This window comes from Schistocerca piceifrons, chromosome 2 (assembly GCF_021461385.2).
Source record: "Schistocerca piceifrons isolate TAMUIC-IGC-003096 chromosome 2, iqSchPice1.1, whole genome shotgun sequence".
Taxonomy (NCBI): Eukaryota; Metazoa; Arthropoda; class Insecta; order Orthoptera; family Acrididae; genus Schistocerca; species Schistocerca piceifrons.
In genome coordinates, this window is record NC_060139.1 from 1,046,236,163 (window position 1) to 1,046,308,251 (window position 72,089).

The following is a 72,089-nucleotide window of genomic DNA, read 5'->3' on the forward strand; positions in this document are numbered from 1 at the left end:
GTCGAACAGTTTCTCCACAAACATGTCACAAATTTTACAACCTGATGTTTTCAGCACCGACATTCCTGACACACAAAGTGAACAATGCATGGTTGTATAGATTATCCATTTTGCTTCCCCATGTCAACATCTCAATAACAGCCAGCTGTTCATGTAGTCAAGGGCCAATAGCCTTTCAGAAAGCATGCGAGCACAACTCCAGCATAAGGAGGCATACACGTTTGCAGAAGTAGCTGATATGCACCTAATTCATGAAGGAACTAGGCAACCTATGGCAAGGGTAAGGGAGATCTGTCGTCTCGCTTTCCTAACGCAAAAATCTTTGTTGCAGTGCACCAACAACTATGAGACATGGGACTTCTTCGCCCTTGATGAACTATACTCATAGTTTTCATTGCCAGAGTTTCCGGATGACATTCCACATCAAAACATCTCGATATGTGGTCTATACACAAAAAGGCACCTCCTCATTCCGGTAGAATGGCTCGTCAGTACTTAGATCACTAGCTTCCCAACAGATAGGTTGGCCAGGGAAGTCGTGTGTGCTGGCCGTTGAGATCTGTCTATTTAAATCCACTGGGTTTTTATTTCTGTGGACACATCAGTGGTCTCATCTACAGAAACATTATCAGCGATGGAGCCACTCCAAGACTACAGATCCAAGAAGCTGTCACAGTCGTCAGAGCTGATAATGAAATGTGGGAATGGCTGAGAGCACCGTAGTATTGTCACTTACTGACCTACTGTGCAGTTGACGGAGGTCGTTTTGGACATTTCCTTTGTAGGATGTGACAGAAATCATGGTTGTCATTCTCGTACAGAAGCTCATAAGAGCCTTAATTTCACGTGTTCCACTTATATTATGAGCCATGGAGTGTGGAATATTCTTTTGTTTTCGACTGTAAGCAATGTTCTGTAGTATGTGCCATGTATCCTAATTTCCGTTTGTTTACAACGCAAGGATAAGCATTAGCAAAGCCAGGATAAAATTTAGATCTTCAATTAAACATTTTTATACCTCCATACACAGTTTTGCTCTTGTCTGGGCTAATTGATGCATACATGGTGGTACTACTAACATACGATTTCTTATAGCTGTAATTGTTAGTCCGCAAATGTCGTAAATACTGATGTAATTTTGTTCAGTACACCATCCTCATCACCAATAGCAATAACTACACTAATAACTGTTACACCCCGTGTATACACAGCATGTCCCTCTTTGAAGTCATCAGGTGCATTAACTCTGGTGTTGAGGCAGATATTTACAGTTTCGTTTTTGATATGTGTAGCTGGAGTCTGGCCAAACAAACGCTGCTCATTGTGTTTTTCACGCGATGCCCAGTGTCGATGGAAGCCATTGGTTCGTTTGCCAGAACAAAGGATGTAGAATTTTATGTGCTCATTTGATAGATCAGCCCCAGATTAGACTTGTGTGATGTTCATTTTATCGATATGTATTAACAGAGACAGCAAAGCCTGAAGACTAATCAGTACTTCAGCAGTAGTAGCAACTCCCTGGCCCACACTGACTGCTACCACCATGCAGCAGCACTGCTCTGTTGCTGTTGGAGTACCTGTTCTTTGTCATGTTTTACTGCCCCTGTTAACACATACTGATAAAGTTAATATCGCTCTACCCCGATATGGGACTGGTTCAAATGGCTCTGAGCACTATGCGACTCAACTTCTGAGGTCATAAGTCGCCTAGAACTTGGAACTAATTAAACCTAACTAACCTAAGGACATCACACACATCCATGCCCGAGGCAGGATACGAACCTGCGACCGGAGCGGTCGCTCGGTTCCAGACTGTAGCGCCTAGAACCGCACGGCCACTCCGGCCGGCGATATGGGACTGTTCTATCAAATGGGCACATGAAATTCCAGTTTAAAAAATCATTTCACTTGTAACAGGATATAAACTGATACTTTCTGTCTACACAGGACATTGCATAAAATACATGAGAGCAGTATTTGTTTCAGACAAGTCTAGCTACACACTGCAAAAAAATGACCTAAATCTCACAAAAATATACACATGTGAATAACTATACATATAACCTTCTCAAGAAAGTACAAGGTGTTTTTAAATGAATATCAGGGTTTCAACGTGTTATAATATTTATTACATTACAATTGGTCATAAAATTAAATTGGTCATAAAATTAAATTAAAATTGGTCATTAAAATTGATTACATTAAAATTGATATGCCTAATGAAAGAGCAACTCAAACAGTTTTACCATGAACCTTATAAAGATGGTGCACCACCTCACTGACATAGCACAGTAAACGATTGGTTGAACTTCACTGTACCCAAGTGCTGGATATGCCGCAAGGGGCCCAATAACAGGGCTTGCTTTGCATGGCCTCCACGTTCACCCGACCTAACGCCATGCGATTTTTTCCTTTGGGGCTTCATCAAGGATCTTGTGTACGTGCCTCCACTACCAGAAGACCTCCCTGAATTAAGAAACCGCATTGAAGCAGCTGTTGCTACAACCACTGAAGACACACTTATCAACATTTGGGAAGAACTTGGCTATAGACTTGAAGTGTGCTGTGTGACAAATGGTGCTCACATTGAACATTTATAAGGTTCTTAATAAAACTGTTTGAGCTGCTCTTTCATTTCACATATCATTTATAACTGTAAGTGTAATATAATTAATATTATAAAGCTTAAAAACCCCGATATTCATTTATAAACACCCTGTACAGTGGAACCTCGCATAGTGAGCATAACCCATTCCAGAATCTTATTTGCAGTGCTATACACTCGTTAAGCAAAACAATTTATCTCATATAAATTAATGCAAAATATGATAGTGCGTTCCATGCAGAAAAAGTACTAAAAGTTTTCTCTTATTCAAGCCAGTTATTCAAGGAAAATTATACATGCAATATTATGTATGTTTTTATTTTTGATGCATAATTAATTCTTTCTTGGTAGCTTCATTCAGCTCAAAGCAATTCTCAAAGAGTGCTTTAATAGAGCTTCTTAAAGTTAGGAGTAATCTGCTGGTCCGTAGTCTGGTGCAAGGGAGTGGTGTTGGGAGGCAGAAATTGGATCTTGATGAATTGAAATTCTTCAATGAGATGGTCTTGTAGGCCTGACGAATAGACAGGAGCGTTTTCTATAACAAGCAACACATAAAGTGGCAGATTCATCACAAGCAAATTTTTTTCACTACAGCCCCAATCACTTCATTGATCCAATCACGAAAAAGATCGCGTGCCACCCAAGCCTTGTGTTTGGATCTCCACACCACATTTAACCTGCTCTTCTGGATTTTACACTTACTGACATCTCGTGGAGTTTCTAAATGATAAACAAGCAGCGGTTTAATTTTCAAATCGCCGCTTACATTGGCACAGAATAGCAGTATGAGAATAGCAGTATGAGACAGTCTTTCATTGGCTTGTGGCCAGGCAGTGCAGTCTCCTCTGCTGTTATAAAGGTAGGCTTCGGCACCTTTTTCCAGAATAGACTCATCTCGTCACTATTAAAAGCCTGTTGCGGCAGATAATCCTCAGAAACTACGAGCATCTTGAAGTTGCTGATGAAGTTCTCTGTTGCCTTTGTGTCACAGCTGGCTACTTCGCCATGCCTCACAACCCTGTGGAAGCCGATTCTTCTCTTAAACTTCTCGTACCATCCACTGCTTCCTTTAAATACTTAACCTGCTGATGATCCTGGCGTTTTCTTAACGAGGTCATTGAAAATCATTCTCGCCGTCTCACAAATGATGTTCTCGTTAATAGTGTCGCCTTACAAATGTTTTTCATTTATCTATATAAGTAGCAACCTTTCGATATCGTCCAGAATACGAAACCGTCATTCCCTTTCAAGCACCTGTCTCCTTTATCTTGTCCTTATTCTTGAAGGTAGTGCAGATAGTTGATGTGGACCGATTCTATGTGCGTGCCAAATCGCGACGCTCACAGCACGTTCACGTTTTTCAGTGATTTCAAGTTTCGTTTCTAAGGTCATTTTCTTTCTCTTGTGGTCGTCTTCTTGCGACTTTATCTTCACGGACGCTTCTACGAAGGTTATTAAAATTTGCGCAAAAAAAACACTGTGTGAACACAAGAAGAATGTGTGATCACAATCTGCTCTAAGATGGTAGCAGAAAGAGCGCCAAACCCCGACTGCAGTATGTACTAAAGACAATGTTTATATGCCGCTGCCGACAATGAAATGTGTTCATATTGATGAACGTTTCGCCTGCAGCACGCGAACGGCTGGTGACATCATACTACATCGCCGTCACACGTTATGTGAAACATCACTCGCTAAGCTACTCATCTTTTTACAATTTGTTTCGCTCGTTATGCGAATTGGGCGTTGTGGGAGGCGTTCGTTAAGCGAGCTCTCATTGTGTAGTAGTTAAGAAAGCAAAATGATGTTTATCATTCTCTTTCCCTTCGTTTGCTAGTTAGTATGTCTGTGTGTGTGCATGTGCGTGTGTGTGTGTGTGTGTGTGTGTGTGTGTGAGAGAGAGAGAGAGAGAGAGAGAGAGAGAGAGAGAGAGAGAGACTTAGAAGCACACGACAACGAGGTTCTCAGCTGTTCAGCATTCTTTCTGTATGTCGTTGATAATCATTCACATCATATATTTATTGCACAAAAGACAAAAATTTACTCTACAGTACGATGCTCTTCTTATGGATGTATAATAATTAGTCAGTTAAAAAAGCAAAGGATAATTACAGTCCTTACATCAACTTGTAGACTATACGTTACAATTTCCGCGTTTGCACAAATCTGAAGATTAAAAGATATTTACATTTTATACTAAACCATGATGAAAACAGGTCATGTGATATTCTTCTTATTGTACTGACAAATATTCATTTATACAATAAAAACGTTTACTTAGCAGATAGGTATGTAAAGATGCTTTGAATTCTAGCATCTCTTTCATTGTTTTCTTATGCTGATGTAATAGAGTACATATTTCCTACCCTGAATGTAGTGAACCATTCTGCCTGAGCGTTGTACTCGCATAGTCAGCATGTAGTACCTTTTCTGCTTTGTGTTGTATGCATGGAGATTTTTTTGTGATTCCCTGATGGTTGGCATCATCTAACAATGAAACATTTTCTTAAATAATGTATTTATTGCCTGTTTCAACAGGTATGCAATTTAGCTTCTTCAGTGTGTAGTTAGAATCAGCCCACACAAACGGCTCATTACGTCTTCTACACAACACCCAGTGTTGATGGAAAGTATCCATTTTCCCCCCAGTACAAAGAAAACTATTTTTAAACCGTAATTTCATGTGGCCATTCGACAGAGTGGACCGAAATTAGAATCGTGCACCATTCATTTTATTTATTAACAGAGATACAAAGAACAATCAGTACTTCAGCAGCTACTCTGGCCTGCATTGACTGCTACCTCCATGCGACAGTGCTCAGTTTCTGCTGGGGTACTAACTACTCCTCGTGTTTTGCTGTCCCTGATAATGCATATCAATAAAACAAGTATTGCACTAGACTAACTTGGGACTACTCTATCAAATAGGCACATAATATGGGCACTTTGAAAATCATTTTGTTCGTGATGGGAAAGTACACACTGCAAAAAGACAATAGATATATCCTATTGTCTTTTTGCAGTGTGTACTTTCCAATTACGGACAAAATGACATACAGCTTAGCGCATGCTGCCTCCCTCACATAATCTGTATGGCCTGCAGAGTTTTTAAAGTATTTGTTTAATCGATTTTTTACGTTGTTCACAAACTGCAACACAAAAATATCACAATCAGCTTTTCCACAAATAATAAATTACAACAAAAGTAATCCATTATGTAAACACCTCCAAGAGCCCCTACAGTAAATCAGGAATATACAAGCTCAAATGTGATACGTGTGATACGTTGGACAGACAGGCAGAAGTTTCGAAGTTAGATACAAAGAAACATTGATGCTTTGAGGCTTGGCAACTTGAACAAATCTGCATTTTCAGCCCATATTGCTGAAGAAAACCATTTAGTGAGAAATATTGAGAACAACTTAAAAGTTTTACATCTTGCAGAAAAGGGAGCCACTATGAATATATTGGAAGAAATAGAAATACACATACACACACACACACACACACACACACACACACACACACACACACACACACACACAGCACCCCAAATTATATCCTTTAATGAACAAACTGAGCTGGCTAACACCCCTTTCCTGAAAAATTTCCAAAAATTAATTTCCACCCTCCAAAGTAAATAGTATTCCTACACCTATCTGCAGATCAAGTAGCAGATTTATCTGTTACTACAGTTCTAATGGCGCTAAATGTAAATGAATAGTGTACATTCCACTGGACATTCAATAGAGTATGATAGAACTATGGTTCTGACCGGAGCAACATCTCTTTGGAACTCCATTATTAAAGAATCTGTGGAAATACACCTGGGGAAAAAGCTAATGAACCGCGATAGTGGCTACCAATTGGACAGCGCATGGAACTCATCTCCATGATTAGTTCTAATCGAAGAGGACAGAGCGCAGCAACAGCTGCGGCTAGGAGAAATGCAGAAGACAGTTGAGTTCCACAGTTCCACCAGCGAGGGTGCTGCCGCCAGGAAGTGTGGTCCATCTTTCAACTTGATTTTGACGCATGCGTGGAACACTCACAGCACACTGTATATTGTGGAATAAGCAAGTCTTCGTTAGTCCTTGATGGCTCCCCTGAAAATGGCTGTGAGGTGCCCAGTCGAAATATCGTGGGATAAATTAAATGATGACCAGCTCCAAGCATGGAAGTTGGACATTAAATTCGGCAGGCAAATTTTAAAATTCGCATTCACTAATGTTTGTACTCTATTATTAATTACAGTTTTTCAGGGATTAGGCAACTGTGCAATTACAATATTTACTATTTTGCTAGCGTTTTCAATCAAAATCTTCCTCCAACATACCATTCAGGAATGCTGTATTGACATCAGATTGCTTAATCTTCTAATTTCGCAGAACAGTAACACAAGAAAGGGCTTTCATTGTTTCAAATCTAAAAGAGCTAAATGTTTCAGAAAAATCAACTCCTGACTTCTAACTATAGTCATCTGCAACCAATTTTGCCTTGAAGTGGATAATGTCATTGCTGTTATTCAGTTTTTTTTTTTTTGCAAATACCCAGCAATTACAAATAGCTTTTCTTCCAGCTGGTGAATCAACTGATTTCCAGATGCAGAATATTTGATGTGAGTGCATTTCTTTGTTCATTGCAGATTTCGAGTTTTCTGCATCTGAAGACACAACTGCTTCTTTAAAGTCTTTCACTTCTCTTTTCAATGGTCATCTGTATTTTCAGCTCCGTTTAAACAGATGTTTGCATCTGCAGTCACTTCAACATTATACAGTGCTGTAATATTTTGTTCTAAGGTTCCCTCATCATTCACATTATATGGTGCTGCATTTTTAAAATCATCCACAGTCTAAGAGTCAACTAAGTTCTTAACATTAGTCGTCAGTGGTGGCTGTAATGTTTCATCCTTGAATCTCAGCTTATAGTAACTGAATGCCTGTCTAGAAGGCATGCACGATAGCCACAGTCATCATAGTCAACTATACAATTATTCACAAATCTAGCATCGAATTACTTTCGTTTCTGTGCAGGAATCCAGAGAAGACATACTCTCCAAAATATTTTCAGATGACTAGATTAACTTTCCTTCCTCAAAAATAATTCAATTGGTGTTTTTTCTTTAACTCTTGTTGGCCCAGTTCTGTTCAGAGTGTGAATTGCAGTAAGTATGGCTTCACAATGCTTTTGAAATGTGCCTTGCTGACTGGAGCCAGGAACATAGAATCTCACAGAAAGTCCTCTTCTCATGTTTCTGTGGTGTATATGGCACAGCCAGAGAATGTTTCAACCCAATTGCCTCAACATATCGTTTTAGATCAGAGTTATCAATCTCCTTGGCACCATCGCTTCATAATTCTTTAACATTCGGTTGAGCTTTTATTTTCACAATCTCAATAAATATTGGCAATTTCTAATTAACCTCAGCTTTTTGCTGTAAAAGATATGTCATTCTAAGACCAGAAAATCATCCCTAGAAACAAGAAAATATCGGTAGCCAGTTAAATCCTTTTCTTCCATTGGGACGTAGGCATCAGTAAAGATTAATCTTTTGTGTCAGTTGATTTATCGACTCAGTTATCAAGAACTAATCGACATTTACCTGGCACTCAACCTTCACAAAACTCGCCATCGAACCTTACAATGATACCTTGTGCTGTCAAGCACAATTGTACATGTCGTTTACCCTGGTGCCTAAATCTTTCATGCAACCTTTGAAAAGTAACCTATCAGTAGCTTCCTTTGCAACTTAAGATATTTCTTGTTGGATCACTTTCACTGCCAAACAATATAGCCCATTCTTCTTTTGGCTAAAGCAACTGCAGCTGGTATGTCATTTCTGTAAAATAACTGCATTTTACCTGGACAGTATCACAAATCTTCAAAATAATATCAAGTCCAAATTTTTCCATATTAAGTTTCAAGATCAATACATTCCACAAGCGTTTATGTGCGCTTTCTTAGCACCACCCATTTCCTTTGGTGTATCAAAAAGAATGTTTGAAACATACCAATCTTCATGATTTGTTACATGGTGTGTAGCATCACTGATATGATACGAGGGCTATCCACAAAGTACATTACATTTTGGAATTAAAAATAAATAAAGTATTGGAATTTTTTTATTATATACAGATGAAAGCCACACTTAAATACTACTTTTCTACATAGTTGCCATTTAAATTAAGGCACTTATCATAGCGATGGACGAGCTTGGAAATTCCTTTGTCGTAAAATTCGGCCGCCTGCGCCTTCAACCACGTGGTTACCTCTTCTTGAAGCTGTGCGTCGTCATCAAAACGCTGCATAGCCAACCACTTCTTCATCGCTGGGAATAAATGGAAGTCGCTCGGTGCCAGGTCGGGACTGTACGGCGGATTAGGAAACAACTCCCACTTAAAAGATTCGAGAACTTCACGAGTGGCATTTGCCGTGTGGGCCCGGCGTTGTCGTGAATCAGCAAGATCTTTGAGCCCAACTTTCCGCTGCGCTTGTTTTGTATTGCTCTTCTGAGGTTGTGCAGAGTTTGGAAATACCTTTGAGAGTTTATTGTAGTGCCTCTTTCCAGAAAATCCACAAAAATCACACCTTTTCTGTCCCAAAAGAGATAACCACGTGGTTGAAGGCGCAGGCGGCCGAATTTTACGACGGAGGAATTTCCAAGCTCGTCCTTCGCTACGGTAAGTGCCTTAATCTAAATGGCAACTATGTAGAAAAGTAGTATTTAAGTGTGGCTTTCATCTGTATGTATAAAAAAAATTCCAATACTTTATTTATTTTTAATTCCAAAACGTAATGTACTTTGTGTATAGCCCTCATATTATGTATCTACATTTTCAGGTAAATCAGTTTTCTGAAACAAAAGTTTTCCTGAAATTGTTTCTGATTTTCTGATTTTGACAGCTGATAACGTAATGAAATCAGTGTGATTGCATTGCATTGCAGATTCACCATGGCTAGGACAGTTCTGAGTAAATGACCTTTACTGTTGCATTTGAAGCACACTAAACCTGTTTTGCAGTCTTTTGAAATACTTACATTTGTACCACTGGAAAAACTGATCATTTTTTTTACCGCGTTGCTGTGTTGACATCATTCCCTTGGATTGTTAGAACAATATAGCTGCTACAGTTGATTCATCGTTTTCGAATTTGCAACTCATAATTTAGATATTTTTCTGTAATTTACACCATGTTTTCTCTCCTCGCAGTAGATCATGCCAAATCACATGTGATCAAATTCCTTTGGCAGTATCTGAAGTACATGTGCACACGAATCAGCATCATTGATTGGTTTATTTAGGATAAGTACATTTGTTGGAAATTCATTGAATTTTGCTAAATGACCTTGCATACCACCTACCATTTCCATTCAGTATCATGAAGCTTACCTCACAAATACTCAATATTTTCTCCCAATTGACTTTTATAGATCTGGTGCAATATTTCCCATACACCTTCTAAAGTTTCACACTTAGCAACTCGATATTATGATTTTATATTCAGCTACAAAACGAGACTTTTCATTCCATTGAAAGTTCGCTTTTGTCAGTGTAGCTAATTTCTCAACGTAGCCTTCAACATTTACTTCTGATTTGATGAAAATACCACTTAGTATGTAATATATTGCGTCACATTCCAAAATAACGTTCATGAAAATTCTGTTGTTTTTCTTCAGTCATATTCCTTCTTGTCCACACATTTGCACTGAATTACTTTTCCTTTTCTCTGCCTTCCTTTAAACCTTGTTTTGATCTAGAAAGCATTTCTTCTAGCAGGTGCATGTTGTCACAAGAGTATCCCATAGCTCAGCACGATTCAACTTGGGCTAAGTACACACTTTTTAATACTTGACTTAATGTGCATCCTGCTAATGGTACTTAATTTTAGGTTGACGTAGTTCGCATGTATATCTTTCTCTGGTTGTCCTGTATCCATATTTGAAATTAATGCAAAGACTGATTCACGCAAGATCGTCACGTCACATCACGTCACGTCTCGCCAACTTCAATGTGTACTCACACTGGACATCACCTCATGTCACAGCAACTCACTTAGTAGAGTACTAAAACAGAGGCTATGAGTTACCATCCATGATACAGTCAGAGTATAGTATCATAAATAAGGACCTAACAACTATGAAGTTTATTAACGGCCAAAGTAAACTTCATAATGGATGTTGATGATTAATTTTGTGTGGTAAACTGCTGAGAAGTGAAACAATATTTCAAACATCGATGTTTACTTGCTATCGAAAATATATACACACAAACACATCAAACAATATTTATAAGGGAATATATAGGGACGGCTTAGATTACCCATTACATTTTTTCTATGTAGAACATAACATCATAAACTACTTTATTTTTTTCCTTCACTTTCTCACTTAACAACAGGTTATTTAATGAAAACTGCTTCGTCACTTTATGTTCTTGCTTATACACATTGTAGGTGTCAGCTCTGTTCTTTTATTGTAAAACCTAAATCTTTTTCACTTTCAGATATGTGGGCTCAGTTATAGAAGTACACATAGTGGAAAAAATATCCAGTTCATCATGGAACATTTGCAATGTAAAGAGATAACTGAGTTGAAAGACGCTTAGTGAGAAATACCTGAAGTGATCAAGAAGTTAACGGCCGATCTCGGCGCGTTAAAAACGGGGCAGCATGCATTAGAAGGCAATGTTAAGCAACTTTCTGCACAATTAAATGACCTGACAGTCACACAAGAGTTCATAATTAAAGAGGGTCTTGTAGCTCAGAGAACAAGGTTTACAGAGAACGTTAGTTTGATGGTTAGATGAGAAACCAACTTTGATTAACGAAAAACTTGGCACAGAACTATATGCTGCAGCACAGTCATTGACTGCAGAAGCATCACTTGAATCATGCACTTTGGGTGAAAACATCCAAAGCCAATTATGATAAATTAAACGTGCACTAAAGATTGAGCTGCCTGATTGGCACGATAGTGTCACCGCACGGGTCACTGACCGCATTGTGAGGTAGCCACAATCAGAGGTACAGTGCAGATAGCGTCTCCTACAGCTAATTGTGCACGTGAGATGTATGATCAGCAAATCCACATAACAGGGTCCGAGGAGACGAAACAGGACAAGCCAGTCCGTACACTGACTATTCAGTGGAATCGGTGGGGGTGGTTCTGACTCTGCCAGCATTATTTTTAGAGGAAGTATTATAAAACATCGACAGTTCGAGGTTTTCTCCCTGGAAAGGAAATCCCCTCAACCTGATTTTGTCATATAGGCTTTCAGGGGAGTACTGCTGAAGTCATGGAATAAAAACCTACGAATTCAGTTCGCCACAGCATACATACTGGCTGATGCATCCTTGTGGGCAACTAAGGCAGCCGAAAACTGTAAGAGACACATCTAGGTTGAGAAAGCATTCCTTGCCAAAGCATGTATGCGGAAGAGACTCAGAAAATAAGTTTTTAGTCCAAAGCTAGATAGTCTCTGACTGGGATGAGTCCATAGCAAACAAGGGTCTGTTGAGCATACTTAATGTTCCAGAAAACAACATGGAAAACTTTCTATCAGTCCTCGAGTCGATAGATTCAATCCAAGAAGACTGTAGGAATGATGGTGGTAACAGTGGAGCTCAATCTCTGCATTACAGTGGTTACGGCAACGATCATGTTCGCCTCAGTGAATCGTGTGGCAATGGCACAGTGCCACATGCCAGGTCTGAAAATCGTAACAGACAATCAAATACACAAGATCCGTCACGTTTAAACCATTGGGAGACAAACAACAATACTCGTTTTAATACAGGATATAACATCAATAGAAATAGCCAAAACACCGGTCCGTGGCAACCCTTCGCGACCAAATTTTGAGAATCCGCCACCAATTGAAGGGTCCTCAGCTGTTAAAGCAATCTCAAACTGAAGCTACCACATCACTGTGCTTGTTGCTGGTCATGGGGGAATGGAATGGGGGCACTTGTTTATGTGAGCAACTTCACATGTTACGATTCAGTGAGGACGTTGACATACGGGAAGTACTTTGTAATGACCCCACGCCATGCAAAGAACTGAATGAAAATCTAATTCAGGCAGCTGTGAATACTGTAGTGGTCGGAAGACCCAGAACAATAGCTATTCAACGGTTGCGAACGTAAACGAAGTGACGAGTAATTTCTTTAAGAGGATACCCAACATGACATGTGTGCCGATGTTGCCAGTTCAAAATTGTATAGTCGCTGGTGCCACTGGCACTAAGAGTCAAATAGTAAAGATGCAGACACAGGTAAAGGTTGAGTTTGAGGGTGGAGTGATATGGTGCACATTTTTCGTAGTCAGAGGCCTCTGTGTGAACTACTTAATTGGGCTGGATTTTCTGCAAGGACGGGAAGCTTGGATCAACCTTCCGAGTGGCAAATGCCATCTAGTAGTAGGTGGCAAGAGTATATGTCATGACAGATACTGACAAAACATTAAAAACCAATATGCCGTGTTTTCACAGTGACCAGTGCCATACAGTGTTGCAGATTCGGAGGGTGTCCAGGGTACGTTATTCACATCCACCTAAAGACAACAGCTTCAGGATGTTTAACTGAACAACAGAAAACTAAACTAGGACATCTGTTATTAAAATACGTCAATGTGTTTCATTCCGTCCAGCTTTCCCAATGTTGCTTGCACAGTAACTTTTTATTTCACCTGGCCGCCTTACGGAGGCTGCGCAGGAATAGTTGGATAGTGGGGCTGCCACTTCAAGGTCTTCAAACGTGCCTGATTTGCTTGTAATGGTTTACTCCCCTAGGAAAGCTGGTTTCTCTACGCATCTAGAGCCCTCCTATGTTGTGGGAAACACTTCGTCTGGCAATTTCTAGGAACAATGCTGTTGTACATGGAAGACCTAGATCAAAAAGACATTAAATGACACTATCGGAAGAGCCCTCCAACGTAAAGTAAGAACAGAAACATATCTAAAATTTTATAACCTTATGTCAGTACCAACATTAATATATGGAAGTGAATCTTGGGTAATAAAAAAGAAAGATAAAATAAGATTACAAGCCAATGAACTGGAATTCCTCAGGTACATAGCAGGATTCACCAAGCTAGACTACAAAGTATGTATGGCATGAACATCATATGCCTACTGCAACATATTGTACATGCACACATAATACATACACACACATATATATATATATATATATATATATATATATATATATATTAGTTTACTAAGTTAAGGTTATTTAGTGCATAAATAAACTGAACATGGACTGTAATTTCAAGCTATATATATATATATATATATATATATATATATATATATATATATATATATGTGTGTGTGTGTGTGTGTGTGTGTGTGTGTGTGTGTGTGTGTGTGTGTGTGTCTGTCTGTCTGTTCATCTCCTCTTCTCTCTATTGTTCTCTCTCTCTCTCTTTTTGATCATATATATATATATATATATATATATATATATATATATATATATATATATATAGTGTCTCACCTAACACTGCAACCTAATCTCGGAAACAACAATTAATATTCAAAAACGGTTTTCACCATCATAAACTTCCGGAAGGGGCTTAGGAAACTAAATACTATGCGAAATTTTAAAACATAAACAAATACTATTTTCAACACAAACTTGTGTATTTTTAAATGGACACCCCTATTATTTCTATGCAATTAATAGCATGAAAAATCACAAAAATAATGGCATTGGTTGCTTCGCAATACATCAATTACATCCTGAGAAATTGCAAAGCGAAGTTAATGCTTGAAATAAATGAAGCGCACAGCTAGCACACGTCCTGAGACTCAAGCGTGCACCTCACGCATCCAGTAATCGTAATGTGATTGACGTACTACGTCAGTAAAGTGTTAATGTATGGTGTGGTACTATATGACAACACATCATTGGCCATATTTCATTGATGGCACTCCTAAAGGGGGATAGTTCAGCCCCTACTTGAGCTGTACCTTACTTGAACCGGTCCACCTCTTATAATGTGTCAAATAATGTGGTATCAGAATGATGGATGTCCTGCACATAATGTTTACTGTTGCAAAATGGCAACTAGAGGTACAATTAGTGGTAACGCACTTGGTTTCATGTTTCTAAACCTCATTAGTTCTGAAATACGTGGCTTATAAAGGATAGCAACAGTATCACAGTTTCTGACGGAATGCATCACATGTAGTACTTTGCTCGGAGCAGGGGTTGCCTGCATTGTTGCCTTTATCCTGCCATAAACATACCAATACCACCGCGGCATGCTCCACCTTCAGTGTACAAGTGTCTCCTAATCTGGTCTGCCGAACTGCTCTCATACTGTAATGTAATTCACGTATGCTGCCACATTAAAACCTGTTTTCTTGTGGATTGTTACATTTTCCATCTTTGAGTTAATATGCCGGCCTTCAGCATTGAAGAAAAACTAGATATTATTTTAATTTATGGCGAATATCATAGAAATGCAACCGCAGCTGTGACATTGTATGCTGAACGCTAACCAGATCGTCGGTGTCCGTCACGTCGAACCAATGGCAACATCTCCAAGACACTCAAGAAAACAGGAAGCTGGGCTCCCACAAAGCGTCGACGTACAATGCTGGCGACTGGCAGCGGAAACGCAATTGCTGTTCTGGCTGCTGTATGGCACAATCCTCAGATGGGTGTATGAGAAATTCCACGTACTGCGGGAATAAACCACAGTAGTGTGTGCAGAATCTTGCATCGGCATCGGTTTCATTTGTTCCATATCTCACTGCACCAAGAACTGTACAGGAATGACTTTGAATCTCGCAATGAATTCTGTCGTTTTGCACTTCAGCAGTTGCAAGGTAATCCATTATTCCTAAGCAATACGTTGTTTACGGACGAGGCTTCATTTACAAATCATGGTAATCTGAGTCTGACAAACTTGCGCTACTGGTCCGTGCAAAGTCCCCACTGGATTCGCCAAGTTGCAGAGTTTGGTGCGGCATCATTGTTAACTGTATTGTAAGTCCCTATTCTTACTGTGGAACATTGAATGGACAGCGATATGCATTATTTCTTCAACACACACTAGCGGTCCTCTTGGACGATAGAGGATTGGGAACTCATCAGTCAATGTGGTTCCAACATGATGGATGTCCTGCACACAATGCAAAAGTTGCCAGAGACGTTCTAGATGCGACATTTCCAAATAGGTGGATGGGGCAGGAGGTACTGTGTGATGGCCAGCACGGTCCCCCGACTTGACGCCATTAGACTTCTTTCTCTGGGGCGCTGTGAGAGACAGAGTGTATCAAGAACCCCGAACGACAGTATAGGATATGCAACATCGTATTACTGCGGCGTGTGCGGCAATATCTGTAGAAACTCTACAATCTGTGCAACACTCTCTCGTTACCCGTCTCCAGACGTGTATTGATGCAAACAGAGGGCACTTCGAACGTCTGTTGACGTGACACTGATTCATTGGTCAAGATATGGGTGTATTTTCTATGCTGGATGTAATGCACAACAATACAGTTTCTGTGGGCGACAGGGCACTAGTAAACGTGTTTAGGAAAGTGAATTCAAGTGTGTTATCTCTAATTGTAGTTCTAGTTGTTATTTCGCTAGAATAAACACACAATTACAATTTGAAAAATGTAACTTTGCATTGGACGTGTTGTTTATTTTTGTGAATTGTGCATACCTTCCCATTGTGTGAACCTCTGACACAGGCAGCGTGAGGTCCACGCTTGAGTCTCAGGACTTGCGCTAGCTGTGCGCTTCATTTATTTCAAGCATCAACTTCGCTTCGCAATTTCTCGGGATATAATTGACGTATTGCGATGCAACCAACGCCACTATTTTTGTGATTTTTCATGTTATTGATTGCATACGAAATAATAGGGGATGTCCATTTAAAAACACGCAAGTTTGTGTTGAAAACAGAATTTGTTTACGTTTTAAAATTTCGCATAGAATTTGGTTTCCTAAACCCCTACCGTACGTTCACGGTAATGAAAACCGTTTTCGAATATCAGTTGTTGTTCCAGAGATACTTGAGGTGGCAGAGTTAATTGAGAGTTTTGAGACACCCTGTATATCGATCCAGTAGATATATGAAAACGCATAAGTATTCGAATGCAACGTTGTGTCAGTATTTCAAAGGAATAGATAGGGGATGAACTTCTATAGATTAAAGATTAACGATTTTGAACAAAGGAACATTGACATTTTTATTTACACAGATTACAAGGCAGAACCACCCTGAGAGTTATTTGTCGTTCGTTTCCTCATTATCACGTTCATTTTTACTTAAGAATTTTGTCTGACTCTTCGGTCGTCTATCACAAAACAATCGCCTCAATTGTCTGACGGCCAAAGTCTCGCTATTTAATTTTGAAGATGAATTATTTCATAAATGCTTACTGTCTTAAACAAGGTTTTGCAGCATTTTGTCTAATAAAAGACTAACTTCTATTCTTCAACACGGGGGCGTTCTCGTCACAACATTCAAGTCATGCAAATTTTTTTATTTTTCCTAGTGTTCTCATGTCGTTACTTCCTGAGACTATTTTTATTGAAAGAGCTCAATCTGTTCAGAGAAGAGGAACACTTCAACAAACACTTTTTACATAATAATTTTATAATTGTTGCTTGTTATTAAAATACGAAGGAGGCTACAAGGTACACAACAATATCCTTCGATCTTAAAAGAGAGTGAGAACAATACGGAAATCTTACACGATAAATTGAATTGTACTAACAGAAGCAGTAGGATGTGAGGTAAAATAGTGTTTCATTGTTGAGTGAAAGACGTCGACACATATGTAGTCCAGCCTCTTAATTGCTACGGTTTTCCTTCTTTTCGAGCATTGGTTCCTATGGTCTACGGAACGGGAATTTAGTTGCAGGTATGAAGTTCCGTGCAGATGACTGTGGCGACTTTAATTCAGAACCCTATTGTTGATGACGAGAGTGTCCTGCAACCTCATGTACGTCTTTTAGAGATAAGTAATTTGTAAAGGATTTCATGGCTTTTTGCGAAATGTCTGTCGTTCAAAGACCAGTATACTGCGGTTGCCAGTTTGAAGCAAGGTCAGGGACAAGTGTGCCAACAGCGCACCTGCGGGAATTCAGTAGCTTAGTTTTCCTACGTCAATTGCGGAAGTTGGTGTGCTCATACGCAACGCAGTCCCACTTCAAGAAGTGCCTCCTAACGGAAGGTGTGCTGTTCTTTCGGTGACTTTTCAAAATTGCTGCTGGTGTTTAGTGCTGAGAGATTTAATATTTAATTAAAACACCTACCCTGTGGTCACAGTTTTAAGTTGTTGCTTCGCTAATGCACCTTACCCACGAGGAAACTGTGAGTAGATAAGCTATTCAGTGGTAATACGTGATAGTACAATATCTTTGCTGTTGAGGCGGTATTATTCAATATGGCAGTGGCGTGTTGTGTGAGAAATGTTGTAGTGCAATCGAAGTATTTTTGTTTCAACGTGAGAGGTGTTACTGCCAGCATAGTATCGCAGTTTTCTTCAGTAAGTAACGGGTGTGTCTTACTGGAACTGTTAACTGGATAATCAGCGAAAGAAGTTATACTACGCGACGTGCCGTTTCTGTCCAGCTGTAAGCAAGAGAATGTCAGAAATGTAAGGACTTCTTATTGACACGAAAACCGCTCCCCTCATGGAATTCTTGTCTAACTATGTGGAGACTGGCAAAAGCAATTGTTAAGCAGTGTCAGTTTTCCTTTCTCGCATATGATATCGAGAGTGAGGTGAGACATGGAGGGCTGCAAATGCATGATTGACAGTTTCTGAATTTATTTCAAATTTTCGAATGCGCCCGCACTGGACGTTCCGCACAAGGTCACATTCACATACTGATAGTTTATTTCACTTAAGTAGCTAGCTTAGCATATCTTTCAGCTGCACAGAAGTGCAACTGTTCCAGCACATTATGTACTAATAAGTAGCCACTGCACACCTGGTATGCAGCTGCAGCCTGTTCACCACCATGTCTCACAACCACTTGCACTCTTGCGCTGTTATACCTTTTTTTCCACAATGCTTGTTATGCTATATGAACAAGAGAGGCTATTAATTTTGGTGTCACACTGTGACATTAGTATGCTGTGATAATGCAGACATTTGCGGTATTGCATCAGACATAGCAGTGTCAGTTTTATGCATTGGTTCTAAGCGATTTTTTTTAGTGATCTTGCACAACTAGGCTAATGCAGAGGAAAGGACATCTCAAATGTGAACTTGCATTTTGTAGTTAGTGTGTGTGTGTCATTAACCCTTTCAGTCCCTCAGAACTTTAAGTTCGGTTGACAAGTTACGAATCTGCAAATGTAAGCATATATACATTGATGCGTTCTTCCAGTTTTTCTTGGTTGAACATGGTTCATATTTAAGGGTAAAAAGCAAACAATTTTATTCCATTACTATTTGTTAAATAACTCCCCCCACTCCAAAGCCCCTCTTGCATTTTGAATTATTAATGTAGTGTATATGCATAAAAGTAAGTGTTGAAGATACATCTATTGCTTAATACAATTTTTCTGAGTGTACATTTCAAGTTCTATTTTTATAATGAACTGCATTGAGTATAGGGGTAATGTAGACCTTTGGCTATGTAACAGACCAGTTTAAAACAACCTTGATTTGGTAGTTGAGTTCATTGGCTTTGCGAACTAACAGTCCAACCTAAACTATCCCAAAGGCAACACTAGATAAGTTGGTTTCAGTATAGAACACTTTAAACTATTTGTTTATTATTGACTGAGTTTGTCCCTCACTATGCCATGGTCAGATAACAACTTATTACACTGGAATACTTCCTAGTCATTAACAAAATATGGACAAATAAGTTGGAAATTAATTAGTAATCAAAAAATATTGTAGTTGAACATGTAGTTTGTTTGCTTTTCATCGAAAACTTTCTGGATGTGGACTGCCCGATGGTTAATTAAAACTTTAATTTTTTATGTGTGTATTTGTACATGCTTGAAGGATAGTGAATTGCAAAAAAAAAATCCGCGGACCCAGTTGTTCTCATTTCCAAATGGCTAATTTGAATCTCAGTAAGTGTTTTGAAGATATCCACAGTTGTCATTTAAAGAGTTCATCCAAAGTCGAGTTTTGATATATGTAATATATATTATAGCAATTAGCGTATTTCACAAACTGATATTTAACTGGAAGTTTTCCCGTATGATAATGGTGTCAAAGGCAGTATGTGTTAAAAACATTGTATGGTGGTTTATTTTGCTTTCCATAGCAGCTTTAACTCATTATTTCACTAGTCATTTTGTTTTTATCCATGCACAATTTTTTGCTATTATTATTACTATTATTCTCTAATTTTACTTGTGCTTCTGTGGTTGTGATTATTAAATTTGATAATTTTTCTTCAGACGCATGCTCATCCAAAGTACCCTACAAGTGTTCGTGTTGTTGAAGTTGGTCCACGAGACGGTCTACAGAATGAACCACAAATTGTTCCAACTGAAGTGAAAATAGAATTCATCAACCGTTTATCAAGTGCTGGATTTAAAACAATAGAGGTTACAAGTTTTGTATCACCAAAATGGGTTCCTCAAATGGCAGATCACAAGGAAGTTCTAAAGGGCATAAAGAAATGGGAAAATGTAAGCTACCCTGTACTTGTCCCAAATCTCAAGGGACTTAATGCTGCTGTAAGTTTACATTATTAATATTTACCTTTAATTTAAATGGCAGCTGTTCTGCTCGTTGTATTGTTTGTTAAATTGACTGTATTGTAATTTATGTGAACTATCCATTTGCCATGCTGCTTAATATCAGTTTTACTGAGGCTTCTTTCCAATTTCGAGTAGGGGGTCCCGTGAGGCCACTAACGTAATAGTTGTGTCCATGAGTCATAGCAGCTTGCAAAAAGGAAAATGTTCTTACTGTAAGGCAGCTATTGTAATACGAATTTGTGTGTGGACTGCAGGGCTTAAGAAAATGGAGCTGGAGTGTGTGCTGATTCTCCACTGCACCATTGCTCTGAACTCATATTTTATGGTAATTATAGTTTACCACAGTATTATTGCATTTGGGAATGAGGGTTCTTCTGTCGGATTATTGTGAGCCAGTGTGTAATTTCAGTTGATCAATTATTATTATAATACCGGTAATAATTATTGCTGCTGGTCAGTGGTCTGGTGCAACTCTTTAAAGTCGAAGTCATGTTGGCAACTTGCATATCCATAACGTACCCTCAATAATCCTGTTGGTGAAAGAGGACCTATAGTTTGACGTGGAATCCAAACCATGTTTCATTCCTGGTAAATTGTCAAACCAGTTGGGGATGAAGGCTAAGTTAATGCTAGACTGAAGTATTCTGTGGTCTGAAAGTGTTTCAATCCTCTGACCTCTTGGTTTCCAGGTATGCTCTGTACCACCAGACCATCAGGCCCAATGTGATAGTGGTAACAGGCCGATCTGTGGTGTAGAACAATGCCAAAGATAGGTTGGAAGGTGACAGTAGTGTTGGGAGATGGTGAAGCTAATGAACATGAAACCAAAATAAACCTTTTGGTAATAATTTAATCATGGTTCCAGCTGAACTATCAGTGCCATGCTGTACTTCGGTAGGTGGTGTGGTTGTGGTGAGAGTAGTGTCAGTTTGGGTGGGTAGGAGAGGGAGGCAGTGAGGGAGTTGGGTGGGTGCCAGCAGCTCAAGGGGAGGTAGCCAGTTTACCAGCAATGAATGCAGGAGGGAGCGGTGGCATTCAGAAACTTCTGTTGCTGTTACAGTCGGAGAAAATTGAGTTAGGAAATGAAAAGTTAATATCTGTAAGCATATAAATGCTTTCTTTTGTTGGTGGCACATGACCTCCATGATGCAGCCTTAGGACTGAATATGGCCATCAGAATCTCCACAGCACTTCAAAGGGGTATTAAGGGAGTTTCATTTACTACCCATTTATCGGAGCCAGTACAGTAACTGACTGAGTGACTACAGTTCATAGACTTTGGTCTATGCTGTAGGTTGCACTGTCAACACGCGTTTCGTGTGCAGAGTTATTGGCTTCACCATCTCTCAACCTAATTTTCACCATCCAACCTAACCAAGACCTTGGGCTGTGCTACAAATCGTCACCTCAAAATACATTTCATATTCACATTTGGTGGCTTTTTGACCAACTCACAGCCAGTCAGCTTCCAACCTAAGCTATTGCAAAATAGAAATTCCAGGGTGTTGTAATAGCAAAAAATTAAGGCTGGGCTGTCATCTCAATTGCCGAGTGTCTGTCATCAATACCAAAATTCTGTTCTTCTTCCAAATTACTTCGTATCAGTCTGATACAAAACATAAAGTATATAATTTGTACAGTTCCATTATCTACTTCAGCAGATAAAATGCCTATATCAGTAATAGAAATGGCAGAATGTGAAAAAAAAGTATATAATGGGCTGTTTATACAACATGTGTAAGCCCTACCAGTCAGTCACTGCCAACAGTATTCCACATTTCGGACTAAATATTTCAAATTAAAAATCTGTATATAATAGAACACTGAGATGCTGTAACAACAGTATCATCAGTACAAAAAAATCACTACTGTAAACAAATTGCTTCTTTTGGTCTGTCACAAGTAAAAAATTTTCATAATTTAAACACATCCATAAAAGTAAAAAAAAAATCCCTTCACCAAATAGCGGTAGGAGAGAAAAATTACAAATGGTGTGGATATACACAAGTTTTCAGGGCCAATGGCACCTTCGTTTGGTGGAAAGGTTGAAGGGAAAAAAGAAGGATGAAGGCAGAGGAATGGTCAGCTTTAGGAAATAGGGAGCGTTATGGGAAAGTCACCCACAATACCAAGTTGGCGAATACTTATTGGATGGGATGAGAAGGAAAGTAATTGTCAGTGCATGTACCAGATGCAATTTGGAAACATGAAAACTTAAAGATGGAGGATAGAGTAATAAGCAAGACAGATTACTGAAAAAATACTAAGCAAGAGCCAGTAAGAGCAGAGAGATAAGTGGATCACTCGTGTTAGGCAGGTAGGGGGCTAGGTCAAGGTATGAAAGATACAGAAAAATAAAAAGAAGCAAAGAAAAGGAATAGTAACAGAAAAGAAATGTGACAGAAGAAATTAACGCAAAATTAAGGCCAGATGGGTGGCAAGAACAAAGCACTTGTTGTAACGCCAGTTCCCACATATGTAGTTTTGAGAACCTGGTGTTGGGAGGGAGAATTCAGATGGCACATGTGGTGAAAGGCACTGAGGCACAAACATCATATTGTAGAGCATGCTGTGCAATGGGATACTGTGTGTTTGTTGCCAGTGTGTATGCCGATTCATCCTAAATGATAACTTGGTGGTCTTTGTACTAGTGTAGAAAGCCAAACAGTGTTTACATAACAGCTGGTACAAGACACGTCATTTCACAGATGACTGTCCCTCTGATAGTACATTTTGCCACTTACAGGGCTGCATGAGGCAAATTTTACAGTGTAGAAGGTCATGGGGACAGCAGTCATAGGGTAGGGAAGAGGGTACAGGAGGAGCATTGGGCCTGACTAGGATATTGCAGAGATTGGGAGGGGGGAGGGATGATAGAAAGTTGTTCTGGGCACAGTGGGCAAAATGTCAGACTGAATGGACCTCATTTCAGGGCATGATTTTAGGAAGTTGCAGCCTAGCCGAAGTAGCTGATAAATACATTCAAGACAAGGATAGTATTCAGTGACAAGAGGTGTACTCCTAAGTTGTTTCTGGAGGGATCAGCAGTACCAGGATTTGATGTAATGGGCCAAGAAATCTCCTTTTGATATAGGCTGCTGGGGTAATTACATCCAGTGACAATTGAGGTCAGAAGGTGGTGTATTGTTGTAAATAGACTGCATCTGAATGCATATGATTACCTGGAATGCCAAGTCTGTATGGCAGGGAACGTTGGATATGGAAAGGATGGCAAATGTTAAAATGTAAGTACTGTTTGTTTGTAAGTTTAACATAAACAGAAATGTGTAGCTGATCTTCATTGGGGATGAGGTCAACACCAAGGAAAGTGGCGTGGGATTCAGAATAGCATAATGTGAAATTCAGTTTGTAGAATGTACTTCGAGATTCCAAGAATTTTAACAGGCCAGTCTCACTACAAGCCCATATGGCAAAGATGTCATCAGTTTATATAAACCAAACTGGGGGCAGAAGGTTTACGAATCCCAGGGTGCCCCCTCCAAGTGAGCTGCAAAAAGGTTGGCAGTGGGACTGTACAGATTTCAAATTATCTGGAAAATTGTTAGTGTCTTTAATATAGGAGGAGAGTTTTAGTTCTACAGGTTGCAGATGCTGATCAACCATACACGTTCAGTGGGTGCTTTGAATCCAGGAACTATGGGATGGCCAGGATAACTGGGTTTATAGACTTTCAGAAGATGGTAGAAGGTGGGAGTGCATAGTTTGGATGGGATAAGAAGTTCTTTAAATTGAGGTGTTAGTTCTGGTGAGGGGCTTGTTTGAGATGGGACTGTAGGTCAGTTTGTACCACAGGGATGGGATCTTGTTGGCAGATGCTGTATATAGCAGAGTCCAAAAGCTGGCATAGACTCTCACTTATATGCTCCCATTGGTTAAGTGCCCTGCGGGTAGATCCCGTGTCTGGCAGGATGATGATGATGATGATGATGATGATGATGATGATGGAGTCATCAGTTTTTAGGGAACAAAGAGCCCGGAATTCTGCAGGGGTCATGTTAGGGTCATGTTGTACGGACCTGAGAAAGGGTGGCGAAACAGCACTGGATAATAGGAACTTGTGGTAGGCTTGTAAGGGAGTCATTTTGAGGTATTAGTCACCACCAATGGTGCCACAGTGGGAACTGTTCAAAGCAGGGTTCAGTGTTAAGTTTGCTGTTGGAAGGGTTTTGTGGTTGCATTACAAAGTAATACTTCCAGTTGACCTTTTGTGTAAAGGATAGGGGGTCCTTAACCAAAGCAGCATGATTAAATGCAGGTTTAGGGTGAAAGTGAGAACCTTGGATAATAAGGATATTGCAGGAGAGGAGGGGCCATTGATAAGAGGTTGGCAACATTGTACTGTTCTTGCTAGACTGTGAGATCTTGACATGCTGTTGCTCTTGGAGGCGGTAATGAAGGCTGGGGAATGTTCCGAAGATTGACCAAGCTTAGTTTATGGGGTGGTGGTTGGTAGTATTGCTGTTTAGAGAACTGGCATATGTTAAGGATGTAAACACAACAGCTGAGGTAGTTTAGGAGAAGGCAAGATGGTTTTCTGAGGTGGAGTATGGGTTGTTATCCAGTTTGTTGTAGTTGGCTTGGCAGAGGATACCATCCAAGGAAACAGGAGGGCAGGTAACTGCTGCATTTTGTAGGAGAGTAGTAGTCTGGTGGAGTGTAAATTGGCACACAAGACATGTAAGTCACAGATTAGCCAGGTAAGTGCAAGAGATTGCTGTATTTAAAAGTGTAAAAAGGGCTGGTCAAGAATGTCACATCCAGAAATAGGGGACTTTCAAAGTTAGACATTTGGAGATAAGTCCCTTCATCCCTCTTCCTTCAGCCCTTCTGCCAGGAGAAGGAGCCACTGGCTCCGAAAGCTTGAACCTGTCCTTATGTATGAGTTTCTCCTTCTACCAGTTGGTGAGTAGATTTTTAATCTATCTTAATATATTACACTAGCTGGCATACCCAGCTACAGGATTACTGAAGTGTCAGATTCCATGCGTCTGCTTTGGCAACCGCAGGAAATTCGTGGCTTTAGGGTAGGGACAAGTTAAATATAATAAGTAAAAAAAAAAAGAAGAACCGTGATCCCAAAACACACAAAAGAGGTGTCGTGGTTTTGGTTTCATTTTTCGTAGTAGTTGGTTTTCAGTACCAATAGTTGTGGTTGACCTGTATAGGTTATCGGAAATGACCGATTCCAATTTTCATAGTTGTAGGTGTTGGTATTTTGATATCATCACCTCTGGTTGACCTAAATAGGTCAAGGGAACTGTAAGATTCCTGTAGATTTTGTTGGTGTAGTGGAATGTTGCGAATTTTTAATTTGGTGGTAGTGGAAGGTATAAGACAAAATTTTTTTCATTTCAATAAATACCATGTCAGTTTTGAGAGCTCATGCTACTGATATTATTTGATAAAAATATTTCATAGCATTTGCAGGATGTGGGTCATTCTGGAACAGACTCTTCTGTGGGAATTAACTACATAGTTTCTCATCAGATAGCTGTGCACTGGAAACCATTTACTGAAGATGAATTTATTAAATAATGGCTTGTAATAGCGGTAGAAGAGCTGTACCCACAACTGGTTCACCAGCTACAGTCTGTGTCATTTTATCTAGCCATTTTAATGCGCTGAATTGAAGGATTAGCAGAAGATTTGGAGGCTCAGCTTACAACGAACGTTAAAGTCAGTGTTGAGTTTTCTTTGTCTTTGGATGACATTCTTGATTTGTCAGAAACAGCACAGCTGGTAATTTTCATTAGGACAGTAAACAAAATGCTGAAAGCTCATGAGGAGATGTTGATCTCATTCCGCTGAAGGACAAAACAGGTCAAGATATATTTAATGCACTTGAAGCAGTTATGGAGAAATTTGATCTGCTGTGGGAATTACTACCTTCCATAGCAACAGATGGTGCTCCCACTATGACCAGCGAAATCAGTGGCATAGTAGACACATCAAGAGTAAAATGAGGAATCATTGTCTGGTTATCCCTACACTTTGATTCATCACAATCATTTGTACATGAAATCTTCATGGGTTGTCAGCCAATTAGCGTCGTCGTCTCGTAGCAACGTTTCAATGGAATGTGTGTCCATCATCTTTGCCTGAAGATGGAGACGCATTCCATTGAAACATTGCTAAGAAATGACAACGCAGATCAGCTGGCAACCCATGAAGACTTCATATATGAAATTTGCTGAGAAAGCCTGCACTCACATATATAATCATTTTTGTTCCAAAAGCATAAAACTTAATAATGTAATGAGTGTGGTTGTGAAAATCACTAATTCTATTCAAGCAAAATGATTCGATCATTGTTTGTTCATAGTATTTTTGGACGATGTCTGTTGTGAATATGGAGATTTACCGTGTAACTATAAGGTTCACTGGCTCAATCATACTAAAACTCGGGAGTGTGTCATACAACTGCACCAAGAAATATCATTATTCGTGCAAATGAAGGGAGGAAGTGTTCCTGAACTGTTGGATGATAGATCGATTAGTGATTTAGCTTTTAACTGATGTGGCAGGGCGTCTTCGCAACTTGGGTGTGTCACTTCAAGGCAAGAATATTTTCGTCATCCACTTCGGTGACAAAGTAATGGCATTCAAAATGAAACTGTTGCTCTGGGAATGGCAGGCTAGGAACATCTCTTGCTTCCTGAAACTGCTGCATTAACAAATGTTGCCATTGCTGCAGATTTTTGTAGAGCATAGGGATCTTTTAAGAGAATTGTGTACTGAATTTGAAACAAGGTGCACTGATACTTCACGCTTGGAACAGGTTTAAGAATTTTTGCTATTCCATACTCTGGATGTTGATTCTGTAAGCTATCCTCTCCAGATGGAAATCACCGTTTTTCAGTGCGATTCAGAATTGAAAGATGGATATCAGAGCAGAAAGACTTTCAGTGGCTTTTATGAACTTTTTATCACAGAAACTTAATAGACATGCAGCATAGATGTTTAGTCTCTTTGGATCACCTTACAGTTGTTAGCAGCTCTTTCCCTCGATTAAACTGTGTAAAACACGACTGTGGTGTTGTATATCAGATTATCATCTGAAATGTGTTTTGAGACTGAGCTGTCCTGGTTCAGTCATTTCCAGCATTGAAGCTCTTATGCAAAAAAAAAAGAAAGTAAATAACTATCGAAAGCAGCTATAGAAAACTGAAGTGGATTAATTTATTTTCTTTGTTATTCAGTTTCCTAGCTTTGTCTTCCAGCTTGCCATCATCCATTAACTTTCATACTTAGTACGTATTTACATTCATTTTGTCTTTCTTCATTTACTGCTAATGTTTTCTTGAATTTGAAGATCCCTGTGGCATTAATACTATTGTAATAAGCACCTTCATAATGTTTAATTAGAATTGTGGTTCCTTTTTACAGTTCCTTACGTATGCGTATCCCTAATTGCTCACCAGAGTAGTGATTTGCTTGTGACTAAACAATTTTAAATGCTGTCTTGTATTTACTACATCACAGTTTTGCATAAAAGAATAATACGCTAGCTTGGCACAGCACTGCTTGGCTGTCACTGTCCAGCGAACAGTAAAGTGCTCCGCGCTCCCGCTCGCAGAGCAGGTAGTTAGTTTCAGCCATCAACACTTTTTGTATTGTGTGTTGTGTTTTAATGGCAAAATTGAAAGCTTTCATAGTTTTTTCATTGTATTCACCATTTTTTGAGTAAATCTTGCATCCTGAATGGGTGGTTAGGTTGGAATGTAATTGACAACACCAAAACAGATGTTACAAGTTCTGAAATAACTGTTAAAAGATAGAAGATTGTTGTTCTACACAATGAAAGGTTCTCCGCTTTGATGGTATTCATATAACACTGTGTGTGATTGAATTAGGTTAAAACCTGAGATAATTTACAATCATTGCTTAGAAACATCTTTCACTGGCACAGTCAGCTGTCACTGCCCATTCACTTTCCTTGACAATTCAGTGTGTTGCCATATTGCTCTGGAAAACCTGTAAATGCTTGCCCTGTTAACTTTTATCTGGGAGTAGGATTTCTGTTTGTTAAATATTGACAATAAAGGTGACCTGGAAGTCTCAAAGTTTACTCCATTTGCCTTATCTGAGTGAAAGGAAAAAAGTGTGTGATACACAAAGAGAATTGTTCAGCACAGGTGACAGGTCACTGAAGAGTGTGCAACATGAAGCTGAAGACACAAAATTTAGCGGATTACTTTTAGTACTCATGTGAGTAACTTCACACTTTTCTTTACTCAGGGTCAGTTGCCACTTTTTGCACCATGCAGATATCTAAATCATTTTGCAATTTGCTTTGATCATCTGATGACTTTACAAGACAGTGAATGACAGCAACATCTGCAAACAGTCTCAAGATGGCTACTCAGATTGTCTCCTGTGTCATTAATATAGCTCAGAAACAACGGAGGGCCTATAACACTTCCTTGGGGAACACCGGATATTATTTCTGGTATACTCAATGACCTCCCTCCACTTATCCAGGTTGAAGTGTAGTGTTAAACTATGATTTGTTATAAAAACTAGATGCTTTCATATGTAATCATGAATTATTTACACAAACATTTTGATTTAGATTGAAGCTGGAGCTAAGGAGGTAGCAGTTTTTGGCGCAGCTTCTGAGACATTTAGCAAGAAAAACATCAACTGTTCTATCAGTGAAAGTCAACAGCGGTTCAAGGAAGTAATAACTGAAGCTTTAAACAATGGCATTAAAGTGAGAGGCTACGTTTCCTGTGTATGCGGCTGCCCATACGAGGGAAAAATTCAGCCTGAAGCCGTTGCGAAGGTGAGTTCCTTCAGCTTTTTCGTAACAAGAGCATTATTATTTGGTTTCTACTTTAAAGTCATTTTATTGATTGCAATAACCATATTGTCCAATATTTCTTGGGCATATAGTCAGCTGTAAATTAAAATTATTAACTTCTGTTCACAAGCTGTGGTAAACAAATTGGGTGAATTGTTATATCCGCAGAAGATACTGTTTGCACATTGATACAGAACGTACTAATTTAGATTAATATGCAGCATGTTATATTGAAATTGGGAAGACCTGCAAAGGATTTCTAGGTTTATTGTTTTAACAACTGTTGGTCTGATGTACTGGTTAAGTTCCGTGTGGTTTTAGAAATTCCTTGTACTTTGGGAGGTAAAGGCTAGTTGGGAAATGTTTCCGAAAAAATACCCACAGTTTAAATAGGAAGACACATTCAGCAAACTTCAGGTTTGGATGTGTAGTGCATGTGAATGTTGTCTTAATGTAAATTATAGCTGCAACAACAAAAAGGATCCAGCTGTAACATTCGGATAAAATAATTGTGGAACTATGGTGAATATCATACTCCACTGCAGTATGCACTACTGGAAGAGCACATCTCAGGAGATTATGAAACTTGATTGGCCCTGATCTTGAACTAGACTCTTGCAGTGACCAGGTTTGAGACTAGATCTGGCACACAGCTTTAATATCAGTTGTAACCAAGGTTCACAAACAATTGAAAGACAGTTGCTAAGCTTTATCAAATGGTGATACATCAGGATAACTGTCGAAGAAAAAGGTATGGGTCAGCTTCTTGTAGACCATATTGTTTAATGGGCTGTTGGATCCGTGATGCTGTAAAGCAAACAGAAACAGTAATGTGCCATTTTTCATGATTTGTATAACACATTTGCTATATGGAAGAGTGCTGTCCAGTTTTCTGTTGAGGAACTCTGTCAATGTAAGTTGTATTGAGGGCCACAAGAGCTTATCTCCTGATGATGGCAGTAGTAGTAATACTCGAAATTGTTAATTATGGCCTGTGATAAAATACAGGTAATTTAAATCCTCCCACTCAGCACTAGTTTCCCAGAACTTCGTAGACGGAAAATATTCTCCAACATTTCCTCTCATTCTGCCACACTTTCAAAGTTAATCTTCATTTATACACCTTCTGATATTATTCGTCTTCTAACAATTGGCACCCAGTTTTGAACTCCTATTCTGATGATATTGTGTGATGACCATTGGTATGTTGTACCTGCCAGAATCGTGAAAATTTGTACGTTTAGTTCGTATGGAAGTATTACATTTTTTTAAAGGCTGGGTAACATTTGCAAAATTATTTAAGAGAAAGCATGCTTTTTTCAAGAACGTTTTGAGAAATTGCAACATGGAGTCATTGGCCGTTTCTGTGCTTTAATGGAAAAATGTCGTGTTCACATTTTAGAGATACAAGCCTTCTCGGTTTGGGGTGGGTGAGATAGTGCTGACGAAGAGGGAGGCTGTGGAGAAGAGTGGGCATATGGAATGAGTCAAGGTGGGGGTTGGGTTGTTGTCATGATGTGGGTGAGGGACATAAGATATTGAGACCAAGAAAATTGTTGGATGAAAGGATTTGCTGTAAGGGCAGTTCTTATCTACATGATTCAGATAAGATTTGGAGGGGGGTGGCATGGGGGATTATCTAGATGGCAAGAGTTGTGAAGTAGCCATTGAAGTCAAGCATGCAGTGCTCAGCAACGTATTCTATTACTCGGTGGTCAGCTCTGATCTAGGCAAGTTGGTGGTCAGGATCACATAAAATGCTCACTTTAACAAGTGATCCTGTCAGTAATGGGATATGCCGGTGACAGGATTGAATATATTGTGGGTGGGAGCATAGGACAGGTCTTGCTCCTCAGTCTTCCACAGGGATATGGTCCACACAGCAAGAACAGGTGTCATGTAAGGTCCATCCAGGATATTTCGTAGATTGGGTGGGCAACTGGATATAACTTTCGCAGAGGGACACGGCAGGTGGAAGAGGTCAGCATGGCTGGATCTGAGTGCTGTGAGGGAATGAAATGGTTCACTACATCTTGGATTGATATAAGTAGTTACTAGTGTTCTGTGGCAGGTGTTGGATTACATTGACAAGGGGACCTTATGGACTGTGCCTCTTCCATACTAATAAGATTTGAAACACCAATTTGCTACAGCAGCACAACACATTTCGCAAAAATAGAGTAAAAATATATATAAAAAATTGTGGTTCCTTCTAGCACAGAACATTATGGCTTATTCACTGGAAGATGAATGCGAAGATACCATAACAAGATTGTAATTGTTAAGTCCCTAATTCAGATCTTGCTGGTAGCTTTTATTATTTTTGTTTTCTTAAAATTCCATGTTTTTTAACAAATGGAAAATTTACCAAACAAATATTGAATCATAAACTTTTAAATAAATATGTTTTTATTTTTAGCTGCTATTTGCATGAAAATGCTAGTATTCACACAGAATTAAAATTTGGTACAAAAATGCGAAACATTGAATAGAAAATAAATACTTTTTTGTTTCTAAAGTTTGAATAGTATTGTTTGTGAATATGGTTTTTCATTTAACAAAAAGGCATTTTGCATGTGTCCATAGGATTTTAATTATTTTTGTACGTATTGTAACAATATGGAGATAATGAATAGTGTTGGGGGCAGGAGGGAATTTGTGGCTCAACTTGACTGAAAAAAGGGATGTGAAGGAATCGTCAGTTTAGTATTGGAAGGAGGTGTGGAGGTTAAAAATGGTAGATGGAGACCAAGGCTTGAATGTAGGAAGCAGGTAAAATGGAGGTAGGTTGCAGTAGTTAATCTGAGAGGAAGAGGCATTCAAAGGATGGACTAGAGTTGATTGTTGCATCAAGCAAGTCTCATCCACATTCTTGCCTAGATCACAGCTGCAAGCAAATGTTTTACAGAATCTTATCTCAAAAATAGAGGGATTATTAATTAGTATTGATATGCTGATATTATCAAATGCTGTAAAAAAAAATTATTTTAGTGTATACCTTAGTTTTATCTCTGATATTCTTCAGATTGTACCCATCACTCCCAAGGGTAATTTACACAACTTTTTCTTTCCCTATAGCAACATTTCATCCCAAATCGGTGATTGCGCCATCTGTCAACATCAGTTCAGGAAAGCATCCTTCTTGCTAGCTGAAATTGCATTGCACATCTTCTCCCTTAAATGCTGCCTAACCAAGGAGATCACCCATGAAGCTCCAACCAGGGAGATTCTGTTCCTTGGATGCTGTCACTTTTTGCATGAGGAACAACAGGTCTTCACATTCTATTAATCCATATACCTTACACACCTAATACATGAGAAAATTTCAGAGTCACAAACATCCCTAAATGTCTCTCCCCCCCCCCCCCCCCTCCCCCACTGCATTCTCATTACACTGTCATCTCTCAGATTGGAATCCTTGCCCTCCAACCTCTGGGTAACAGCAGCAACCACCACCTCCAAAATGTTTCCAATTTACAAGTGGACCTTATGGATGGGCCCCTTTTTGAATTTCTTCATACTTGCAGAACTTGAAGGCCTGTGCCCAGACGTCAGTTTCCTAACGCAGTACAGTGCAGTTCTAAAAAGAACATCACAAAATCACCTGTGAAGATTATTATATTTCTGAGGCCTGTTAAGTATAAAATATTTCGAGCTTGTTATTTTTCAGTAACTGAGAGCATAGCATAATGGGTTTGTAATAATGATGTTGCTGGTTCAAATGTCAGAATACCAACTTTTTGAAACTTCTATTAGTTTGTATTTATTAGGAAGCAAAAAGGCAAGGAACACTTTTTAATTTTTTAAGTAAAATAGTATAGGTTTTGTTTTAATTACATCTACATTTATACTCTGCAAGCCACCCAACGGTGTGTGGCAGAGGGCACTTTATGTGCCGCTGTCATTACCTCCCTTTCCTGTTCCAGTAGCATATGGTTCACGGGAAGAATGACTGCCGGAAAGCCTCTGTGCGTGCTCGAATCTATCTAATTTTACATTCGTGATCTCCTTGGGAGATATAAGTAGGGGGAAGCAATATATTCGATACCTCATCCAGAAACGCACCCTCTCGAAACCTGGACAGCAAGGTACACCGCAATGCAGAGCGCCTCTCTTGCAGAGTCTGCCACTTAACTTTGCTAAACATCTCCGTAACGCCATCATGCTTACCAAATAACCCTGTGACGAAACGCGCCGCTCTTCTTTCGATCTTCTCTGTCTCCTCCCTCAACCTGATCTGGTACGCATCCCACACTGATGAGCAATACTCAAGTATAGAACGAGTGTTTTGTAAGCCACCTCCTTTGTTGATGGACTACATTTTCTAAGGATTCTCCCAGTGAATCTCAACCTGGTACCCACCTTACCAACAATTAATTTTATATAATCATTCCACTTAAAATCATTCCGCGCGCATACTCCCAGATATTTTACAGAAGTAACTGCTACCAGTGTTTGTTCCACTATCATATAATCATACAATAAAGGATCCTTCTTTCTATGTATTTGCAATACATTACATTTGTCTGTTATTACTTTGGTGATGCACCTATTCCACCAGTGAAAAGGGACAGCTTTGTTTTCATGTTTAAATACAGCATTGTTGTGCTCTGTGCCTTTTGTGTGCATAAAATGATGTTTATTGTGTATTTGTAACAATAATTGAATAAATAGAACTTTGGCGTGGCAACAATTAGCTGGAATAAATTTTGCTGTAGAGAGTAATGAACCTTTTTAAAAAAAGGTCCTTCTGCTGACCTTACACCTCTCTGTTGTCATATTCACCTATATCAGTGAGCATGGTTCTGTTGCCACATCAAGACAATGAGTTAAGAGTGCAGATATGTTTTATATTTTGTACACATGATGCTTTGGCTTTCTCCAAACACTTGGGGAGGAGTTATCTAAGCAGAGAGATACAGCTGTAAAGCATCATTTATCAAAAGTCTTGTTCTCTTTCACTACCTTCTCCTTGATAAATGCCTAAATGAGTTCAGTGATACTGAATTCATAGTGTGCCACCAGCAGCCACTGACATTTGTCCACAGAGACCAATACTGTCTCCAGAAAGAATTATTGTGACCTCAAGTACAGTTTCACATGTTCTGACACAGTTGCCATGGTAAATTCTTTGTAAAACATGGCATTAGATAGAAGCTGTAAAGTTTCTTTCCTGCTGTTGAATAAGAGAATCCTACCTCTATGTCATGTGTGTATCTCATGTTATTGGATTTATCATAGTATGATGCAGAGCCTTGCCACTAACATTTATAAGTGTATTATATAACTTCCCAAGATTGCTCTTGAGCCACTCTCTGTAGTGTGTAGCTTTCGCATCAGAGTGGTAATCTGCATTGCTTTATTACCCAGTAAAACATAAGCCAGCATTTCCTGCCCCAACTATTTCCAGTATGATAGTCCAGAATCCACTTTCCAGAAATGGATGTGGTTTTAATTCCATCTTTGCAGCCATTGTACTTCTGAACATTTCCTGTGTGGTAATTGTATCTGCTTTTTCGATGCTTAAGACACTTTAATTTCATTCCGTCCAAACATTCTGGAATGATCTGCAGCACACCAAGTCTCGTGTGTAATAAATAGTTCAGCTCGTATTTTGCAAGTGCGTTACTTTTTGCAAGAACTTTTATTTATTCAGTTTATTTATTAATTTATTTTTGCGGTTTATTCTGTTATCCATTTTGTTGAATATTCTTGTATGAGAACCTAAATTTCTGAGTAATCTGCAAAAAAGTTGTTTCACCCATTTCAGAAGATCTTACACTTAGGTTTTCATTTTTCCAGCATTCCTGTTAATGTTGTAAACTGTTATTCCACAGAAAAGTTGTAAATTTTTCTTCCTATGTTCCCATTTGAAAACTGTCAATACTAATTTAAATCACCTGCGAGAACACGTTTTTGATGAGAAAATTTGAAGTTTCTCAGTATTGCCTAGAAATTTGTTTCACCACTGCCAATGAGATGTTCAGCAATTTTCTTTACTGGCTGTGATAAAGAACTGTATGTGCCATTATTATTATTATTATTATTATTATTATTATTATTATTATTATTAACCCCCTTCAAAATAATGGTGTGCGCAGATCACAATGTACTTAACGTAACTCTTTTAATTCGTGCGTAGTCTCCCACAAGTACATAACAGTGAATGACAGCATATTTGTCACTTACCTAACAAGAAACTCAAACATCTGTTACAGCACTCAGAGGCAAAATATGGCCCAGGTGTCCAGCGATATAACAACTGCGAACACACAATCCACTGGAATACAAAAACAAGTTAAGCACGTACAAGTGGTGCTTTGTGTAGCATTTTTTGCATAAGCACATAACAGCTGTCAGAGGCAATAGCAGAGCTTGCATTTCCAAGTTCAAAGCTAAGTTCAAAAAAGAAAAGGGCACACAGTCATGCAAAAATTTCCATGTACATGTGCCCTCCCCTATCAGAAGACTGTCAAGATTCCAGAAAGGTCCAACACATCAATGCACATCATGTGATGGAGCCACAAGAGGAGTGTGACGTCATTGGTCAGTTACCGTGAAATGAATTTGAGATTGTCATTTGAACTGGTGTCACATTTTCAGAATTTCATTTGTCAACAATTTTCATTAACCACTTCTACATCACTTATTCTGAGAAATTGGTACAAAGAAACAGCTGAAAACTACATCATGCAAGTAACTGATGCCCAAGTAGTATTTAAAGTATGAAAGGTTAATAAAATCAGTGATCACGTAAGGTATTTCCTGTTAATCATCACAGACGAATGAATTTGTTTTCAGATGGCTGCTGCTCTTTACGAATATGGTTGTTACGAAATTTCGCTTGGTGATACTATTGGTGTTGGCACGCCAGGTTCCATGAGAACGATGCTGGAAGAAGTGATGAAACATGTACCTGTCAAAAGTTTAGCAGTCCATTGTCATGACACATATGGACAGGCATTAGCCAATGTCCTCACTTCTTTGGAGGTGAGTAACAAAGTTTGCAGTGCAGTTCACGGAGTAGGTATTAACAGTAAACCCCCATTCTTTAGGTGCAAACTCCCATGTATGAAACAGCTACGCACTTCTAATTACTTTACATATATTTTAATATGTTAAATATTTTACATTAAGTATGTGAGAGAAAGCTTGGAAAAGGTTTGAAATTATGTTTATAGTTAAGTGGCAGTCAGTAAGTGCTCTTACTCTTAAATACTGGATGAATGTAGACTGGATAATTGGCCATCTTGATCTGCATTGCCTCAAGATGCTGGTGTGAAGCCACTGTCATACCCATACCTAAGCCTGGTAAGGTGGTAAGGACAGACACCTTCCTTCTAGGTACCATCACATTTCTCTCACCAGCTGTGTTTGCTATGTGATGGAATATGTGATCCATTCCCAGCTGGTGTGATTGCTCAAGTCTTGCAATTTACTACACAATGTGGATTCCAAACTTGCCATTCTGCAGTTGACCATCTTGTCAATTTGTCAATTTGTCAATCCATGTCATGAACGGTTTTCTACAGAAATACCAGACAGTGGCTGTATTTTTTGATTTGGAGAAAGCCTACAACACCTGCTAGAGGATAGGTACCCTCCGTACTCTCCACATGTGGAGCTTCTGAGACTGCCTGCCCTGTTTCCTTCAGGAATTTTTAAAAGACAGAGTTTTCAAGGTACATGTGGATTCTGCCTTGTCAGGCACCTTTATCTAGGGAAACAGGGTGCATCAGGGCTCTGTCCTGAGTGTCATCCTTTGTGCGATAGCCATTAGGCCTATTATGGCCTGTCTCCCGCTGGGCATCTCTGGCTCCCTTCTCGTTCACGATTTTGTGGTCTATTACAGTTCTCCATGGACATCTCTCCTTGAGCGGTATGTTCAGCAGTGTCTTGATCGTCTACTCATGGAGCATTCGCAGTGGCTTTCGCTTTTCCACTGACAGAACCATTTGTTCGAATTTTTGGCAGCACAATGGGTGTCTTACATAGTCTTCACATCTTGGGCCCGTTGCTCTTGCTGAAATATGAAATCCCTGGGCTCATACTTGATTCAAAACTTCCTTGGTCCTCCCCACATGTCTCAACTGGCCGGCCACTCCACCCGGTCCCTCAATGTCCTGTGTGTCCCAAACGGTATTTCCTGGGGAGCGTATCGTACCACTTTCCTCCGTTTTTACAGATCCTTTGTCCATCTGAAACTAGACGAAGAGTTTTATTTATGCATCTGCACATCCATCCATCTTACACTGTCTAAATACAATCCACCATTGTGGAATCCATTTGGCCACTGGCGTCTTTTATGCTACCTCAATCTCTGTGCAGAAACTGCTGAACTGTCGCTTTCATACTGGCATGATATTCTCCTCAGCGGATATGGATGCTCTTTGTCTGCCATGCTCGGCCACCCATCCTATGCTCCTGCTTTGATGACTCTTTTTGACTGCCAGTATGGGTCACGTCTCTGTTTTCTGTTACCTTCTGGAGTTTGCTTTCAGATATTACTCCGGCAGCTTAACTTCACACTACTTGCCACTTTCCCAGTGGGTATGAACCCTTCACCACCTTTGCTTCACTCGATGGCATGTGTACACCTTGGGCGTCATTCGCTTCCTAATGAAACTACTCCAGGTTCGATCTGTCACTGTAGGTTTCTTGACCTTTCCACAGAACTAGGTGATAGTATCTTAGTCTACACTGATGGCTCTCTGGCCGACCGTGGTTTCGGGTGTGCCTTCCCCAAGGAAGTGTTACAGGCCCTCTGTTGTTTCTGAGCTATATTAATGACACAGGAGACAGAGTAGCCATCTTGAGATTGTTTGCAGATGTTGCTGTCATTTACTGTCTTGTAAAGTCATCAGATGATCAAAACAAATTGCAAAATGATTTAGATATCTGTATGGTGCAAAAAGTGGCAACTGACCCTGAGTAAAGAAAAGTGTGAAGTTACTCACATGAGTACTAAAAGTATTCCGCTAAATTTTGATTACGCGATAAGTCACACAAATCTGAAGGCTGTAAATTCAACTAAATACATAGGGATTACAATTACAAATAACTTAAATTGGAACATTTACATAGATAATTCGTGGATGGAGCAAACCAAAGACTGCGATTCATTGGCAGAACACTTAGAAGGTGCAGCAGGTCTACTAAAGAGACTGCTTACACCACACTTGTCAGTCCTATTCTGGAGTGTTGCTGTGCAGTGTCGGATCCGCATCAAGTGAGATAGACGGATGACATCGAAAAAGTACGAAGAAGGGCAGCTCATTTCGTATTATCGCGAAATAGGGGAGATAGTGCCACACACGTGATACGTGAATTGGAGTGGCAATCATTAAAACAAAGGCGTATTTCGTTGTGATGGGATCTTCTCATGAAATTTCAATCACCAGTTTTCCCCTCTGATTGGTAAAACATTCTATTGGCACCTACCTACATAGGGAGAAATGATCATCACAATTAAAGAAGAGAAATCAGGGCTTGCACAGAAAAATTTAAGTGCTCATTTTTCCAGCATGCCCCTTAGAGAGTGGAATGGTAGAGAGACGGCTTGAAGATGGTTCATTGAACCCTCTGCCAGGCACTTTATTGTGAACAGCAGAGTAATCACGTTGTGTAGGTAGATGTAGATGTAGACGCAGATGCGGACATGGCATTCCCAGGTGGTGAGGCTGTAAGGAAGAGACTTTTTGATATGGAATGGGTGACAGCTGTCAAAGTGGTGGTTGTTGGATGGTGCACTTCGTATGAAAAATGTACTTACAGAGCCATCTGAGAGGTGGAATCGACATATATGAAGGTGCCATGTTGTGTTGAGAAGGACGAGGTGAAGTGAATTAGGGAGGAAAGAGTGAAGGCTGTCCTGCAGTGAGTTCAGATCATGAAAATGTCATCAGTGAATCAGAACCACACTAAGAGTTTCAGGTGTTGACTAGATAGGAAGGATTCCTCATGTTACCCCATAAATAATTTGGCATAGGATAGTGCCATGTGAGTATCTCTGGCAGTACCACCAAAGATTTGTTTATAAATTTGGCTCTCAAAAGTGAAATAATTGTGCGTTAGTATATGATTGACCAGAAGGATTAGGAAAGAGTTGTTGGGTTATCAGGTCACTTGGAAAGGTAGCATTCCGTGGCCTCAAAGCCATGGGATGGGCAAGGGGGATATTGGTATACAAGGATGTAGCATCCACAGTGACGAGAGTGGAGTCTGGTTGTAATGATACAAGAGTTGTGGAAAGTCTGTGAAGGAAATGAGCAATGTCTTGGATGTAAGATGGGAAGTTACAGACAGTAGTTTGGTGAAGTGGGTTAACCAAGTCAGAGATTAGTTTTGTGGGAGCATAACCAACCACAGTGGGATGACCAGCAGGCTGCCTTGTGGGATTGGGTTTGTGGACCAGGTATAAGGGGGGGGTGAGAGAGGTTGCTGGTGTGGGGAGGTGGATTCAGGTGTTAGGTTTTGGGATGGACCTTAGTCCCTGTGGAGCTGTCGTATTCGCCTTCGGGATGGAATCATAGTCATAAAGTTTGTGTGCAGAGGTGTTGGAAAGGTGGTTGAAACCCCAGAACAGTCACCACAATTTGTGGCCACAGTGGTGGAGCTTTTCTCCACGGGAAGGTCTGGATTGGTTTTCATCTTCGAATAGCTGTGTTTTCCGTAGGAATGATGTTCGACGCACTTGGAAGGTATGTAGAAAAGGAAGGTAAAGCCAGATTAGAAATAAAGGCCGCTTGAAACATTGCCATTGAATGACTGGGTGGAAGGGGATGAGGATCACAGTTGAGCAAGATTGGAACTGTTTTAAACAAAGTTCTTTATGGAGTTTTGGTTGGCTGTTGTCAATGGAGTGTATGGTGAAGAAATGTTTTCACAGCAGAGAACGAGTGAAGCAGGGTAGGTTCTCTAAAGTCCAGCATGGTTTAACTTGGGTTTTGGTCTAAAGGCGATGCCTTTAGATAGCACTGAGACTTCTGAAAGGGTCAGAGTTTTGGCAGGTAGGTTGACAGCAGTGATACGGGATGAGTGATAAAGGGCAGTGTGTTTCATGGAGGGTGGACAAAGTTCTTGGGGATATGGAATGCAGAGTAAGTTAGAAAGGCATAGTTGGGGAGCTATGAGTTGTTGATGAGAAGGTTAAATCAGAGTGGTAGGTTCTTCATTGGTTAGAAGCAATCCCTTTTGAGCCTAAGAAAGTAATAGCTGGGACAGCTTACTTAAAGAGTGCTGGGAATGCTGTTCCAACTGTTGAAGAGCAAGAGTTCCTAAGTACAGCGATAGCATCCATGAAGCTGTGGCCACAGAGTAAAAGGATTTTACAAAAGGAGCAGAGGCTGTCAGATATATGGTTTGAGCTTGGATAGTGTGATTATGAAGGACCATATTAATGAGGGTGATGGACTTCTGGAACTGAAAAAGGTGAAGATTCTTGCAGTAGGGGTGACAACCCAAGATTCCACTTTCAAGGTAAAGCCCATTTTATACAGGAGGTTACTTTCCCCAACATCCTATCTTCCTGAAGTAACCCCTTGCTTCAATCTTCATTAGGCCTTCTACTTCACATCTCCACATGCCCCCCTTCCCCCAGTCCAAACCAAATTCACCCTCCTTCCCCCCACACCAACTTCAAACCCTCCTAGTTATTCTTCTATTTCACTCTAGCATTGTTTTCTTAATCCATATCCTCTGCCTTTCCTTGTCCTTCTTTTCAGCATTTCTCCTGATAACCTCCAGTCCTGCTCCTGCCTGAATTAGGTCTCAAATACCTACTTGTTCCACTCCAGAATGAATAACAGACACATCCTGTACTGGTCTCTCCTCAAATTCACTTTCTCGCTTACCCACACATCTTCTACATAACTACTGTCCAAGGTTACTTGGTTAGGCTACAGCACCATGAGAGAAAGTGTTTGTGTGCACGCGCTTAAGTTAGTGTGCCACTTGTGTGTCTGTGTATTCGTGGCATTTCTGCACTTTCGTAGAGCATACCTTCGAAAAAGATATTAGTTCTGGGTCAAAATATACTTTGTTACTAAAGATGTGCATTGAAATAATGGTGTGATTTGGCATAGGCTTCATACCTTAGTCATTGTTATTAGTGAATTGTGTACAATGTTTAGAGGTGATGTGTTCTGACAGCTTTTGATTAAATGTACACTTCATCATTTAACACTTTTGACATTTTAATGAAATACATTAATATTAAACTTAGTGTACGCTATAAACTTCCTCAATCATTAGATTGTTTTCTCATTGCATACCAAATTTTATTTAGTGAATATGTTAATAAATGTGATAGTTGGTGACTTGTATGAAGCAAGATCTTTAATTGGTTGACATTCAACTTTCAGCTCTGCTATGACAGCATTCTGCTTTTCTTGGTGTTGTGACCTATTTATTATTTGTAGCTTGAGTTACAGTTTTAACATGTTCATATAACAATAATTTGTGACCAATGCAAGCAGTGCCTCTTCACATCATATTGTCACCTATGTTTTTCAGTGTGGTGTAACAGTTCTGGACTCATCAGCCTCTGGGCTAGGTGGCTGTCCATATGCCAAAGGTGCATCAGGAAACGTTGCTACTGAAGACCTTGTCTACATGCTACATGGAATGGGCATTGAAACAGGAATTGACATGGAAAAGCTCCTCGAAGCTAGTGAATTTATTGCAAATAGTCTTAAAAGGCCAACTGGTTCTAAAGTGTGTCAAGCTCTTAGCAAGTTATGATATGTTAACAAAAAACATCTTGGCTGTATTTATATCTGTGATCATACCTCATTATAATAATTCAAAACAAATTCTGTACTTGGAGTGTAATATATTCTATTTTGAGGCGCTACTTTAGCCATTGAGCAACATATTTTGACACTGTTAAGCAAAACTACCTACAAAATTGCAATACCTGTTAGTAACTCAGCTGTGTGAATAGTAGATGCCTGCCTGCTGCACATTCAAACTTTCAGTTTTTGAAGAGTAATTATTTTTCATCATTGTAGTTTTGGTAATTACAAATTAGATTTGTGGATTTCCCATTGTAGGGGAAGTAATATTTTATATTTATGGGAGCAAAGATTGATATTTTGCAACCATTATATTTCTGTGTTATCTGGTACATGATTTGCTCAACATTAATCTGCATCTATAGTTCAGGCTACTAAAGCATGCTGGGGTGGTGCTACTTGTTTCAGAGGTAGTTAGTTCAATTCCTGGTAATGGAAGAAATTTGACCAGTAAGGGAGGTGTAAAATTGTTGATCACCAGACTGCATCAGCAGAGAGATAAATATGCTATGTGCTGTACCACATTTTTACCCTCTCCTTCAATCATCATCATCATAACACAAACATGACAGTTGACAGCCATTACAGTCACCTACTCTCAGCAGATACAAAAGACGCAACTCTCATTCACTGAGAGAAAAGAGGCTATTGTGTGTGGAATAACAACACACTTTCCAGTTATGCATCTGCATCAACCCCTGAGGAACTCTTAGCCAACAAAGCCAAACAACACTTTATTTTGTTTTAAACTGATACAAACAAAAGTTCATTAACTTATAAAGTAAGCTACTATAAGAATCACTGGATTACTGATGGCCCAGTGATAAAGTGCCAGATTTATGATCCAAATGTCTTAGGTTATCTTCTTGGTCAGTTCTGAGGTTTTTGTCTGTTACTTATAATTTTTTTCGTCTCTAGCAACATTTGTTAATGTTGAAAATGCAAAGTTGTGCACACTTACTTTACCACTGAGGTAGGCGACAAATTTGTTAAGATACAGCATTCAAAAAATCAGCCAGATTTCAGTTTTCCTTGACTTCCATAAATCACTTAAGGCAAATATCAGGGTGATCCCTTTCAAAGTACATGGCAGAGTTACCTATGCTTGTCCTATCTGAGCATGTGCTGCCTTTAATAGCCTTGTCATCCATGAGGTACTAAATTTTGATCCAACAAATAGACTCTTACACTAGTGTTAATGACTTAGACCAGCAGTTGTCCTGTGATGATGCTGCTTCCTTAGTTATCACAAGTAAATATCAAAATAGTCTTAATAATTCTTCAATATTTAATGCAATTTACTGATTTATAACTTGGTTTTTGCAGGCAGCATTGCTATAGTGTATTGAACTACTGACACAGACATCACACTTCATTTCCTGTTGTTACCTGCGATTATTTAAAGTTAATGTTACATTTTTTTTACTGATTCTGTAGGGAATCATATTCATATGTGCTGAGATCAGAGGAATTACTGTGTTCTGAAATAATTTACTTGTTAATGATTTTATGGCATTTAAATGCTGACACTTCTTTCATATTTCCATCTCTGTTCCTCAATTGGGCTTCAGAAATGTGTCCATTCCAGTAATACAGAGAAAGCATTCCATTTACTGTGTAAGTTACTACTTTCAGGGTAAAAGCAGATTTTGAAAAACTTAATTTATCAGCGAAAATATGAATTTGAGTTGTTTGATAGGATCTTAAAAGAAAAAGTACCCAGAGTTAAACTTTATCAGGTTGAACGGTGTCAGCAAACATACATACTGCCAGCTTTTAAATTCAGAATTTACTTTTATTTGCTGAGGAGGAAGAAACAGAGCTAATAGGCAGTCAACTTCATCAGCTTATACCAATGCATCTCAGACCCTTGTGTGTGGGGGAATGTGCAAGTAGGATGGGAGGGGGATTATAGATTGAATTTCTTACAAATAGTTTTGCACAAAACAGGGTATATAAGGGCATAATACTGTTTGCAGAGCACATAAATTATATAAAACAGCTGCAGGAAATGAATTCTATTTTGGTTGCAAAAGACACTGATAGGCACTGTCTAACGGCCTGTCAGGGCTTTCTAAGCATTTGAAATCACTCTAGTATTAAAAAAACGGAATAATAACTGGAAGATATATTTCTAAATATCTCAGTGGATCCATTGAAGCGTACTACAGTTTCTTAAAGTGTTTGGTTGATGAATTGCATTTTGTATTGACATATTTGTTTTTCATTTATGTTAGTCTGTTATGTGTACTGCTGTTAGAATGAGATTGTTATTGACTTAATGTTATTTACATTCCAAAATGATTTGTGCTTTTTTTTTTTTAAAAAATATATATTTTGTGTCTACATAAACTCAACTATTGAGTTAACAATTGTTGGCTTTCATAATTTCTCTTGTAACCTTTTACTTGTTTTTGTTGTGTGCTGTGTACACAGTGAAACGTAGTATTGTGAATCTGAGAGCAAGAAGTGCAAGAAAAAATGGAGAAACTTCAAAAGAGAAACTGGCTGTAGAAGACTTCGAAAAAATTTTTGTACTACACTAACACTACACTTCTGTTAATCCTTCTTCCTCACAATTGTCCAAAATGAAGCATTTCACTATTTCTCGTTTTCTGCCTGTTAACAGTGGATATTACGTATTACAAGCACTACACAAATTAAATCTTCTAGGTTGCATATCAGAATGTGTGTTTGCAGGTATTAGTACTGTCTGTTGTATTAGAAATTAAACAATGGAAAATTCAAGATGGAATAATGATAATATTATTTGTAGTGGCAAGCAGTCCCTCTCAAAATATACCAAGGGTCTCACTGAGCCATTCACAGACCGTAATTACTCTCCCAATTTTGTACAGAAACATCTCCCGTGCCTTCTCTCTCCAGTCACTCATGACCTGCCACAGTTTCACCATTGGGCCACGTAGGGACATCTCCTCATGACTCAGTACCACCTAGTGCTGGAGCAACTGAATCACTTTTTCTGCTAGAGTTCTGACTGACCCTTGTTATGCTCTGAAATGAGAAATGTCTTGCCCACTATCCTTCCCACCGCTACAACAGTGGTATTCTGTCACCCACCGAACCTAGGCAATATTCATGTCTGTCCCGACTCCACCCGTGCTCCCAGTCTCTTGCCTCATGGCTCATATCCCAGTAATAGACCTAGGTGCACGATCTATTCCATATATTTTTCTTCCTCCTCCACCACCACCAGTTATTCCAGTCTGGTCACAAGCACCACTCATCCAATCAAAGGCAGGGCTACCTGTGAAAGCTGCCATGTGATCTACAAACTAAGCTGCAGCTACTGTACTGCATTCTATGTGGGCATGACAACCAACAAGCTGTCTGTCCTCACGAATGGGCACTGCCAAATTGTAGCCAAGAGACAGGTGGACCACCCAGTTGCTGAGCATGCTGCCCAACACAATGTTTTTCAGTTCAATGACTGCTTAAGTTTCTGCCATCTTGATCCTTCCTACCAACACCATCTTTCCTGAAGTGTGCAAGTGGCAACTCTCTCTGCAATATATCCAACATTCCCATAACAGCCTTGGCCTCAACCTTAGTTTTTCCCAGTCCAGCACCCACGTATCCCCTTCCCTGCTCCCACTACAGAACTTCTATTCCGTTAATGAACCCAGTTTTTTTTCCCCCTCTTCTCTTCTCCTCCACTGCACCCAGCAAGTCTGCCATGTCACCACAGCGTCCCTGCATGCCCCGCACAAGCAGCACTTCAGCGTCCTCCACACTTACCCTGTTATCCCTGTCCCTCCCTGCCCCACTCTTTCCTACACCCACAGCCTTTTGCCCAAAAGCTCACATGTTTAGCAGTCTTTTGTTGTGCCTCTTGGCAACTCATCTGTTCTGTATAGTGTTAGCAGTTAAATTGTGAAATGTAACTGCCCTTCTGATACTTACTTTCTTCCTTCTTCACACAAGTCGTGTGAGGTCTTCCTTACATCTTGTTTTTGGATGAATTTTTAGAAAGTCCTAGAATAAAGAGTATGAATCACTTAATTGCAAAAGCAACTGGCCCTTATTTATCATGCTGGACAGCAACAGCAACCTCTGTTAGACAAGGGTGGATACATCTACATGAAGTATAAAAGTTAAAGGAAAAATAAAATATCATCATTGAACTGCAGTAAATTAGTGAAAACGGCACAGTTACAGGTAACAGGATACACATTGTTAGTATGAGCTGTGTGTCAAATTTATCTGAAATTATGATGTGAAGTTGAGTAAAAGAATATGCCTCAGAAAAGGACACGTTAATAGGAGAGTGGTAAATGAATACTACACAAGTAATACATTGCAGAAGAAAAGTCAGCATACACTTGAAATGTGGCCATCTGTTTGATAGTTATAACAGACAAGGAGACCATAGATACCGGTTGACCCAGAGGGGGCAGCAGTTTCCCATCCAAGCATTGGTGCAGTGTGTGGCAGCATCAAACACAAGTGGACAGTAATCCCAGAATGACTTTACAAGTACATCCCTGTAGGTGAGCTAAAATGAGTGTCTGCTTGCTCAAACAAGACGCATATTTATTGGCACCTGCAGCTTAACCCACTTTGATAGTGCATTCTCATAAGTAGTGAGGTGCCCTGCATTTCCTCCCCTAAATGGTAAAAGAGGCATAGTGTCACTTTTTGATTTATTCTATCTCCAGATTGCAAGCATGTGAACAGAATACATATTTATATGTATAAGTTACAGAAATACATTGGTTACATGTTAACTCTGCAGTATTGCTGTGGATTTGTGCAGTGCTCCCTGAACATGGGCCTGATTTAAACCCGCAAACCGCTCACCAGAGCGTTGTTTCACCATGTATCAGCATATCCTTAATTTATGAACATTATTGTATTTTATACGAGGGTCACTCCAAAAGAAATTTACACCGTTTTTGTAAAAATACAATTTTCATTCTGCATGTGTGAAAGTTTTACAGTGTGTAGATACATCCTTCCCGCTTGTTTTCAAACGTAGTTCAACATGTTCCCGTGAGTGGCACCGTCACAGCATGTCTTCAAGATGGCTACTACACTTGACGTTCGTCAGAAGCAACGTGCTGCCATAGAATTCCTGTGCTGTGAAAATGAGACAGTGGGAAACATCCACAAGAGGTTGAAAAAGGTGTATGGAGATGCTGCTGTCGATCGCAGTGCAGTTCGTCGGTGGCAAGCAGGTTATGTGATGAAAGCGGCAGGCCTCATACTGCACACACTCCAGACAATGTGTAGAGTGTTAACGAATTGGTGACTGCTGACAGACACATCACAGTGAACGGATTGTCACATTACTTAGTGATAGGGGAAGGAAGTGTTTGCACAATATTGAAAGTGTTCGCGTTAAAAAGGTTTGTGCCAGGTTGGTTCCCAGGATGTTGACAGTGGCTCACAAAGAAACAAGAAAAACGGTATGCAACGAACCTTTGGAACAATTCTTGGAAGAATTGTGACAGGTGATGAAACATGGCTCCATCATTTTTCACCAGAGGCGAAGAGGCAATCAGTGTTGTGGCATCATGCGAATTCACCCAAGAAAAAGAATTGAAAACCACACCTGCTGGAAAAGTTATGGCTACGGTGTTTTTTATTCCGAAGGACTCATGTTTTGCTGTTGCACGACAATGCATGGCCACATGTCAGTCAAAAAACCATGGAAGCGATCACAAAACTCGGATGGACAACACTGAAACACCTGCCTTACAGTCCTGACCTGGCTCCATGTGACTATCATCTCTTTGGGAAACTGAAACACTCTCTTTGTGGAACAAGGTTTGAAGATGGTTACTCCCTTGTGCATGCTGCCAAACAGTGGCTCCAACAGGTTGGGCCAGAATTTTACCATGCGGGTATACAGGCACTGGTTCCAAGATGGCGTAAGGCAGTTGAGAGGGATGGAAATTATGTAGAGAAATGAAAACATTGTTCCTAAAGGATGTATCTATACACTGTAAAACTTTCAAACATGTAGAATAAAAGATGGATAAAAAAAAATGTACATTTCTTTTGGAGTGACCCGTGTACCATCACGGACACCTCCATACTGCTGATCAGCAGGAGACAAAGATTCAGTATGGAGGTGTCTGTGATGGTGTAAAATACACTCATGTTCATAAATTAAGGATAATGCTGATACATGGTGAAGCAACGTTCTGGTGGGCAGTTTGCGGGTTTAAATCACCTTGGGGTAAGACCATGCAGTGCATTTGATCTGCGGTTGTCACACGGTGGTGCTGGCAGCAGTCCACATAAGCAGAGGTGTGTTGGTGCATGTCAGAGTACGGAGCAACAAGTAGGTGTGCAGACATGCTAATGGTCACTGTGTGTTGAAAATGGCTCAAAGAACACATATTGATGACGTTATGAGCAGTAGAATACTAGGGTGACTGGAGGCTTGTGAAACACAGCAGGTTGTAGCATGGGCCCTCCGTCTTCCATAAAGTGTGATCTCAAGATTATGACAAAGATTCCAGCAGACAGGAAACATATCCAGACATTACCGTATGGAACCTCCATAGCGTAAAACACCACAAGAAGACCAATATCTCACAATCAGTGCCTGCAGATGGTCACGGAGTACTGCAGGTAGCCTTGCGTGGGACCTTACCGCAGGCACTGGAACAGTTGTCTCAAAACACACAGTCTACAGACGACTGAACAGATACAGTTTATTTGCCCGGAGACCTGCAAGGTGCATTCCACTGACCCCTGGTCACAGGAGAGCCCGTAAAGCCTGGTGTCAAGAACACAGTACATGGTCATTGGAACAGTGGTCCCAGGATATGTTCACGGACGAGTCCAGGTATAGTCTAAACAGTGATTCTCTCCAGGTTTTCATCTGGTGTGAACCAGATACCAACCTTTCATGCCCTTGAAAGGGACCTGTATGGAGGTCGCGGTTTGATGGTGTGGGGTGGGATTATGATTGATGCACGTACACCTCTGCACATCTTTGACAGAGGAACTGTAACAGGTCAGGAGTATTGGGACATCATTTTGCACCAATATGTCCACCTTTTCAGGGGTGCAGTGGGTCCCACCTTCCTCCTGATGGATGATAATGCACAGCTCCACCGAGCTGCCATCATGGAGGAGTATCTCAGGTGAATGGAGTGGCATGCCTGTTCTCCAGACCTAAACCCCATCAAGCATGCCTGGGATGCTCTCTGTCGATGTATCACTGCACGTCTTAAAACCCTACAACATTTCAGGCGCTCTGACAGGCATTGGTGGAAGAATGGGAGGCTATACCCCAGCAGCTCCTCTACCACCTGATCCAGAGTATGCCAACCCATTGTGCAGCCTGTGTACATGTGCATGGTGATCATATCCCATGTTGATGTCGGGGTACATGTGCAGGAAACAGTGGCGTTTTGTAGCACGTGTGTTTTTGGATGGTTTTCTCAACTTATCACCAATACCGTGGACTTACAAATCTGTGTCATGTGTGTTCCCTATGTGTGTATGCTATTAGTGCTAGTTATGTGTAGTGCCACGTTGTGTGGCACCACATTCTGCAATTATCCTTAATTTATGAGCATGAGTGTAGGTGGAAGATTGCCCTAGAAATTCGCATTGTGTTCAGTTAATCAGTAACTCTCTTTAGTGAAATTTCAACCGTTGAATGCACCTATCATGGCTCTGGTTGTTACAAGTGGTGGAAACAGTAACAGGTTGCAGGCTGTGCCACAGTGACAAGCAATGTCCAAGAAGTTTTTGGAAGTTGTAAGGTCGAGTGGCACATATGTGCAGGCTTTCTCCAAAGAACTGGGGGGAGCACAGTGAGGATGGGCGTTAACAGAGGCTGCTTCACACAAGTTGAAATGTGTGTGCATGGGCCTTGTAGGCCAGTTAAATATTCAGAGAAGAATGTGAGACCTAAGTCTTCATTATGGGTACTTCAGCTGTAAGTTTATTAAATGAATCATGCATATTTTCACTGAGGCTGTTATTTTCTTTTTTTCACAACTACCTTTGACTTTTTAAGTCAATTGTCCAGCGTTTAGCTACACAAAAAAGGAACACATCAGCAATGAGACAGAAATACAATTTTATGAATGTAAATTAACAGAAAAGTAGTTACCTAAAAAAAAGATACTATTTTTAGGGTTCTGCACCTCAATCAGTAAAAATGAAATCTTTATATGATCACTTTGTTATCCGTCTGTCTGTTAAGACCCCTTTTTTCTAAGGGTTGGCTATAGGTGTAATGTTAAAATTAGTGCCAAATATTAAGGTTTATGGTCTGTTGGTGGTGTCAATAATTTAAGCTTACAAGTCAATGCTGTCAAAAATACGACTGTTTATCTCACATTTTGATATTCGCAAACTTACTGAGCAAAATCGTCTATATGATTCTTGAGCCTGGTGGTCTAGTGATAAAGCACACAACTAGAAACTGAGAGGCTGCAGGGTCAAATCTTGATTGGACCACCAGCTTTTTCAGTCTTTGTTCTAACATAGCTGTGTCCTCTCAGTGATGTGAGGAGTCACCAGAAACAGTGCATGGTTCAAATTCCATGTTAAACTGTAGATCCCCTTTCTTCGTTTGGATAACGGGTGCGTTAGGGACACGAAAGTTGGCGAAGTGTCCAATAGAAGAAACTTGCACCAGGCTACGGAGCTACACAAAATTATTATTGTCAATATACATCATGTTTGGCACCCTCAGAGCATGAGTCCTACCCACACTTGTTCAGTTTTTATACATAAGGCAGTTTTTTTTGTTTTTTTTACTCTCCTCCTCCTAGGTAACTATCTTTCGTTTAATTCCGTTAACTCAGTTTTGTTTGTGTTTTTGTGGCAGTAATGTAGCTTGCTTCATGTTTTGCAGTTTAACAATGGATAATGGCTTAAAATGCCAAAACTAGTTGTGAAAGAGAGAATGTTTAGTTAAATAACAGCTTATCTAGAAGGATGTCACATTCATTTAATGTTATTATTCTCTTATCATAGTGTTGTGGTTTTTACAATTTTCACTCTTACAGAGGACACTACTTAAGTTACTCATGGCTAGATATGAACAGTGTAATATTCATACCACATCACAGTATGAGTGGTTTTTGCACCCAAGCTTGGAGCTGAGTGGCCTTTATTCTGACTTTAATTATTAGTGGTATGGTTGATGGTAGCAAGTTATCACAGGGGTGTGCAAGAAGCTACAGGGGAATTGCATCAGCAATATATACATCTGCATCTATACTCTGCAAGCCATTGTGAGGTGCATGACAGAGGGTATATCCCATTGGACCAGTTATTAGGGTTTCTTCCCATTACCTTCATGTGTGGTGCATGGGAAGAATGATTGTTTGCATGCAGTAATTATACTAATCCTGTCCTCACAATCACTATCTGAGTGATAAGTAAGGGGGTTGTAGTATATTCCTAGAGCCGCCATTTAAAGCTGGTTCTTGAAACTTTGTTAATAGTCTTTCTTGGGATAGTTTACATGTATCCTTAAGAGTTTGCCAGTTCATTTCCTTCAGTATCTCTGTGACACTGTCCCATGGATCAAACAAATCTGTGATCATTTGTGGTGCCCTTCTTTGTATATATTCGATATCCCCTGTTAGTCCTATTTGGTATGGGCCCCACACACTTCAGCAATTCTGTAGAACTGGTCGCACGAGCAATTTGTAAGCTATCCCCTTTGTACACTGACTGCACTTCCCCAGTATTCCACCAATAAACTGAAGTCTACCACCTGCTTTACCTACAGCTTAGCCTAAGTGATCGTTCGATTTCATATCCCTACAAAGTGTTACACCCATGTTAGCTGATTCCAACAGGGACTCATTGATACTGTAGTCAGTCTACTATGTTTTTTCATTTTGTGAAGTGAACAATTTTACATTTAAAGCATGTTGCCAATCTTTGCACCACTGTGAAGTCTTATCTAGATCCGAGTAAATATTCATGCAGTACTTCATCATAGATAACTGCACCATCTACTAAAAGTCTGAGATTGCTATTAATATTGTCTGCAAGGTCAATATACAACATGAACAGCAAGAGTACCAACACACTTCACCGGGACATACGTGAAGTTACTTCTATATCTGACAATAACTCTCCAAGATACCTTGCTGCATCCTCCCTACTAAAAAGGCCTCAATATAGTCACAAATTTCACTTGGTACCACAAATGATTGAACTTTTGACGATAAGAGTTGGTGTGATACTGTCAAATGCTTTTTGGAAATAAATAAGTAAATACTGCATCTACCTGATATGTTCTAAGATTAGTGGATTAGTGTTTAGCATTGCGTTGACAATGAGGTCATTAAGAGATTGAGAAAAAGCTCGGATTAGGGAAGAATGGGGAAGGAAATCTGTTGTCCTCCTTCATCTGGACCCCAGGACATATCGGAATCCTGGGAAATGAACTTGCTGACAGCCTGGCCAAACAGACTACTCGTAAATTGACTTTGGAGATCAGCACACCAGAGGCTGATACCCTATTGATCTTATGGTGAAAAGCTTTAGGGATCTGGAATACCAAATGACACATCGTAAATGCACTAAATAAACTACGTATTATCAGGAGACAATGAATGTGCGGAAGTCATCCATGCAGTTACTCACAGGGGCTCTGTTGTCCTTCACTGACCCCACATCAGCCATACTGTCCCAATCTAGCCATCCAGAGGCTGTCTTTTAACATTTCAGATGCACTACCTACAGCGTTAGACAAAAATGCCTGAACAGCTGATCTAGTTTTATGTTTTATTCAAGATGGTTTTTTTTATCTCTCAATCTAAAGGTAAGCATGTGGCAGTCTCTCCTAGGCCTTCATTGTACCTCAATTTTAACCCTTTCTCGCTCCCTCTCATGCTGTCTGTTTGACGTCATGTTTGTCTTGTTACCATGTGTGTTTTCTTGTCTTGTGCTTATAGGTTAGAGATTGTAATGTGTTGCAGAGTGGCTGGCTCATCCTTTTTTTATCAATGCAGTCAGCTCAGACCGTCTGCTATATTGTTTTAATACCTTCTACAACTTTTTTTCCTTTCAGTTAATGTTTTCACTTTGCTTCTTATGTTTTCTCCTTATGTGTTACACGGTTCATTTTATGCATTTTGTTCCTTTCCCTGATTTTAAGTGATAGGATTCACTTGGAGTATGATTTTCATCTGATACCTGTGTGATGTCAGAAAAAGGAACTGATAAACCAGAAGTTAAGTATCTTTACTCCCCAAACCTAATCCAACCACCTGTGCCGGAACCATCCTAGCATCCGCCTGAAGCGATTTAGGAAACTTTACAGAAAACTTAAATCAGAATGGCTGGACACATGTTGAAACGTCATCCTCTGTAATGCAAATCCAGTTGCTAACCACGGTGCCACCTTGCTCGGTATATTTTCTAAGATTCTACAACAACTTGATGTCAAGGATATTGGGTGGTAGTTTTGTGGATCACTTCTACTACCCTTCTTGTGGACATGTGTGACCTGTGTTTTTTTGATGAGAACTGGGCATGGTTTTTTGTTTGAGGGATCTGCAATAGACTATAGCTAGAGGAGGGGTTAACTCAGCCGGAAATTCAGGTAGGGATTCCACTGGCTCTGGAGCTTTGTACAGTTTTAATGATATCAGCTGCATATCAACACCACTGATTGTATATTTGTTTAATGATTTTATGATGCCTTCAGCTGCCATTCTCTTTATTTCCTGTACAATTGCACAATTTCGGCCTTAGACCATTCTCAGGTATCTAAAACAGAAGCATTATACATTGGATACATTAGTGACACTGGTGATTTTGACAGGTTGTTGTTGTGGTCTTCAGTCCTGAGACTGGTTTGATGCAGCTCTCCATGCTACTCTATCCTGTGCAAGCTTCTTCATCTCCCAGTACCTACTGCAGCCTACATCCTTCTGAATCTGCTTAGTGTATTCATCTCTTGGTCTCCCGCTTAGATTTTTACCCTCCACGCTGCCCTCCAATACTAAATTTGTGATCCCTCGATGTCTCAGAACATGTCCTACCAACCGATCCCTTCTTCTAGTCAAGTTGTGCCACAAGCTCCTCCCCAATTCTATTCAATACCTCCTCGTTAGTTATGTGATCTACCCATCTAATATTCAGCACTCTCCTGTAGCACCACATTTCGAAAGCTTCTATTCTCTTCTTGTCTAAACTATTTATTGTCCACGTTTCACTTCCATACATGGCTACACTCCATACAAATACCTTCAGAAAGGACTTCCTGTCCTTTAAATCTATACTCGATGTTAACAAATTTCTCTTCTTCAGAAACGCTTTCCTTACCATTGCCAGTCTACATTTTATATCCTCTCTATTTCGACCATCATCAGTTATTTTGCCCCCAAAATAGCAAAACTCCTTTACTACTTTAAGTGTCTCATTTCCTAATCTGATTCCCTCAGCATCACCCGACTTAATTTGGCTACATTCCTTTATCCTCGTTTTGCTTTTGTTGATGTTCATCTTATACCCTCCTTTCAAGACACTGTCCATTCCGTTCAACTGCTGTTCCAAGTCCTTTGCTGTCTCTGACAGAATTACAATGTCATCGGCGAACCTTAAAGTTTTTATTTCTTCTCCATGGATTTTAATACCTACTCCAAACTTTTCTTTTGTTTCCTTTACTGCTTGCTCTATATACAGATTGAATAACATTGGGGATAGGCTACAACTCTGTCTCACTCCCATCCCAACCACTGCTTCCCTTTCATACTCCTCGACTCTTATAACTGAGATCTGCTTTCTGTACAAATTGTAAATAGCCTATCGCTACCTGTATTTTACCCCTGCCACCTTCAGAATTTGAAAGAGAGTATTCCAATCAACATTGTCAAAAGCTTTCGCTAAGTCTACAAATGCTAGAAACGTAGGTTTGCCTTTCCTTAATCTTTCTTCTAAGATAAGTCGTAGGGTCAGTATTGCCTCACGTGTTCCAACATTTCTATGGAATCCAAATTTTGACATATGAGCAAGTATATCTGTAGATATACTTGGTGCATAACAACATACTTCATGGATGATTCTTCAGTAGTAAATTGTCATGTATGTTCTTGCTTGTATGACTCTGTTACGCTCACGAATTAAATCAGAGAGATTTTATGCTATTTTAGGTGCATGTTGCTTTCGAGCAGTTGTTGCAAAGCTCTTACATATAATGTCCATGTTTTAACACACTTACCATTAGGACATTAAACATGCTTTTGTTCTCAATTGCATTTAATTATTGTTCATTATTGGTGTCATTTAGACTGTAATTTCTTCAAAATAACTTGTAAGTATTTGCTGTCTTACTGTGGGAGCAGGTCATTTTTGAATAGTTGTTACAAAGATCAAATGGCTCTGAGCACTATGGGACTTAACATCTGTGGTCATCAGTCTCCTAGAACTTAGAACTACTTAAACCTAACTAACCTAAGGACATCACACACATCCATGCCCGAGGCAGGATTCGAACCTGCGACCGTAGCAGTCGCGCGGTTCCGGACTGCGCGCCTAGAACCGCTAGACCACCGCGGCCGGCTGACAAAGATCTTATATATGAAAGTCAATCACAGTACTCCAATGAAACAGTGCTGAAAACTATGAGGGTCAAGTAAAAACTACTTTATGGTTGTGGGATGTTTTGATTAGTCATATTAATAAGTGTAGCGACAATTTTACATTCTGTGGTTCTGTAATTCTTCATTGTAGACCTGGTAAGAAGTTGTCAAGGAATTTACCATTTTGTAGGTCTTTTTCTCATTTAAAACTTTGGCTGACTGCCCTTTGAATGGATGTGAATTTCAATTTTCTAACAAATTCACTGAAACAGCCAAAAAAATCCTTTATTGCTATAAGTATAGTGACGATGTTTTAATCCTATTTGATGGCGCAATAGATAAGAGTAATGTCATGCTTTCACAATTCTACATCTACATCTACATTGATACTCCGCAAGTCACCCAACGGTGTGTGGCGGAGGGCACTTTACGTGCCACTGTCATTACCTCCCTTTCCTGTTCCAGTCGCGTATGGTTCGCGGGAAGAACGACTGTCTGAAAGCCTCCGTGCGCGCTCTAATCTCTCTAATTTTACATTCGTGATCTCTTCAGGAGGTATAAGTAGGGGGAAGCAATATATTCGATACCTCATCCAGAAACGCACCCTCTCGAAACCTGGCGAGCAAGCTACACCGCGATGCAGAGCGCCTCTCTTGCAGAGTCTGCCACTTGAGTTTATTAAACATCTCCGTAACGCTATCACGGTTACCAAATAACCCTGTGACGAAACGCGCCGCTCTTCTTTGGATCTTCTCTATCTCCTCTGTCAGACCGATCTGGTACGGATCCCACACTGATGAGCAATACTCAAGTATAGGTCGAACGAGTGTTTTGTAAGCCACCTCCTTTGTTGATGGACTACATTTTCTAAGCACTCTCCCAATGAATCTCAACCTGGTACCCGCCTTACCAACAATTAATTTTATATGATCATTCCACTTCTAATCGTTCCGCACGCATACTCCCAGATATTTTACAGAAGTAACTGCTACCAGTGTTTGTTCCGCTATCATATAATCATACAATAAAGGATCCTTCTTTCTATGTATTCACAATACATTACATTTGTCTACGTTAAGGGTCAGTTGCCACTCCCTGCACCAAGTGCCTATCTGCTGCAGATCTTCCTGCATTTCGCTACAATTTTCTAATGCTGCAACTTCTCTGTATACTACAGCATCATCCGCGAAAAGCCGCATGGAACTTCCGACACTATCTACTAGGTCATTTATATATATTGTGAAAAGGAATGGTCCCATAACACTCCCCTGTGGCACGCCAGAGGTTACTTTAACGTCTGTAGACGTCTCTCCATTGATAACAACATGCTGTGTTCTGTTTGCTAAAAACTCTTCAATCCAGCCACACAGCTGGTCTGATATTCCGTAGGCTCTTACTTTGTTTATCAGGCGACAGTGCGGAACTGTATCGAACGCCTTCCGGAAGTCAAGAAAAATAGCATCTACCTGGGAGCCTGTATCTAATATTTTCTGGGTCTCATGAACAAATAAAGCGAGTTGGGTCTCACACGATCGCTGTTTCCGGAATCCATGTTGATTCCTACATAGCAGATTCTGGGTTTCCAGAAATGACATGATACGCGAACAAAAAACATGTTCTAAAATTCTACAAGAGATCGACGTCAGAGATATAGGTCTATAGTTCTGCGCATCTGCTCGACGACCCTTCTTGAAAACTGGAACTACCTGTGCTCTTTTCCAATCATTTGGAACCCTCCGTTCCACTAGAGACTTGCGGTACACGGCTGTTAGAAGGGGGGCAAGTTCTTTCGCGTACTCTGTGTAGAATCGAATTGGTATCCCATCAGGTCCAGTGGACTTTCCTCTATTGAGTGATTCCAGTTGATTTTCTATTCCTTGGACACTTATTTCGATGTCAGCCATTTTTTCGTTTGTGCGAGGATTTAGAGAAGGAACTGCAGTGCGGTCTTCCTCTGTGAAACAGCTTTGGAAAAAGGTGTTTAGTATTTCAGCTTTACGCGTGTCATCCTCTGTTTCAATGCCATCATCATCCCGTAGTGTCTGGATATGCTGTTTCGAGCCACTTACTGATTTAACGTAAGACCAGAACTTCCTAGGAAGTCAAGTTGGTACATAGAATTTTACTTTCGAATTCAATGAACGCTTCACGCATAGCCCTCCTTACGCTAGCTTTGACATCGTTTAGCTTCTGTTTGTCTGAGAGGTTTTGGCTGCGTTTAAACTTGGAGTGGAGCTCTCTTTGCTTTTGCAGTAGTTGCCTAACTTTGTTGTTGTACCACGGTGGGTTTTTCCCGTCCCTCACAGTTTTACTCGGCACGTACCTGTCTAAAACGCATTTTACGATTGCCTTGAACTTTTTCCATAAACACTCAACATTGTCAGTGTCGGAACAGAAATTTTCGTTTTGATCTGTTAGGTAGTCTGAAATCTGCCTTCTATTACTCTTTCTAAACAGATAAATCTTCCTCCCTTTTTTTATATTCCTATTAACTTCCATATTCAGGGATGCTGCAACGGCCTTATGATCACTGATTCCCTGTTCTGTACATACAGAGTCGAAAAGTTCGGGTCTGTTTGTTATCAGTAGGTCCAAGATGTTATCTCCACGAGTCGGTTCTCTGTTTGCATCCAGAATTCACCGTGGAAAGAGAAGAAAAAAAGAGCTCGCATTTTTTTGGATTTAAAAATTTCTAAACGAAAAATCCGAACACACAGTCGATATTTTTCATAAACTGACGACAGCAGACTTAATTATCCACAATCAGTCATACAGCCCAAGAGCACAAAAGCCAGAATATTTTCATTCTACAATACATAGGCTGATCAACTTACAATTCTAAAAAAAGAGGAAAAAAACTGAGAAAGAACTTGATCTTTGCTGAAGTGTGGCTATAAATAATGGTTATTTTAAAACTTTGTGGACACGTTATTCAGAAAGTAAACCAAACACATGCCATTCCCATGAATGAAATAACTTTAACCAGACACATAACTGCACGACAGAAAAATAAAGTTCTTGTATGGCCATATCTAGGTATTATTTCTGACAAAATTACTTGAGATGTCAAGAATATAAAATTATATACCAGCCACATAAGCACTAATGATCTACGATTGAGAGATACCACGGAAATTAGAACCATTTTGCAATTGGTAATCTACAAAATTAACACTCATAATGTTATATTGGACAGACAGGAAGAGAAGTTTGTGCACAATTTAAAAAACATGACAATAAGCAACAATAATTCACCTTTTCTGCATACTTACGACACCAACCACAAAATATGTAATACAGATGGATTACTTCGTAGGTTACAGAAAGGAAAAATCATGGATATAATGGAAGAAATTAAAATTTACATCCATCTACAAGACCAGTCAGTCAGAGTTTTAAATGAGCAAAAAGAACTATGAAATGTGAAATTCCTAGATAACTTTTTACCAAACCTACGATGAAACTTTACAGAACCACAGAATGTAAAATTCCAGCTACACTAATTAATAATGCAAAACATCATGCAACCATAAAGCAGTTCTTATTCGACTCATAGTTTCCAGTACTGTTTCATTAGAATACTGTGATTGGTTTTATATATGTAATATCTAACAACTATTCAAAAATTGTGTACTCCCATAATAAGAGAACAAATATTTCCAAGTTATTTTAAAGAAATTACATACACTCATATTTACACCAATGATAAAAATAATAAAATGTAATTGAGAACAAAAGCATATATAACAAATTTCTGTGAAATATTTATAATCTTCCTAGTGTCAAGTACATTAAAACAGGAACCATATGTATGAGCTTTGCAACAACTGCTCGAAAGTAACATGCTCCTAAAATAGCGTAAAACCTCTCTGATTTATTTCATGAGCATAACATGCAGTCATAGGAGCAAGTACGTACATGGGATAATTTACTCTAAAGATTCATCCATAAAGTATGTTGTTATGCACCTAGTATACAAAGGGTACTAGGAAAGTTTTGCAATACAGCTTTCTTTAATTAATTTTTTCAAGGTAATTTCCGCCACATTGAGTACACCTCTCCTTCCTCTGAAACCAATCCCTAAACCAATTCTCCCAAGTTTCTGTAGGAAGTAAGGCACACTCATCCCAAACCTGGAGGAAGTCCTCATCACTTGAAAACTGCACTCCTTTCAGCGTCATTTTCACATGTGTGAACAGTGAAAAGTCACTAGAAGCAAGATCTGGACTATAAGGAGAGTGCTCCCGAAGTTTGTCCTGCACCCTGCAAGTATTCGGTGCATGCTTTGGCATGGTAATGGAGGAACAAGTGTCCATTCTTAACTTCGGTCACAAGTCATTCAAAGATTGGATGACTTTGGGCAGGGCTGCTCAGTGTACCACTTACCTGTGGCTGTCTTCTGTGTCCAAAACAACATGCTCCACAATCCCACTCGATTCGAGAAAAAAAAAGAAGAAAAAACTATCATTTTCTTCTTAACTCATTGGGATTTTCTAGTAGCTTCAGGTGTGTGATCATCTTCAAAGACCCAAACTTTCTTTTGAGTCTTAGTCAGCAGCTCATAATAGTACAGCCAAGTCTCGTCATGTGTCACGATGTTATTCAAATATTGATATTGTCTGTTAGAAAACTTCTTTAACATCTCCCAGTACAAAGTCACACGTCGTTTCATCTGCTCTTCTGTCATTCTATGTAGTGCCCAGACACAACAAAGTTTCTTTACTTGCAAATGACCATTCAGAATCAAACGAATTGCTGGTGCATTTAGCCCTAAAGTATCCTCTGTTTGCTTATTGGTCACTCTCTCTTTGTCTAGCATTTTCCTCACAGCATCAGTTTTACCTCTGTAACTGATGATTGTGGCCTTCTCGTTCTCTCAGCGTCCTCCAGAGTGATATTTCCTCTTTGTAATTCTCTGTACCACATGAATATAGTTGTATGACATGGATACACATCACCAAGTGCAAGAGTCATTTCTTCAAAGCACTGGTGTATGTTTAAATCACACATGAAGTTGTACCACAAAACTTCCTGAATCTCACTTCGTAACCACAGTGCTATAGCAAGCTCTTAAGAGTAACCCTGCTAATGAACGACTGCATCCATGGACTTGGCGCAGTGGCTACAATGCAAGTCTGAAGTATTCTCAGAACACAGCAACAAATGCCTCCTACAATTTGTTGTTGTGTTATATTGCAAATCTTTCCAAGTACTCTTTGTACCTACAAATATGACTTGTTCTTATGTCAAAATTGCAAGTGTCACTATATATCCATTGTATACAGCTTTCGTTTCAGATAGTAGAAAATGGCTTAGGGCTGAAATTGTACAATCATACATTAAATAAAGGGAATGGCAGCTGAAGGCATCACAGAATCGTTTAAAAAAATTCATCGCAGCTGCAGACCATATTGCATTGAAAATTGTAGAACCACTGATACTTATACTTAATGTATTTCATTCATCTTTTTGGTGGTACGAAGATTAAATTGGGGCAGTTATCCTAGGTTTTTCTTTGTAAAGGAACATATGAACATGGAGTTAAGCATTTCGGTTTTAGCTTTACTACCCTCAGTTTCTGCTCCTATCTCATCTAGTAGGGACGGGACACTAACTTTGGTGCCACTAATAGCATTTGTGTAAAACCAGAATTTCTTTGTGTTTTGTGAAATATCATGTGACAGTATTTTGCTGTGGTAGTCATTTAAGGCTTTACGCATTGCTCTCTTGACAGCCAAACACATTTCATTCAGCATCTCTCTATCTCTAGCCTTGTGCTTTGTTTTACACCTATAATGCACTAAATTTTTTTACAGTGACTATATACCATGAAGGGTCCTTCCTATTATGAATTGTTATACTAGTCACATATCTGTCCAGTGTATGGACAACTATTCTTTTAAACATGAGCCAGAGTTCCTCTACATGCTCCTGACCTGTGCTGAAAGTTTCAAGTTCCTTTTTGAGATGTGACACTACGGATTTTTTTTATCTAGTTTACTGAACATGTGTATCTTTCTGCTTCTTTTAGTTGTCCTTTGTACTGTGGTAATCATTGTTGCCACAACCATATAATGGTCACTATAACAGTTTCAGTGTGGAGATCCCCAAAGGGGTCAGGTCTAACCATTGCCATTAGGTCCACTATATTCTCATCATGAGTGGGGTTCTAGTTAGTTTCCATAGAAGGGATTTAGTAATGTCTCAGAGCATGTCTAAATCATGCCCACCTCCTAATAAAACTGCAATTTTCCCAATTAATTACTGGATGTTTCCACCGGTGATTACAGTATTATTGGGGAACTTAGTACAAGTGAACTGAGGTTATCTCTAAAAATTTACATTAGGAGGTAAGTCTGGTGGGTGATAGAGGGATCCAATTGTTTTGTGCTCACCCCTGATACTGAATCTTGCCCAATCTCACATGCATCTTCGGGTTCTATGTTGGTGAATTTGAGTTTCTTATATTGTACAACAAATACACCACCTCCATTTCCCATTTGCCTATCCTTTAGATATACAATCAGATTTTCCGTAAAAGTCTTACTGCTATCAATTTCAAAAAAATGGTTCAAATGGCTCTGAGCACTGTGAGACTTAACATCGGAGGTCATCAGTCGCCTAGAACTAAGAACTACTTAAACCTAACTAACCTAAGGACATCACACACATCCATGCCCCAGGCAGGATTCGAACCTGCGACCATAGCGGTCGCATGGTACTAGACTGAAGCGCCTAGAACCGCTCGGCCACTCCAGCTGGCTATCAATTTCAGAACCAGCATTATGTACCTAGTATTATGTGAGCTTTACCGCTTTTCAGGAGTGCTTCAACTCTGGAACTTAGTTGCAAATAATTCAACAGTAACCATTAGGACTCTAATACTCTTGCCTGTGGGAGGCATTTCTTTTGATCTTACACTGATTTTTATGGCTTTCCTACAGCTATCGTTATCTGGATTGGATGGGGAGTCACTTAAATGTCCCTTGTGTGCAACCTACTCACAGTAAGCTATGTGAGTAGTAGCCTCTGATGTGTAGTGTAACCCATTTAGGAGGACCCTACAGTTCTCGACCCTAGGTGGAATTCGCAGCCCAGTTTGTCACAGAGCCTCCTAAGTCTTTGGTTCAGTCCTTCCACTCGGGAAAATGCTGGAAATTCTCTGCCAGTCACTGGAATGACCCAAATATGATCTTGGAGCCGAGGTGACAGATATAGGCCACAATCTGCAGTTGATTGCACCCTGTTGAAGTGAGTCCCACTAGCTCAGTTTCAGTGAAAAACAGCTCCTCAAACATATTGGTCAGGTAGACTGGTACAACAGCCTGAGCTGTCCCTGTCCCGGCCACCTTTTACAGGACACCTAGATCTACCATTGACATGCCATTCACAGTCAAGTGGACAAATGACAGATCCTGTAACTTCTGCAGAGGAGACAGGATGCACAGGAGAGGATAGTATTTGAGGTAGGTTTCCAGAGATACTTCGACCACATTTCTGTGCACAGTTTACGCAATTTCCAAAAATTATGGGCTGGTAGTAGTGAGTATGCAGTTGGCACCAGTAGCGTTCCATCTGGTTCCAGTCAGTCAAATCTGGCAGCCAACCATTCACATGAGCTAACTACTATGCTTCTCAAACACCTGTAGCATGATTTTGGCCTTGACACAGTTATCCAGCAGGAAGATGCCATTACTTTCAGGAAAGACATCAAGCATTCATATAGGCCACAGCTGTCATGGCGCCTTTGCATGCTGCCACAGGTGAATGTTCCCCATAGCATAATAGTGACCTCAAAGGCCAGCATTGTTGGCGCAGTGGACGTTTCGAGCAGTCATTTGTCCGGATGATGGCGTATTCTGTGACAAGAAATGTGATTCAGGCAACACGCTTTCACTGAGCTACGGACTAATCTCGATTCTGTGCACATAACTGACATTCTCACTGGGCCAACATGGGAATGTACCGCAGAACCCGATGTTCAGCAATGTGCACTGAACGGTCTGCTCTGAAACACTTGAACTCTTACCAATATTTCACCCTGTTGTTATTCTTAATCTAACCTACTGTGATTGTTTTTGTTGAAAACAGTGCATAACTCGCCGTTTGCAACATACGATAGCCATTAATGCTCACAAAGCAATTTTTTTTTTTTTTTTTTTTTTTTTTTTTTTTTTTTTTAAAAAAAAAAGATCAGGGTTTAGATTTCCTCGGCCCGTTTCAGATGAAGCAAAAATTCAGTCATTTCTTATGTGATCTCAGACAAATTTGCGCAGGTGACAATGATGCCTTTAAGTAACGGCACCACTTCTTATGTTGCTGCACTGGCGCAAAGTGCGGAAATGAAGTGATTAATTAATAACAGCAACATAGTTACATGTTATTGACAGGCCTCTGTTGATCTCCACGTCATAAATAAAGTAAAATACAATTTCGTTTACAGGGGTAAGCGGTGAAACAATCTCAAAACCAAGAAAAATAACAGCAGGGTAAATTTTTCAACTCATCTGAGGAACTACAAACCCTTTCTTGTAATCTTCTAAGCTTTCTGCGGGAGAAAAAAGAAGGGGGGGTGGGGGGTTGTAAGGAAGTGGTCGTCCATCACAGCAGCCACAAACTTGTCGTAGATGTAAGAGATATTTATTTATGCTGACTGTATCAACTACTTGTAACTAAACAAAGTTACATTTATGTATTGTATAAAGCTGTTTCGTGTAATATGGCTTCCACGCCGCAAGATAACGCGGAGATGTTCCTGCCATCTATGTGGGAAACGGAGAAACTACGAAGGAGCCTAGCTGGCAGCCTCCGCAGATTTGAGCGTATCACTCGTGAGTTCCATTTAGATCCCCGTCAGGAACAGTAACGTAGTTAGCCCGCTTAGAAACGAAATTGAGCGAATCGCGTTTAGGTTCATAAGTATAATTTACTTCGAGAGAAAGCAAATAGGCTTTCTCTTCAGAATGGAATGTTTCCGAGTTCCCTTTACTTAACAGTCTTTAATAAAAAAAAAAAGTTTTCATGAAAATCGCGTTTTGTACCCCAAGTTATTAGCAAGAAGTGCCATTACCGTACCAAGTGCACCAAACATACCCAGTGTCAGTGTAATTAAGATAGTATAAGTTTGTATTCGAGCTACGTTACTTGGACCTTGACCAGTTTGGTGAATTGTTTCAACATAATTCGAAGAAATTTCCAGCTTAAAACCCCGGAAAATTAATACGTTATGTAAGTACTACTTCACTACTGCACTGAACTAGGCGTATTTCGTATTTATAGCTATAACTGTGTGTCTGTACTCTGTAGATGATAAATGTATTCAATGTTGCGTTTCTATTGTTACAAACAGGATTGGTTTCTTTTTTTTAATCAGGTAGAATATCTAATAGTTTTTGGCGACGTCTTTAGGGTTGTATTTCGAAGTGTATGTAGCACATTGTGGGCTTTGTTGTTACATTAAAATGTATGTAATAACTATTACCACATTCTATTACGACAAAAAGCACAAGGGAGAAACGGTGACCTTTCTCGCTATTTATGTTCAGGATCCAAAATAGTAATATTTTTATCGTTGAGAAAGCGGTGCAGACGACATTATGTTCACTTGATACTAACATTGTTGTAGTGTAATCTCTAAAGATCTTTGCGTTAGCGCTCATCGAAGCCTTGACTTACTACTCGAAAGTGGAATGCTTTTATAACAAAAAGTCATTCGAAGTCATTAACTTGCGTCAAGAACAGAAGACAAATAACTATTATAGTCTACTCGGTCCATGTGGAAGATTTATCAGAAATTAAAACTTCGATTTTCATCGAAACTGATAAAAAGTACTTTTCACAGAAACCGCCAATAGCTAAGCCGCATGACTTTTTTTTTTTTTTTTTTTTTTTTTTTTTTTTTTTTTTTTTTAAGGATGATCAGAGTTATATTTACGGAAATGAGGCAAATTCATAGCTAGACACGTGTGCTGCAACCCAGTAAACAATTTTTACCCGTATTAGATCACTCAATTCTTATTATCTAAAGTGACGTGATATGTTGTGTCGATGTTATCGTAATTTGAATTTTTGTTGCGTGTATTTATTTCGTGCAATGATCGAGTTTTACTAACCTTTGTGTAACGTTTTCACGATAATGTATTTCAGGTTTGCATATCTGATAGCCTATATGTAAGCACAAAGAATAGAAAGTCTGTATTTGGTGAAATTATGTAGTTTATAATGTAAGACTAATTTATTTATTCGTCCTAAAAAGAAAAAGGACTAAATAAACTAATATGCTTGTTTCCTTGTTTCCTGTTGTGTGATAACCATTGGCTAATATACTTTCCATGGCACCGTACGTATGGGTTAACGTTACTCAAATTTGATCAACTGTACAATAACAACTTCCTGTAATTAGCCACTTCTGATGGTATTCATCTGCCCAACCTGAAATAAACTGTCAACGGTACATACAAAGCGGTGAAAGTTATGTGGACCAAAATACTAAGAGCAATCGTCAAGTCGCGCGTCTCTCCTGCATAAATATTCATTATATTCTAAGAACTATGTTAACACCCCCCACCCCCCGTCCAATCTTCCCCCACCATGCTCTCTTCTTACCAAAGTATACGATCTGTACTGTATGCAGGAACGGGGCGAGGGGGACGGATGGCGGCACGACTCTAAAATTGCCATTTTTTTTTACCTAAATTAGTTGGTCAGTTTCGAAACGTTGCGGGTCACAAGAACTAAATTCTGTAGAACTGACTAAATGAAAGGTTTAGCAGAACCATGAGAAAGTACTTCCAAAACTCCATGAGAATCCTTGTTCTCAAGATTACAGTACCCCCTCCTGCCCTCCCTCCCCTCCCCTCCCCCCCTGATTACTGACGCCAATGACTATGTAGTGTGTGGTTTCGACTGACGCCTATTGTACCTAAACAAACGACACATTTTCAGGCTTCGGCTAAGACAGTACAATTTCATTTGCATTTTTTTAACTGTATACGGACGTTCGTGATTCCAAGTTGTGTACGGTTTGCCCGCAGATTGCCGTCTCTCGAATGTAGAACGACACGTGGCGCAGTTACCTGCAGTAGTCGATCGGTGTACTTTAGAACGCCAGCCAATTTCATTTTTAGACAGCGGCCAACGGCTCGCGCCAACTGCCTGCGACGTGCGACAACATTGTTGCGTGTCTGCTGAGCAGGCCCGCATTCTTTACTCGTTATTAATGTCGTGTGTCGGGTTCAAATATTTGTATTATTTACCTCTATTACTGCAATGAGTCGTTTTTAATGTTCGCTGGGAGCAACTTAGCCCCGCGTCCTTTTTAGAGAAATGATGATATGCATTTACGATAGTTTCAATGATACCGTAGCATCACGTAACCAAAGGTACGAGTTCGAAGAGAAAGAGAAAAAAAAAACTCGTCAGTTACTAAATGGCGGCCGGGGTGGCCGAGCGGTTCTAGGCGCTACGGTCCGGAACCGCGCGACCGCTACGGTCGCAGGTTCGAATCCTGCCTGGAGCATGGATGTGTGTGATGTCCTTAGGTTAGTTAGGTTTAAGTAGTTCTAAGTTCTAGGGGTCTGATGACCACAGATGTTAAGTCCCATAGTGCTCAGAGCCATTTAGATGCTAAATGCTGAAAGCCAACAGAAATGTAATGATTCTCTCACAATTATGGATCCAACGTCTCTCGGAAGTTCGCATAATACTGTCTGCGCAAACAAAGTTGACACTCGGCTTGGTGGCAGCGACGGTAAAGGCATTTTCTTTTACGGTCTCTTCTTCCATCAGTCGCCGCGCGCACAGTTTGCGTGGAATTTACCTAGCAGCAAGTGTCAGTAATTTAACAAAAACTCTCGCTGTAATTATCACAATTTGGATGTTCTGCTAGGAAAAAGTATATAAATTGTTGATGACATCGAATAAATTTCTAACGCTTTTGTGATTTGCGATTACTGTAGAAAAGTAAAATTTACACTTACTCTTAACACATCTATGTTAGAAGTTATTCGGCTAAATATGAGACATGCACAAATTACCCAAGAAACCTACGTTCCTCTACCAGTTATAAGAAATATACTTTCCATAATATTTTCAGGAATCAACTGAAATTCGTGGTTGTAAAATAAAAAATAATTTAATCAACACACCAGAAGGGAATCTCTCTTATCCTAAAGTAACCCCTAGACGGTCAGTGTTATTGTATTATTATGTAGCGTAATATTATTGAGATTCTCCTTAGACTGCACAATAAAAATGTACGCTAATAGCGCGGAATATTAACCCTGGCTCGAACTATTGAACGGTGAAGGAGCTTTTGACGTGGTGGTTGCTGTACATTAGTGCACGCAAAAGGAAAAAAAGGTGACTGAAAAATTGGTATAAGAAGCGTCAATCAGTCATTCACGAAAACTTGGCATTTTGAGGGACGAGCCAAATCGTTATCATAACATTTTGGCATTGATAGTGTACTTAGAAGGAAGGTACACTAAAGTTTATTTCTCGTATCCAAAGTTAAATGGTCCTTGTGCATTTACAACAAGTCAAAAACAAACGTTTTCTTTGAGTCTCTTATTCATTTAATATCCGTTCTGAAGTTTGTTCTTAGAGAATAATTTTTTAAGATGATTTTGTCTCTTATTGCCGTCTGTATTTAATGATCAACAACTCATAATAATTCGTAATTTTCCATTTTTCATATTTATCTGCTCTAACATCCCGTAATGCTGACAGTAATTTGCACATTTCGACGCACTCTAATATGAATGAACTTCTTTCTTATTTTGAACTCATTTTTATAGATAAACAACATCGAAACCGCAGAAGAGTGGAGACTGCTCCTAAAAAGCACTTCCAAGCGACTGTGAAGATTATCGTCAATACTACCCATAGAGCCGGCCGGAGTGGCTGAGCGGTTCTAGGCGCTACAGTCTGGAACCGCGCGACCGCTACGGTCGCAGGTTCGAATCCTGTCTCGGGCATGGATGTGTGTGATGTCCTTAGGTTAGTTAGGTTTAAGTAGTTCTAAGTTCTAGGGGTCTGATTACCACAGATGTTAAGTCCCATAGTGCTCAGAGCCATTTGAACTTCTGTAATTAGGGTCGTAAACTTGAAAACACTGAACATTACTTACACAGAGAAAATTCACGTCTGACAATATTTCACGTGATTTATTCAAAAATGGTTCAAATGGCTCTGAGCACTATGGGACTTAACTGATGTGGTCATCAGTCCCCTAGAACTTAGAACTACTTAAATGTAACTAACCTAAGGACATCACACACATCCATGCCCGAGGCAGGATTCGAACCTGCGACCGTAGCGGTCGCGCGGTTCCAGACTGAAGCGCCTATAACCGCTCGGACACACCGGCCGGCGTAATTTATTCATTAGTTAATGTGACCACCAGTGTGGTGTATGCCTTGTAATTGAAGCCATTTCGACGATTTGAGTGTTACATGTCATACGCGTAATTTTTTATGGGTGACCACCCATCTAATGTTACTCACATTACGACGTGTATCAACTCCTGAAACGTTAATATTTCTGCATCATCGAAAGACGTTCGCTGCTACTATTTCTCGTAGTCCAGAGGCGCTCACACAATCGGCAGCGGTAACATTTTATGAACGCATCTGATTACTCTTCTTTAGTCCTTTGTATAATAGTTTTTATAGGGGCCACCACCTTCTCTTTAACCAGCGAGACGAGGTTATTTACTCTCTGTTTCTCCACCAGTGAGCTGAGCCCTTTTGTTACGAGACAAGGATCAGAAGATTTCAAATCCGACCACTGGTCCGCTTGTCGTTTCCATGTAAACGCCCATCGGTTCTGGTCACCGCCAACTTATTTGTAGAATCAGTATCACAGTCAAAACAGTGAGAATCTTTTCTCTCACAAAATTGTCTACGTTTGTTCCAGAAAGTTTGCCAGTTTGTTAAACCACAAACAGAGATCTTGTACTTCAATGTAAAATGTGACGTACTCCTCCACTAAACGTCATCTGTGCCCCTTCAGTAATCCCTTCATTGTTTACATCTGTGAGAGCAGTCAAAATCGCTACTTACTGCACCTTTTGTGTCTCCATCGTGGATTATATTTATACCCACAGCACAAAAAAATATGCTGTCACCTTCCCTCCCAAAGGATTCAAACTCTGTCGGCTCGTCTCCAAAAAAATGTCCAACTACCGTTGGAGTCTAAGAGAATTTCGTTAAGTTTGGAATGTCGGGGAGAGGTACTGGTGAAAGTAAAGATATGATGGCGGATCGTAAGTCGTGCCCAGATAGCTCAGTTGGTAACAGCATTGGTGGTGAGAAGTAAGGTTCCCGGTAATCCAGGTCCGACACAGGATTTTAAATCGTGTCACTACTCAGTAAAACCTTGGATGAAACGGCAGATGGTCACCCGATCCGAACCATGCTTGTTCAATAATACATGTACACGGCACAGTCAAAAGACGAGACCGGACGGCACATGACAATCTACCTATGATTGGGGAAAACATCTGAGCACAAAACATTATAGAATGAACGTAATGTAAATTAAACACAGCTTACGGTGGCGGTAGAGTATAAAAGAGAAGAAACGTACCATCGTTATAATCCACTGGAGAAACACGGCATTAAAAGACACACAATCCTTGGGAGCCGTCAACATAGTAAAATATATTGGCATTTGTCAAATAGAACTACACGTCACAGCGCTAGCCACACACTGAACACTGTGAAACAAAGCACGCGCCACCCTGGCGTGAGTTGAAGTTCCCAGCATCTAGCGGCAGAAACCATATTAAAAGGACACGCAGACTGGAATCGCAGTAACAAACTGGATCTCAGTGTTAAACAACAATCGGGTACAAAAAAGAAAATATTAACCATTATATCTCCGGGAAGTAAAACACATACTTAAAGCTAAGGAAACTGAACTACATGGTTCCATCCAGAACCAGGTAACAGAACCGACTGAAGTCCTAGTTCTTGATGGCAAAATATATTAAACCCATAAAAGTATAAGAAATGTATAAAAAGTAAAGAAAAGCTATCTAAAATGGTGCCAAACCAAGTTAACTTAAAAATAGACCCCCTATCATTTTTAAACACTCCAAATTAACATGGAGAATACACAGACCATATGATGGACCTTAGTGAAAACATACCAGAGCTGACAAAGACAAATTCATGGACCAAACCCCTCCTACAACTAATCTCTCAAAACTGGTTAGAACCCCATTGGAGGAGTCGGGAGCGAGAATGGGGAGGGAGGACTGGAGTGGTTGGGAATAGAGAAGGAATGTAGGGGAACTGGATCTAGGCGACAGGAACAATTATTGATCCAGGATGAATGGAAACACACGTGGACCTGTAAATAGTGAGGAGACTGTAAGTAGTCGAGAATCAGTGATAGACCCTAGGTTTTAGGTCTGTCTGGATATTCAGAACCTGTAAAGGGAACTCCTTGATAGCCCTAAAAACATGTATCTCTTCTACAATATCTAGCACTGACCCTTTATTCTTAAAGCATAAAATGTCAAGGTTGTTTCCTACACTTGTTTCTGAATGTTCAATTTCAAGCAAATGTAACAAGGCGGACTTCAGGTTACGCACATAGAGGTGTTCCTTAAACTGCGTACTAAATCTCTTCCTGTTTGATCTAAGACGTAAAGCCCAGCATTCTTAGACACGTTGATGTCACATGACACTCTACGCCTACATTACGAGGAATTAAAAAAAAATGCGAGTATAATGCCGTTCTTTCTTAGGTGTCTGCCTATGCGTTCTAACACATTCCCATAATAAGGCAAACAAAGATATCTGACTGCGGGCGGGTTAATGTGTAAGGGAACTGTTGTGGAGAAAAGCTCTGACTGGCGTGGAGAGGAACCAGACATCCTTTTGAAAACCTTTGAACAAAACTGCTCTTACATCCACAGTGTGGACAATAGTATCATATTTATATTTGAAAGCTTCAGGGGAAAGTGAAATGTGAAGGAGACGTTAGAACGCTCTGAAAGCCGCTTTTTTTATAAGTCATGGAATGCTTGGAAAAAGAGTGGGTGACCAAGTCGGTCGTAAAGGGCTTCTTACAAATAAGGAAACAGAAAAATGCTACCTTTCAAAGTGATGGCCAGATCTAGGTAATGGATAGTATCATCAGAGAGAGATCCTCCATAGTGAAATGAATATCAGTGTACTGTGCATTTACACCGGTATAGGTGTGTGTATTCAAATACAAAGATACGTAAACCGGCATAATATGGAGCTGCGGTCGGGAACGTCTGTATGAGACAAGTGTATGGCGCAGTTGTTAGATCGCCTTCCTGCTGCTACAATGGCATGTTATGAAGATTTACGTGAGTTTGAACGTGGTGTTAATAGTCGGCGCACGAGCGACGGGACACAGCGTCTCCGAGGTAGCGATAAAGTGGGGATTTTCACGAGTGTACCGTGAATATCAGGAATCCGGTAAAACATCAAATCTCCGACATCACTGCTACCGGAAAAAGTTCTTGCAAGAACGGGACCAGCAACGACCGAAGAGAATCGTTCAGTGTGACAGAAGTGCAGTCCTTCCGCAAATTACTGCAGATTTCAATGCTACGCCATCAACAAGGGTCAGCG

At 39.9% G+C, this 72,089-nt stretch overlaps 2 protein-coding genes across 5 annotated transcripts in view; both read left to right on the forward strand.

The window, feature by feature from the left end:
• Positions 1-17,813: 17,813 nt before the first annotated feature.
• On the forward strand, positions 17,814-41,988 carry LOC124776723 (hydroxymethylglutaryl-CoA lyase, mitochondrial). 3 transcript variants are annotated; one of them, XM_047251842.1, is made up of 5 exons: positions 17,814-17,947; positions 20,006-20,287; positions 28,905-29,117; positions 35,937-36,125; positions 41,649-41,988. In XM_047251842.1, exons 1-5 carry the CDS (start codon positions 17,924-17,926, stop codon positions 41,874-41,876), a joined length of 936 nt encoding a protein of 311 aa, XP_047107798.1. In that variant the 5' UTR covers positions 17,814-17,923; the 3' UTR covers positions 41,877-41,988. The 3 variants fall into 3 exon arrangements, with proteins under 3 accessions (XP_047107798.1, XP_047107795.1, XP_047107797.1); XM_047251839.1 differs by lacking the exon at positions 17,814-17,947 and adding an exon at positions 17,987-18,122; XM_047251841.1 differs by lacking the exon at positions 17,814-17,947 and adding an exon at positions 18,275-18,361.
• A 22,332-nt stretch (positions 41,989-64,320) lies between these two features.
• Positions 64,321-72,089, forward strand: part of LOC124774718 (trichohyalin) — a 402,178-nt gene continuing 394,409 nt past the window's right edge. Inside the window, exon 1 of one of the 2 annotated variants that reach the window (XM_047249503.1) lies at positions 64,321-64,701. The gene's annotated coding sequence lies outside the window, so the exon portion shown is untranslated. The remainder of the gene's footprint in view (positions 64,702-72,089) is intronic. The other variant, XM_047249504.1, reaches the window with a different exon arrangement.

What these genes read in the sequence shown, in the direction of transcription:
- LOC124776723 (XM_047251839.1), top strand. Translation starts at nt 18,021, where the DNA reads ATGGCAGTGGCGTGTTGTGTGAGAAATGTTGTAGTGCAATCGAAGTAT. An exon ending in TCAAGGGACTTAATGCTGCT is followed by an intron (nt 20,288 to 28,904) that starts GTAAGTTTACAT and finishes ATTTTGATTTAG; the next exon opens with ATTGAAGCTGGAGCTAAGGA. An exon ending in ATGTCCTCACTTCTTTGGAG is followed by an intron (nt 36,126 to 41,648) that starts GTGAGTAACAAA and finishes TATGTTTTTCAG; the next exon opens with TGTGGTGTAACAGTTCTGGA.